Raw genomic sequence first — 72089 nt, 5'->3', positions numbered from 1 at the left:
GCTCCTTCATTTTAAAACAGGTAATTTGAAACAGGAACTGGCTGTTTACAGGATACTTGTTCTAGGGTATTTTTGCTGCATATCCTGCCCCAAGCATCAGAATGCTTAACTCAGGAAGTAGTAACTTGATGTCTCAAGTATCAAAGCAAGTACCTGTTCTGTTTGCCCTTTGTGTCATGTTAAAGCAGTCTTTTACCTTCTTCTGCCCCTATTGGTATTGGGGCATATAAGCATATGGAAAATAAATGTGCGTGGATTCAGTATTCAGTATTCACTGAGTTGCCCTCCTATGTCTCTGTATTTCTTTTGTATCTCTATCTTTTCTTCCTAACAATTCTAGTCCATACACCCCTACCCTAGAACATATGAACTCACCCTGGCTGGACCATGACAGATGCCACCCTAACCCGTGGCTTATGACACCCACCACAACTTCCTTCTTTACTAATAGACTAACACCATTCTGGTAGTGAGTTAACCTCTTTTATCTTTCTCTCTTCTGCCATGTGATCCTTTTCATCATGTTGTCTTGCAACAAAATGGCCATTGTTAGATATTAGACAATTTGGACTTCCCAGCCACACATTATAATTGTATTCATTTTTATTTACATAGTTTAATGACATTATGTGCTAGCAATATTGTTGGAACCCATGAGACTATATACAGTAAATGTAGAGCTGACAGACCAATAGGTAGATCCACAGGAAGTTTATATATACACGTCTACATGGAATAACCCATTTTGCAAAGCTTTAACACTTGCCTTTTGTAAAAGTCACTGTCATATCTGTAAAAAACATGATTTTCTTTTCAAAATGGGATTCATTCCCCCAAACACTGTAGCTGTGTAGCTTCTTCTGCACATGCAACAGGATGACCTTTCCATTTCCCCACACCATGAGACCTTAGAGCAATAACATTCACTCTTTGCTTTAATGGTCAAACTTACAAAGAATCAATCCTACAAAATTACCTGCTAACAGATCACACAGAAATGTCAAAATACAACTTGCACTGTATAGAAAGGTAGCATGCCACACCTTTGCTAACAACCAAATCTGGGTGTCCCCAAAAATGGTTATCACAAGAAAGATTGGATGAGGAGAATGGGTAAAGTCCAGGTTCAGGGATTTTTAGTAACTTTATCTAATAGTTTGGAATGTTAGATATTTCCCTTTGGATGCTGGCTCTTTCCTGGGTGGTGGCGCCTGTTCAGGAATGCACCTTTAATAGGTTCTCCCTCCCCTTTTTGTGATTTTGATATGCACATTATCATGGTCTTGGCCTATGGAATTTTCCAACTTTTACTTTTAAAAACTAAAACCCTTGTGGTGATCACTTCTTCATTCTTCCCCTTTTTCTTCTTCACTTTACTTTTTTTCCTCTCCCCCAAAAAATAAAGAGCATGTAGCAGTAATGTACTTGAGTTAATTTCTTACCATCAGATCTTTGCCAGCAATAGACATCCTATTCTGAACTCCGAGGGGGTACTGAGGCTGGTACTCAAGGTCTCCAATACAATATAAACTGGTCAACATGTTATATAAGATACTTTCACACTTTTCTTTTCTTTTCTAATTTTTCCTTTGGTTTTTCGAGACAGGGTTTCTCTGCAGTTTTGGAGCCTATCCTGAAACTAGCTCTTGTAGACCAGGCGAACAGGCTGGCCTCGAATTCACAGATATCTGCCTGCCTCTGCCTCCTGAGTGCTGGGATTGAAGGCGTGCACCACCACCGCCCAGACTTTTTTTTTTCATAATTAAAGTTTTTATTGAAGGGGAGTAAGCACACAACACACACACACACACACACACACACACACACACACACACAAAAAAGCAGGCACATATAAAAATGACACTCTACAAGCAGAAGGGAGGGACTCAAATAGCTGAAAAATACAGGTTCTTCTCAAGGCCTGGGTTTTTTAAATGTATTCGAAGAGTTTTTCTTCCCTAATTTAGAGTTGGTGAATTTAATGAAAGACTGACTGGTGAGTGTGTGTGTGTGTGTGTGTGTGTGTGTGTGTGTGCCTGTCTCTTTGTCTGTATCTGTGTATGTCCCTCTGTATGTGTCTATGTCTTTGTGTGTATATCTGTGTGTATCTGTGATCTGTGGTATGTGTGACTGTGCGTATGTCTATGTGTCTGTGAGTGTGTTTGCTTGTAAGTCTGTGTGTCTGTGTGTGCATAGAAAATATATAGGCACAGACCCTTACTAGAAACCTCCCCTGCTTCACATATGGTAATATTACATATGCACTAGAATAGTTAAGTCAAGAGAACAGATATTTATTCTTTTGATTCAGACTAAACACTTCCTACATCCTCTATGTGGATGTACTTGGATGGCAATCTTAGTTTCGATTTTAGTCCACAGATTTACAGTATGTCTTTGCTGGCTAGCAAACTATTCTAGTTCCCCATATAAGCATCCCTGTAGTGGTAATGAGATTAAAGATCAAGTCAGATAGACTCAATTCACAAGCTAATAATCCTAGTTAATAAAATGTCAAGATAAATGCTCATAATAAAATGAAACCTAAGTCAATGAGTTCGATATAATTTAATTAGTTGTGTGGTTAATACCAAAATCCCACATGTCTTCTCTTGTTTAATATCTGTGTTGATAATGTTGTACTGGGAACTACAATGGCTTTAATAAATAACTGATTAAAGAAAATGATTGAGACTTTATAATTTCCATGAGAACTAGAAGCAAATACAAGTAAGTTAAGTATATCTCAGTTTTAACTTATTTATATTTAGTTAAAATTGACTAAAAGCCTAATAGCAAAGCATTCCTTTACTGGCTCAAAGTTAAAAAAAAAAAAACTATAGGAAATACCAAAATAAATGCTCCAAGTCTCTGAAGGACCTGAGCCCTTATCAGTTTATAATGATACTTATCAATTGTATTGTAAAAACTTGATATTAATTTTGAAACTTTAGAAAGTGCATATGTTTACCGAAAATTCTGCTTATTCAAAAGTTTCTTTTGGTGATTTCCTCTGTTATTTCTTTGGGACAGAGTCTCAACTACCAAGTTGTATCATCATCCAATATACTCTCAAATGCATTACTTGTGCTACAATAAGGAAAAAATATGTCATTTTTTCCAGTATTACATTTCATATCAATACTTTCAAGATTTAGCTGCAGAATGCTTGTCTTTATTGCTTTATGGTACCTGTGAGTACTCAGTCATCTATGAATTGTGACTATCAGATGTCTGACAGTGCATTACAGGGATAAGCTCTTTTACTGACACCCCTGTAACTCCACCACTTACCCTGATATTGACTAGCTGTCTGCTACTAAATCATTCAACTTATTTGCTTTGTCCAGTAGGATGTCAGCAGACTTGACCCAAAGTCTTGAAAACACTTTCAATCATTTGTCTTTCTACTGGTTTCTTTACTGTGATCATTATTGGAATAGCTTGAAGTTAGCCTGCAAAGTTAGCTGAGTTAGGCTCCTGAAAATCAAATGATGTCAGGCAAAGTTTGGGACCTATGTAAGATCATAGTCAAGTTCCTCAAGGTTTCTTGCCAGTTACTAGATGATAGATAATTCTCAAGGAAGCAGGAGGCGTGGAATTATGTGAAAATATAAAGAGCTGTTCATCTAAGCAAATATGTTCAAATGGTTACCAATGAGAGACAACTGATCAATTTGTGTGGTTATTTTGTAAAGTAGATTTGAGTTAAATGTTGTCTGGATTGACATAATAAGTTCATAAATGAAAGGCTATCAAGGTTCCTATACTGAACTATAAGTTTGAACTGCCAAAGCACTTCCAAGTATCATGAGGGGTTGTGCATTACAAAACAGAGAGATCCAACTAAATTACTAATATTCAGATTTCCCTCTACCAGGCAAGATTGTGTGGATGGAATTAACCAGTCTGTCACTGAGTAATGATGGATTGACAAACTGATTCTTATGAAGCAATGACAGCCTCACAGCTGACATTGACCTCAAACTAAGAATAAAAAATGCATTAGAATATGCATATATTCTTTCAGTATAAGAGTTTTACACTTATTTTAATTTTAATGAAAGAAATAATAAAAATTTGACTCTTCCTGCTTGAAAGCACTTTAACCTGAGCCTGTGTACTCTACAAATACTAAACGGTATTGACATTTTTTCTTTCTGTTTTTAGCCTAAGTTGAAAATAGATATTTAATGATTCTTCCACAGATTGTATGTCCTGTGGCCAAATGCAAATATGGCATTAGATTTTCTATAAAAGGCTTTGGCTGCACCTGGAAAAACTCTATTTTATCTAAATTACATCATGATTTTAATTATAGAAAGAGGGCAAAGTGCAGAAGCCCTGTTTCAAATCCCGATGAAGTCAGCTATGGACTGCATGACCTTGAACAATTAACTTCATTTCTGTTTGACTCTATTTGCTCATCAGTGATACAAGAAATCAGAAAACAATAATCCTTCATCTCAGTGACTGCAGAGAATAGACTGGAGACTGCAGACTAGGAGAGGCAGACATGCCCCATTCAAATTTCTACTTAGCCATTTGCAATACACCTTGAGCTGTCAAATAATTGAAGTTTTTCTTTCTCACTTGTAAAGTGATGCTAATACAAATTTTAAAGAGCCATTGAATGGATTAAATGGAATTAAAACACTCTTATCCTGAATGTCAAAAGCTTGTAGTGGAAGACTTTCAATGAATGCTGTATTCACTCTCTTATCTGTAATGTCCTGAATATTTTAAGACATAAAATAAAGGTGCATTCAATGCATTCAACACATTCGTGAGGACAAAATACTCTAGATAGACAGTCAGAGGTAGCTGTGAGAAAAAGCCAAATGGATCTCTTAAGTAAACATTAAACGTAGATAAATTTTACCCACTGACAGGCAGGGTGGGGGCAGAGTGAGAGGATCGCATGTGTTCCTGACAGCCAAGGTAACACTTAGCACAATGTGCCTTGAAAGGAATCATATGCCTTCTATGAGTAAATATTTTCTCAAAAGTAATAAGGAGCAGAGTTGAAGGGAACATATAGATTACCAATCAGGTGAATCTCCTTTGGTTTCTTGGGGTATGACATGCTGAGGACAGTTATTTAGACTGAATTATTTCTAGGATTTGAACTTTATAATGAATGTGCATAAAGGACAGACAGTCAATAAATAATAAATATCCTTAGTAAATTAGTTAATTATTTTTCAAGAGTTTACATTCTAGACCTCTCAAAATATTGTGTCTCTTAGAACTTCGACTTTTGTCTTCATGTCCATCTGGTATTTGCAAAAGCACTAGTTACAATGTACTTTCAAGAAATATTTCTTCTCAAGATTTTTGTTAAACTCCCACCCTGAGTACCAAAATAACCTACCCATTATTAGTCCTTCATGTCCAATTTCAATTAGTTAATTATTCATAATGAAACTGTCCCATTGGGCATTGCTTGTTTATATGTGAAAACAACCTCGAACCCCAGCACTCTGGGGGTAGGCTGGCTGCTGAGGCAGTAGGATCACTGTGAGTTCAAGAAAAGCCTGAGCTATCTAATGATGTAGGAGGGTTATCTTTCTATGTGTTACTTTCATTGGTTAATAAAGAAACTGCCTTGGCTTTTTGATATGGCAGAATTTAGATAGGTGGAATTGACCCAACAGAATTGTGGGAAAAAGAAAACAGAGTCAGGCAGATGCCATGAAGCTCCAACCAAAGATGGACGTAAGTTAGAATCTTCCCGGAAAGCCACCACCTCGTAGTGCTACACACATTAATAGAAATGGGTTAATCAAGATGTGAGAGTTAGCAAGTAAATAACAACACAAATTATATTCATTTAAAGACTGTCTGGCCCATTAGATCTAGCCTCTTACTGGCTAACTCTCACATCTTGATTAACCCATTTCTATTAATGTGTGTAGTGTGTAGCACCGTGAGGTGGTGGCTTACTGAGAAGATTCTAACCTACTTCCATCTTGGGCCAGAGCTTCATGGCATCTGCCTGACTCTGCATTCTTTCTCCCACAATTCTGTTGGGTCTACTCTGCCTATCTAAATTCTGCCATATCAAAAAGCCAATGCAGTTTCTTTATTAACCAATGAAAGTAACACATAGAAAGATGACCCTCCTACATCAATCTAATGAGGCATATTTATAAATATCAACAAAATTATATTAAAAATAAATTGATTGCAGAGTTGTAATAATAATAAAACATGGCTACAATCAATGACCAGGACAATTAAAATTTATCAGAAATTAGTGTATGTTTTTCTCAAGCCAACTCTCTCACTATCCTTACATTTTTTTGAAACATTTAAGAAATTAAAAACATAAACTAGTTTTATGGTTAGTTGCAGTAAAAACAAAATCAATTTGTCTGAAAAAAACATCCTGAATTTCCTGCTTGTATTGAGAATAAAAAAATTTTACTTAAGTTTTGTAGAAAAAATACTGCATTGATTCCATGTCTAAAACTTAGTTTTATCTTCTAAAAAATTAAATAGCAAACACCCTTCCTTGAAAAACTTGTCTTACTATTATGATAAGACAAGGAAACGAATGTTTTAACTCTGTGCCCACAGTACAAACTCTTCACTATGCTCCCATCCACCCCTGCTGTAATCAAATTCTGTAAATACAAATTTACAGATTAACACAGTGCAGAGCTGGAAGCTGTCTAGTATGGATACAGATTGGAAATCAGTGTCCTAGGACAGGAGGGTTAAATAGGGAAGCCCAGCTGCCTCATCTCTTGGGGGCATGTATAGAGGACTACTGAGATGGACACTAGAAAACCCCATCCCGTGTCAAAACCACAAACTTAAAGGAAGGAAGGAGGAGTCACTACACACTTAATGGCCCAAAGGAACTATTTTTTAGTGTGTGCTTAATGATAAAGGAGGAACATATGCAGCCTCGTGCTTTTTGTGCACAATTAACCTACCCTTAAATTGTACAGCAGTTATGTAAGGAAGAAATGAATAGCCTAAAAGAAAGAGGATTTAAGAGACATGTTCTTGAGATCTTCCTGTGTTTGTGTTACTGTTTCATTTCTACTAGCATAATGCTGACTAGTTACCCACTCTGCTGGATTCCCTCCTTCTGAAAGTACCTGCAAATCATATTATTGCAGCGATTCTGCACTAAACTAACGTTTAGTTTTCTATTTTGTTATTTGGTTTTAGCTCAAAAATGGCAGTAAAACAAACAAAATTTTAAAAAGTTACACACAGACTACAAAATCAGCAAGTAGGTGTGACATATTTTGAGGGGTGATATACAAGTTCATATACCACATGGGAGTATAGCACAGGTTTCTTGTCTCCAAACCTAACATATTGTGTATATTAAATACTTAACACAAATTCAAAATATTAAAAAAGCTAGATAAAAAGGGAGGAGGATTGTCACGAGAATACTCTTAGCAATCTCAGGAACTCAGAGCTGAAATGCTTTGTTGCCAAAGGAAAGATGGTAGAGTCAGGTAGGTCTTTTCTTCTCCCCTTCACATTACAGTTTCAAAGATGCCTTCCAAGCAGAGGACATGCTATAATTTCATTTTAATGTCTACAATTGAATAGTGCCATTTAGTTCAGCTTTTAATGTGGCCTTAAATTGCTGTTTTATTGCCCTTGTTGGCATTCTGGAAGCATGAAATTAGTGAATCACATTGAAAAAGCAAGCAAAACAACCAAAGCCTTGACCGAGTTGAACAAACTACGCACATGGATAATATTCTAACTTTAAAACATTGAGCCTGTGTTTGTTTGACGGTTTCCTTGTTTTAATAACCAATTAATTAATTTTGTGAATAGCCATGCGACCCACTACAGTGCAAATGTGTGTACTCAGAGTGACCTTGAAGGGCGTTTTGGAAGAGGAGAGTTGCACAACACTACTGCTTCTTAATGGGAAATAAGATTCCACTTGACTCCACTCAGTGAAAACATCCTATCATTCTTTTCCATTTTCAAAACAGTTCCTTGTCAGTATTTTCACTGTTTCATCTATTGCAGCCCTTCTCTCTGTTATGAGAGTGATAGATATATTTCATATGAAAGTAATTATATAGAAACCGTATGGAAACTAGTTCGATCGAGCCATCTTTATTCAGGCTGGTAGCTCAAAGCACGGAAGAACATGTATTTTTTTAAAAAAATCAAGCTAGCTGTAGTACATAGCATAAATTAATATGTCTATTCTTATGAAATATAAAAACCCACATCAAATATTCAGTTCAGTGGATTATCATAAGACAAGTGTTTTACATCACATCTCTTTATTTGGAGCTCTGATATCCATTTTGAATTTCTAGCAGTGCCCTAATTTTACAATATGAAATTATCCATTCCTTTGTTTCGGCCTAGTTGGGTTGTAATCAGAGGTTTTCTCTCCACCAACTTAAATTGGGCTCATCTAATTATCCTGTCACTCATTGTGATCCATAAGCAAAAGAGCGAAAGGACTGAAAATTGCTAAAGTTTTACTACAAGTGACATGGGAAATCTTATTATGTAAGGGTCGCCTGACTCTGCACCCTGTAATTCACTAGACTATGTTATTTGACAGGTTGTTTAATGATGCAGGCTTAGTATCTCATTTACAAGTGGGGAAAATAATAGAATCAAATTCCTAATGATGACAATTAAATAACTAATGTATCTGATAAAAGTAGTTCGCAGATTTGTTTATTAGGCCATGTTTGCAATTGCACAGGGAGCCAACTCCGTGCTATTATTTTGTGCTACCAGTTTTTTTTTTAATTAAAAATTTCCACATCCTCCCATCCTCCTATTTCTCTTTCCCTCCCTCCCTCCCTGTCCCCCTCCCTCTCCAGTCCAAAGAGCAGTCAGGGTTCCCTGCCCTGTGGGAAGTCCAAGATCATCCCCCCTACATCCAGGTCTAGGAAGGTGAGTATCCAAACAGACTAACCTCCCACAAATCTAGTACATGCAGTAGAATCAAAATCCACTCAAGTAAAAAATGGGGCACTGAACTGAACAGAGAATTCTCAACAGAAGTTCAAATAGCCAAAAGACATTTAAGGTCATACTCAACCTCCTTAGCAATCAGGGAAATGCAAATCAAAACAACTTTGAGATACCATCTTACACCTGTCAGAATGTGCTTCCAGTCTTTATGTCTCCAGATCCCAGGTCTTCAAATGTGTCATGGTATTCTATGTCACTAACTGGTTCTCCATCTCCCAGCTGATGTTGAGAGTCACTTTTTCATTGCTTTGCTTTGTTTCCACAACCTGGAAGTGCTTTGTAATATGTATTTTAGAGATAATGTTAGTTTCCGGAAATTTTCTAATTTAAGAAAATTGATCCTGTTTATTCTCTGCAAATGAAAAATACATGGACACCAAGTATTAAAATTTGGAAAATATGCCTTTGGACAACTTCTTTGCAAAATTGTTTCATTAATTATCAAACATGGCCAGGATTATAGTGTGTTTTTTTTTTATTATACCAAGTAAATTTTGGGCCACGAGATATTTAATATAATTAGGAACTATTCTAGGAACAGTAATGTAATTAAGGTCATAATTAAAGCATTTTTTCATCTTTGAGGTAAAAAGTCCTAAAGCAAGAAACAAAAGCTTCAATGAAAGTCCACATCAGAGGAGAACAGATTAGTAAAATCAAAAGAAACTAACTCTAAAAGAAAATTGTAACATAAGTGAAACTTTTTAGAACATGAGATTATGTAAAACATTGATTCAATATAATTAGAAATATATATATATATATATATATATGTGGGATAATAAGTATAATAAGTAGTAAGAAAGAAGTCATGAATTTGATGGAGAGCAAGTAGGAGTACATGGGAGGGTTCAAGTAGGGAAAAGTAAAGAAAAATAGTTTTACAAATATAGAAAATAAGTTTCATTCATATTTTATATTGAAGATATGTATCCCCTATAGATATGCTTCATATAACTTTATTTGTCAAACAGGTTACATAGTAGATGTATTATAGACTAACTTTCTGGGAAGCAAAAATATGTAGAATTAAAAAAATTAATTTGGAAATAGATTTAGTGTCATGATGGAACTTTCAGAATACCTGGTGTAGGTGAGTATCTGGTGAAGATTGGATCAGACAATCCCAGAGATTCAGTACCACCCTCCTAATTCAAAGAGAAGGCAATATTCCTCATCCTCACTAAAACAGTTTATTGGATGATTGGCTAAATCTGTAAGGAAATATTCCTAATATGTGTCACTTAATCACACACACACACACACACACACACACACACACACACATAAACTTGACAGCTATCCAAATACTCTTATGCTGGTTTGGGTCAGGGAATACTTGAAGAGGATTCATTGTGGAGAATAATAAAGGTTTATTGCTGAAGCTGTGGAGTTAAATATAGAGGATCTGGGTGGTTCTCAACTTGCAAATCCTCTGCTCAGCAACATATGCACAGGTGAGGACATGGCAGGCTTTGTGATTTCTGCTTCAGTCTCTGTGAGCCTGGCCCATGAGCCCTGTTTGCCAGTGTCTGTGGGTCATTGTGCTCCTGGTAGACTTAACCATTTTGGCCATTTTCAACTGGATGTCATTTATAAATATACAGAATAAAGAAAGAATATTAAAAGAGGCAAAGAAAAAATACTAAATAGCATATAAAAGCAGACCAATCAGAATTATACCCAACTTTTCAATGGAAATCTGAAATCAGAAGGTTCTGGAAAGTCATTTTGAAGACACTAAGAAATCACAGCTGCCAACCCAGACTACTATACCCAGCAAATCTTTCAATCATTGTAGGTGGAGAAAACAAGATATTCCATGACAAATCCAGATTTAAATGATACCTATTTACAAACGTAGGCCTATAGAAAGTACTAGAAGGAAAACTCTAACCCAAGGAAGTTAGCTGCATCCACAAAAACACATGTAATAGATAACCTCACAGCAGCAAACCCCAAAGAAGAGAAATACATGAACACTACTACCAAAACCAACAAAACTTTAAATCACGTGAATTAATAATCACTGTTCATTAATATCTCTTAATATCAATGGATTCAGTTTGCCTCTAAAAAGACACAGGATAAAAGAATGGGTAAAAAAAAATACAGGACCCATCATCTTCTACAAACAAGAAATACAACTCAACTTCAAATAAAAACATTACCTGAGAATAAAGGGTTGGGAAAAGTTTTTCTGACCAAATGGACCTAAGAAATAAGCTGATATAGCTATTCTAATATCTAACAAAATGGACCCAAAATGTATGTGGGATTCCCCTCTGTATGTTATGAATATGCTTTGTTACCATTGGTTATTAAATAAGCTGTTTCAGCCAATGGCTTAGTAGAGTAAAGCTATGTGAGAAATCCAAACAGAGGTATAGAGAGAAAGCAAGTGGATTCAGGGAGATACCATGTAGCTGTTGAAGGAGAAAGATTCCAGATGCCAGACAGAAACTTACTGGTAGGCCATAACCTCATGGTGATACACAGATAGATTAATAAAAATGGGTAAATTTAGATATAAGTATTAGTTAATAAGAAATCTGAGATAATAGGCCAAACAATGTTGTAGCTAATATAATTTCTGTGTGATTATTCATTTCTGAATGGTCAAGAAATGAACAAGCAAGCTCCATCTACATGAAACTAAAATTAGTCAAAAAAGATGGAGAAGGACATTACATGTTCATTACAGGAAAAAAACCCAACAAGATGAAATTTCAATTTTGGACATTTATGCCCCAAATACAAGGGCAACCACATTTGTAAGGAAAAAAAAAAAAACAAGAAAACATTACTATAGTTTACATGACACATCATATCCCACACACTAATAGTGGAAGATTTCCACATCCCACCCCACTCTAACCAATGGACAGATAAAACACACAGAAATTTAACAGAAAAATAAGGAAACTAACAGATGCTATGGCTCAAATGGATTTAGTAGATATCTATAGAACATTCCACCCAAGCATAAATGAATATACTTTCTTCTCAGTACCTCATGGAACCTTCTCTATAACTGACCATATACTTGGTCATAAAGTAAACCTCAACATATACAAAAAAATTAAATAACCCCCTGTATCTTATTGGATCACCAACCCTTAAAGTCAGAATTCAACCACAACACTAATTTCAGAATGCCTACATCTCACGATAATTGAACCATGATTACCTGAATCATCACAGGATCAAAAAAGAAATAAATTAATTAATTAAATGCTTCTGATAATTCAATAAAAATGAAAGCACAACATACTCAAACTTTTGAGACTCTATGAAAACAGTGCTAAGAGGAAAGTTCATATCACTCAATGCCTATATAAAGAACAAGAAGAAAGCTCACATTAGTGACTTAAGAGCACACCTGAAAGTTTTAGAACAAAAATAAGAAAACTCACCCAGAAGGGGTAGAAGACAGGACTGAAATCATAAAAAGAGAAACAAAGAAAACAATACAAAGAATCAATGAAACAAAGAGTTGGTACTATAAGAAATTCAACAAGATAGAAAAATTTTTATCCAAACTAACCAAGATGCAGAGAGAAAATATCTATATTAATAAAATCAAAACTGAAAGTGGAATATAACAACATAAACTGAAAAATTCCTGAGACTCATTATGCCATACTTTGAAAACCTGTACTCCACAAAATTGAAAAAAATGTTAAAGAAATGCACAATTTTCTGGATAGGTACTATAATCCAAATTTAAATCAAGAACAGGTAAACAATTTAAATAAACTTATAACCCCTAATGAAATTGAAGCAGTCATCAAAATCTCCCAACCAAAAAAAGGCCAGGGCCATGTGGTTTCAGCCCAGAATTCTACCAGAACTTCAAAGAAGAATGAATACCTATACTCCTCAAATTGTTCCATACAACAGAAACAAAAGGAAATGGGCAAGGCTCTTTTCATGAGGCTACAGTTACTCTTATATCCAAACCACACAAAGACACAACTAAGAAAGAGAATCATAGAACAATTTCCCTCATGAACCTTGGTGCAAAAATATTCAAGAAAATACTAGCAAAATTAATATAAGAACACATCAAAAATATCATCCACCATTATCAAGTTGGCTTCATCTCAGAGATAAAGGGATGGTTATTTATGCAAAATTGGCTCATTATAATCAACCATATAAGTAAACTGAAAGAAAAAATACACATGATCATCTCATTAGATGCTGAAAAAGTCTTCAAAAGAATCCAACACTCCTTCATGATAAAGGTCTTGAGGAGATCAGGGATACAAGGAACATATATAAACATAATAAAGGCAACATGCAGCAAGCCAACAGTCAACATCAAACAAAAAGGAGAGAAACTCAAAGTGATACCACTAAATTCAGGAACAAGACAAGACGGTTCACTTTCTCCATATCTATTCATGACAGAAATGAAAATTCTAGCTAGAGCAATAAACAAACTAAAGGATATCTAGGGGTTACAAATTAGAAAGGTAGAAATCAAAATCAAACTTTTGCTATTTGCAGTTAGGGATCCTAAATTGAACTGAACTAAAATTTTGCCAGGGAACTCCTATAGCGTATTAATACCTTAGGCAATGTTGCAGAATACAAGAATAACTCAAAAAAAAATCAGTAGCATATCCAAATGATGAATGGGTTGAGAAAGAAAACAAAGAATCATCAGCCTTTACAATAACCACAAATAACAAAAAAAATATCTTGGGGTAACTCTAACCAAAGGAGTGAAAGACTTGTATGATAAGAACTTTAAGTCTTTTAAGAAAGAAATTGGAGACAATATCAGAAAGTGGAAAGATCTCCCATGCTCTTGGATAGGTAGCATCAACTTTGTAAAAATGCCAATCTTACCAAAAGCAATCTGCAGATGCAATGCAATTCTCATTAAAATCCCAACAGAATTCTTTGCAGACCTCAAAATCAAAAGACTTAACTTCATATAGAAAAACATAAAAAGCAAGATCGCCAAAACAATCCTTTACAATTAAAAAATTTCTGGAGCTGTCACTATTCTTGACTTCAACCTCTACCATAGAGTTTTTGTAATAAAATGGTTTGCCACCGGCATAGAAACAGACATGTAGAAGAATAGTATCAATTTGAAGACTGTGATATTAAACCACACACCTATGGGCACCTGCTTTTTGACAAAGAAGCCAAAATTATACAATGGAAAAAAGCATCTTCAACAAATAGTGTTGGCATAACTGGATGTTGACACATAAAAAAATGTAAATAGATCCATATATATCTCTATGCATAAAACTCAAGTCCAAGTTGATCAAAGACTCTAACATATATCCAGTTACACTGAACCTTATAGAAGGGAAAATAGGAAGTAACGTTGAATGCATGTGCATAGGAGACTACTTCCTAAATATAACACCAGCAGCACAGACACTGACAGCAATAATTAATAAATGGGACCTCCTGAAGCTTCTGTAAGTGATAGTACACAGTTAATAATACAAAAAGGCAGTCTACTGAATGGGAAAAGATCTTTTCCAACCATACATCTGACAGAGGGATGATCTGTAAAATATAAAATGAACTCAAACTATACAACAAAATAACAAACAATTCAATTTAAAAATGGGGTATAGATCAAAACAGAGAATTCTCAACAGAAGAATCTCAAATGGTCAAAAGACATTTAAGGAATTGCCCGACATATTTAGTCATCAGGGAAATGCAAATCCAAATGACCCCCAAATGCCATCTTATGCATGTCAGAATGGATAAGATTAAAATCACTGATGACAGCTTATGGTGAAGAGAATGTGGAGCAAGGGGAACACTCTTCCACTGCTAGTGGGAGTGTAAACATTCACAGACACCTTGGAAATCAGTATGGCGGTTTCTCAGATAACTGAGAATCTACCTCAAGGTGTAACAATACCACTCCCGGGCATATAACCAAAGGATGCACAATCATACCACGAAGACATTTGCTCAACTATCTTCATGGAAGCATTATTTTTAATATCTAGAACTAGGAAATAACCTAGATTTCCCTCAACCAAAGGATGGATAAAGAAAATATGCCACATTTATGCAATACTCTGCAGAAAAAAAAAAAAAAAAAAAAAAAAAAAAAAAAAAAAAAAAAAAAAAAAAAAAAAAAAAAAAAAAAAAAAAAAAAACCAATGGTACCTTAAATTCGTGGGTAAAAGTACGGAGCTAGGAAAAAAAAAAAAAAACATCCAGAGTGAAGTAATCCAGATCCAGAAAGACAAACATGATATGTACTCACTCCTAAATGGATACTTGATGTAAATCAAAAGATAATCAGGCTACAGTCCACAAATCCAGAAAAGTTAGGCAAAACGAAAGACCTTAAGAGGGACACACGTGGAGGGCCCGAGGAAAGAGAAATAGTTAAGATCACCTGGCAAAACTAGGAATGGGATTTGAAAAGAGGGAATAGGGGAAGGAACATGAAAGCTTTGCGATGGATGAACTGTAGGAAGAAAAAGGAGAGCAATGAAAGTTATAGTTTGATAGACTATCATTATGGGACTAGGGAGAAACCAGGTGCTAGGGAAATTCTCAGGAACCCACAAGGATGACCCCAGCTTAGACTCCTAGCAACATTGGAGAGGGCACAAGAACTGGCCTTCCCTTATAATCATATTAGTGGCTACCCTAATTGTCATCATGGAACCTATATCTAGTAACTGATGGATGCAGAGCAGTGACCCACAGCCAAGCACTGGGCTGAGCTCCTGGAGCTTAGTTGAAGAGAGGGAGGAGGGATCATATGAGCAAGGGGAAGTCAATATCCTGATTGGGAAGACCAGACACAGCTGATCTGAGCCAGTGGAAGTTCATGGACTCTGGACTGGCATCTGAGGATCCTGTATGGGATCAAATTAAGCCTTCTGAAAGTGGGTGACAGTTATATTTGCTTGATCTGTTGGTGGAAGGCTAGCAGTTGACCAAGACTTATCCTGAGTGCATAAACTGGATTTTTGCAGACCATTACCTATAGTGAGATACATCGCTCAGCCTTGATACATAAGGAAGGGCTTAGTCTTGACTTAACTTGGTATACTAGGCATTGTTTACTCCACATGGGAGGCCTTACCTCTTCTGACGAGTGGAAGGGGGATAGAATGGGGGAGGTGGGGTGGCTAGGGAAGTGGAGGAAGGGGGGACTGTGGCTAGTATGTAAAATTGAAAAACAAATAAAAATTAAGCAAGTGTTATACACCGCTTAGCTTAGTTGAAACATCTAGTATTCAATCTGAAAATTTGCTGATTTGGTCAACACAAACAAGTTATGGAGCCATTACTTTTATTACTATTGTAATTAGCTGTATTTTCCTACAAAACACAGAGTATTAAAATGACTGAGTAACCTGTCACTTTTTACATGAATAGTGTGGGTGGAGCCGGGCAGTGGTGGCGCACGCCTTTTAATCCCAGCACTTGGGAGGCAGAGGCAGGCGGATCTCTGAGTTCGAGACAAGAGCTAGCTCCAGGACAGGCTCTAAAGCTGCAGAGAAACCCTGTCTCAAAAAACCAAATATATATATATATATATATATATATATATATATATATATATATATATACACTGTGGGTGGAATCCAATATCAGAGTAAAATTCTGAATACCAGTCTGAGGCTACCTTGTATATTGTGCTTCACTGAAACATCGTATAGTAAATGTGACTCCACAAAAGGAGTTAACCCAAGTAACTCATAGAGCTTTGACCTGAGGTGAGCTTTACTCAGAGAACTTCTTGAGATTCTTGTCTGGACTATGATTTTGGGCTTCTCCACAGAAACAGAGATTTAAAAAAAATATTGTGGGGGTTGTCAGGTTTGAGTAAATACTGTCCACAAAAAGTGTACTTTCATACTCAACAACTACTCGTACTTTTATGTCCTGAACATAATAAAGTCGAGATGTTCTGATATTGGCAGTTAAGTGTTGAAATTGTCAAGTGGCAAGACGCTTCCTCGAGGATGACTGCTGTGGTAAGTGCAGACAAGCAAATAAACAAAAAGTCTGCTGTTCAAAATTATGTAAGGTGTGAGATCAAGCAAATATGATATTGTGACACAGAAGATATTAAAATTATCAAAAAGAAATAAAATAAACTGAGAAGGAGATATATAATTCCAGATGTAGGCAATCATGTTATGGGAAAAAAAGACTGCATAAAATCCAACTGTGTTAGTAGCTGGGTTAAATCTTAAGTCATTCTGAAGATGTTTTTTCAGTAATTAACTCTAATCCCTTGGAAATAAACATATGTCTGGTTCCATTTTCTAAAGCTGTTCGTGTTACTCTGTTTAGGAAGATAAAGAGAAAGTTAAACTGCCTGTTATGTAAAAGTCTCCCCTATCAATAGAACAAGCACTAATTACTTACTAATACAGTTGGTTCCAAAAATCACACTATGGAAATTCAAGAAAGGAAGTTTTGAAAATAAATGATCTCAGTCTCTGTCTATAATCTCTCATGAGTGTGACTGAGTGAATTTGAGTATGTGTGTATATGTGTATGTGTGTGTGTGGGAAAGAGACAGAGACAGAGACATTCAGGAAATATAGTCATCTTTTTTTTTATATTTCATTCATATTGACTATTAATCATATGATATTGTGTCAAATAGCCAAGATCCATCAGGAAGTGGATCTTACAGAAATGGCCTTTCCTAATGAACAGGCTTAAAAATTTATCATTAAAAAGAATGTTTTACTTTGAAGAGTATGGGAGGTAAATAAAAATGTTCATAATCAAGCAATGGCTCTCTACTCTTGAATATTTTCTTGTTCACAGGTATTTCAATATCATAGTAATTCTACAGTACAATTTATTCAAAACCTCACAGCCATTAAAATTAAAAAGATGTCAAATTCAAACAATAAAATTTTGATCAAGATATTTCACACTCTTTATGTTTGATCTCCTTGGTAAAATAGAATCAATACTACCTTGAAGGATTATTTGGAGAAGAATTATTGTGTCAAGTTCTTGGAACACTATAGGAACTCAATAAATTATAAAGTTATATATGCTATTATTTTATTGGTGTCAATGACAGCAATGAAAATACATATGTTGAGTACTAAGGTTCCTTCCCCTTTAAGAATGTAAAATGAAATTATTTAAGATGATACATAAATCTATACAGGAAAAGATGCATTACTTGCCAAAAGACTTTAGGGCATACATCAATATGCAAGGTTCCATTTGTACATTTTCAAATATGAATAAAAAAGGTCAGGAAGATTGGCATTTTCATTCAGAAGTTTAAAAACATACTAAGTAGCTCTGCTTTAAATGGATTTATAGGTTCTGTGTTAATTGGCTATAAGCATGTGGACATGAATGATAATGGGGATGTCATCCCAAAAAAATCCCACTGTGATTTTCTGAAAGCTTTCAATGAAAGAAACATTTCAATCAAGTCTTATGAATTTCTCCATACAGAATAGAACTGAAATGAAGCTATTCTCTTCCTGGAAATACTGAACAGAGTGAAAAAGTAGCTGGCAAGTTCTGAAACAACACCAATAAAATATGAGAAATTTGTTAAGATTTAGTATTTTTGAAGGAAATTTGTAAATCCCTCCAGTTGGTTTTTTACTGCTGTGCTTCAGAAATTATCCAGAAGAATTAGCATCAGGGGTCTAAAAGTTATATAGAAATAAAAAGTAACTATTTTATTTTATGCACACCCTTTCCATTGTGGAGCCTGTTTGTAGCTGGCAGAAACAAAATGACTTGGGTTGACCCTAAGAACCCCTAAGAGTGGTGTGAGGTTTTGGGGATGACACTGTATTTTGAGAGCTACGAAACCGCACTTTCTGAGAATAAATCCTAAAGCTTATTTTATAAACAAGTTCTCAGCATATTTGTAATACAGCTTACAAATATGAAGTCACTAGGGTTCATTGACTGAGCATTGGTTCAACACAGGTTTGAGGTTCATGTAATTGAAGTAGGAAGGAGGAAGGCAAGAAAACAGCCAGGGCTTAATGGTCAGTCTGGTTTTCATGGGAGTTTTTTAGTCAAGCTTGTTTCACAGTGCAGAGTGAGACCTGTTGTAGGAGGCCGCTTGTTTGTTCCCAGCTTCTTAGCCAGGATAAAGTTCTGGCATCTGTCTCCTGCAGGGCTACATGGTTTCTCTCATGACTCCAACTTTTTTCTCCCAGGGTTCAGCGCAGTTTTCCCAGCCTAGTTCTACTCTGTCCTATCAAAGGCCAAAGCAGTTTCTTTATTTTTTTAATATGGTTTATTTTTTATATTTAAAAATTTCCATCTCCTCCCCTCCTCCTCCCCCTTCCCTCCCCTCCCCTCCACCCATACCCCCCCTCCCTCCCTCTCCAGGCCAAGGAGCCATCGGGGTTCCCTACTCTATGTTAAGACCAAGGTCCTCCCAACTCCCCCCAGGTCCAGGAAGGTGATCAACCAAGCTGAGAAGGCTCCCACAGAGCCCGTCCATGCAGAAGAATCAGAGCCCAGCGCCATTGTCCTTTGCTTCTCAGTCAGCCTCCACCAAAGCAATGACATCTTGAATTTTGCATGCAAATAGATGGAAATAGAAAACACTATTCTGAGTGAGGTAACCCAGACCCAAAAAGATGAACATGGGATATACTCACTCATAATTGGTTTCTAGCCTATAATTCGGGATCCTTGAGAAGATAATAAGAAGGTGAACCCAAAGAAAAACATATAGTAATCCTCCTGGATATTGGAAGCAGACACGATCGCCCGGCAAAAATTGGGAACTTGAGGGTGGGGCGAGACAGGGCCAAGGGAAGATGGGGAGAGAAAAGCGTGAAGGGGAGAGTGAGGGGAGCTCGGAGGAATGGGATGCTTGGGATACAGGAAGGGTGGATATGGGAGCAAGGAAGCAAATATCTTAATTTAGGGAGCCATCTGACGGTTGTCAAGAGACTTGACTCTAGAGGGCAGTTTCTTTATTAACCAATGGTATTCACAGCATACAGAGGGGAATCCCACATCAGAGACCCTGTCTTATTAAACCAGAGAGGAAAAGGATAGAAAAGAGGGAAGAGAGGAGGGAGGATGAGAGAAAAAGACAGCAATAGACAGAGACAGAGATAAACACAGAGAAATAGAAAACATCAGGGGTTTGGGAAAACATATTGGGCAGATATTCCAGAGCTCAGAGTTAATATCTTCCTTAGAACTGTATGCTGCTGCCGTACTTCATCACACGCTCAGTAGCTGCATCCCCAGGCCTGATAATGACACTGAAAACCTATGAAAGGGTAGTTTTTAAGTCGTCTATCTGTCTCTAGCACAAGTCATAGTAGCCACATCCTCAGGACCTCATTCAATTGGAATTACCATACAAAGCTCCATTCAACACTCATATAATGGAATGAGAGCTACATTTTTGCATGAGTTTGCGAGGTCCCTCATGGCAAAGTAGCTCAAAGGCTTGGGAGAGCAAAAGAGTATAGTTATAAAAAGAAGAAAATTTTTTAAAAAAAAAGTCTTTAAAGAGACAGTAAACTTGTTTAAAAAAGTAATAGGGAAAGAAAATAAGCCGCATAAAGATAGAATATACACAGAGAGTCTGGATTATGTATATTATTGTGTTTTCTTTGATTTTTTTGACTGTGAAAAAGCTAAGTAGAGAGGAATTTCATTGTAGCATTAATATAAAAGTACAAGATGAGTTGGAGTAAAGATTTTTTCATTGCTGCTTATCAAAGTTATGCTCCACAACCCACAGAGATAAACAGACAGGGTCCTAACCAAGTTTCCTCCTTCTCCTCCTCCTCTTCCTATTACTCTGGCATTTCAAGAGAGGATTTCTATCCATTTTTAGTTAGAAAAGGTATTTCTAGATTGTAGATTGATATCTCAAAGGGACAGAGGAAACATCTGTAACTTTTCTAAATTATATGCCTTTAAGAAAAGGGAGCTTAAGTGCTTATATCAGGAAATCGTTCTATTTTTACACATTTCAAAGACTTTATGGTTTCAAGTGACTCATCCCATTTCCTTGATGCACATTCTTATGCTTGTCAAAAGAAAAGTATCATTTCTAAGACCACCTTGATCTATTTGTGATCAACTTGAATTCTTTCTTCTCTTATTTACTACGTTCCCCCTCAATTTCTTGCTCTTTATTTCCCTCTGTTTTTGTTGAATTAATGATTATGAAATATTACCTGACTCGGGATAGATGAATGGATAGGTGAATGGATAGGGAAAATGTAGTTAATTCAGTCAAATATTATTCAGCTGTAAAGAAAATTTTAAATAATACATGTATCTGGAAAGTATATGTTTTTAAAAATGGTGGCCAAAAAGACAATATTTTCTTAGATGCAGAACCTAGTCTATAATAAATGAATGGATATATGTAAATTAGTATAGTTAAAATCTGAAAATGAAGAAAAGAGACTAAGAAAAGGTAAAAATAGGTAATGAAAAAAGACAATGTCTAGGCAGAGTGACATATGCAATATGAAAAGGGAAAAGAATCTTGTGGAGGGGATTCAGGGTGAGACAGGGCATGGGAGGAATGGATAGAAAGACATCAAAATCACACTTTGTTTGAAAATGTCACACACACACACACATATAATACTATATTCTGATTTTAATTTTTGATTGTAATTTTAATGTATTCAGTATTGAGATAAAAAATGGAAGCATTGATCATGGTTAAATCCATATAAAACACATTGTCTTTATTTTCTGTAGGAACTGAACCTTACATATCATCAGAAAATGAGAAGGATATGCATTCTGTCTACTGGGGGAGTGTAGTTAGCATGCTAATATAGTAAAGTAGATTTGGGGTATGGTATTTCATTATTTTGCTTTTTTCTATATCGTGGGGGATCAGTTTTGTTTCTGAAGAAGCTAGCATTGGCTTCAGGCATGTCGAGTGACATTAAGTATCAACGAAAGGGATTTCTTCCATCAAAGTTCATTATACTTTACTAGCGCTGAACCTGTGGGTCTCCACTGCACATTTTGTCCTTCCTTAGATCCTCTGACAGTAATTTTCCATCTAGGCTACTCTGTGGTGCTCTGCTCTATTTCAAGTGTTTGGATGTAACAACATCTGGCCACTTAGTGTGAAGTGCTGTCAGCCTTACAAGGTGCTCTGTGCTGTTCCCAGTTTCCACAACATCCTACAGAAATCAATAGAAAGCCGCCGGTTTGTTAATAAATCTGCAATTAAAATGTAATGAATTTTGAATGAGGAATGATTTCTTTCAAGTGTCACCACGGACTAGGCAGTAATAGTGAAATGAAAGAACAGGAAAAGATTGACTGCAGGCTTCAGCTTTTAACTTTCCTGCATTGCTTCCAAAAGATTGAATTTAGCATGAGCATTTATGTTCACATCCCTGCATTTCAGGTTCATCTAGAAAACAAATTTCTGGTAGATAAAACAACATTGGTTTGGAGATTTTTTTTAATTCATTTTGAGCTATACATTTTTCTTTGTATCCCTTCTTTTCTCTCTCCTCCCCTTCTACCCTCTCCCATGGTCCCCATGCTTCTGAGTTACTCGGGAGGTCTTGTCTTTTTCTACTTCCCATGTAGATTGGATCCATGAATGTCTCTCTTAGGGTCCTCATTGTTGTCTAGGTTCTCTGGGGTTGTGAATTGCAGACTGGTTTTCTTTGCTTTATGTTTAAAAAACACTCATGAGTGAGTATATATGATAATTGTCTTTCTGGGTCTGGGTTATTTCACTCAATGATGCTTTCTAGCTCCATCCATTTGTCTGCAAATTTTGTAACATGAGGGCCTGCTTGTTGGGGTTTCTGTCCTGCCCAGTTCCCACAGCTGGTAAGCCCCCAAAGAAAATCACAGAGAGTCTACATTAGGTTATAAATGGATTGGCCCATTAGCTCAGGCTTCTTATTAACTCTTGTAACTTATATTAACCCATTGTTCTCCTCTATGTTAGCCACATGGCTCAGTACCTTTTTCAGCAGGGCAGATCATATCCTGTTTCTTCGGTGATCTGGGCAGGATTGCTGAGGGAACTTCCTGCTTCTCAGAATTCTCCTATTTTCTTTGCTCCATCTCTACTTCCTGTCTGGTTTTCCCTCCTATACTTGTTGCCTGGTTATCGGCCAATCAGTGTTTATTTAAAATATAATTGACAGAATATAGAATTGTCCCACACCAAAGTTTTAAGATGTCATTATTTTTTTCAGCTGTGGAGTACTCCATTATGTAAACATTCCACATTTTCAAGGGGCATTTAGGTTGTTTTCAGGTTCTGACTATGACAATTCTGCTACAAACATAGATGAGCACTTAAGGAAATGCTCAACATCCTTAGTCATCAGAGAAATGCAAATCACAACAACTTTGAGATTTCATCTTACACCTGTAAGAATGGCTAAGATCCTCATCAGGACCTTGAGAGCTAAGTCTGGTGCTCCTATGTGGGGCTCTGTCATTTTCTCCATCCAATGCCAGGTGAAGGTTCTATGGTGATATGCAAGATATTCATGAGTATGACAATAGGATCTGGACATTTCTGGCACCCTCTCCTCAGCTGCCCAAGGAACTAGCTGGGGGTGTCTTCCTGGACACCTGGGAACCCCTCTAGAGTCAAGTCTCTGCCAACCCTAGAATGGCCAGACTGAGCTCTCAAGGTCCTGATGAGGTGCAAAAGGAGGGAGATCATGAGCAAGGAAGCCAGGACCGCGAGGAGTGCTTTTACCCATTGAGATGGTGGGACAGATCTAACGGGAGACCACCAAGTCCAGTCGGAATGGGACTGATTGAACAGGGGACCAAACCGGACTCTCTGAATGTGGCTGACGGTGGAGGAGGACTGAGAAACCAAGGACAATGGCAATGAACATGAACTCTACAGCATGGACGGGCTCACTGTGAGCCTTGTCAGTTTGGTTGCTCACCTTCCTGGACTTAGGGGGAGCTGGGAGGACCTTGAACTTAACATAGTGAAGGGAACCCTGATGGCTCTTTGTCTTTGGAGAGGGGTGGAGTGGGGGTATGGGTGGAAGGGAGGGGAGGGAAGGGGGAGGAGGAGGGGAAGAGATGGAAATCTTGAATAAAAAAAATGAGAAAAATAAAAGAAAGGAAAAAAAAAGAATGGCTAAGATCAAAACCACTGATGTTAACTTATGCTGGAGAAGTTGTGGAGTAAATGTTATTGGGTAAACACTCCTGCATTGCTGGTGGGAGTGAAAGATGGTACAGCCCCTTAGCATATCAGTATGGTGATTTCTCAAAAAATTAAAAAATAACTTACCTGAAGACCTAACAATACTACTTTTGGGTATAGATCCAAAGGATGTTTAATTGTACCACAAGGATATGTGGGTGTTTATTTTTTCTGCCTTAATGTGTATTCAGTTATTTAAAATGTCTTGGGATCATGTATAAAACTAGGAGGTAGTATGGTTTCTTTTTACATTAGTCTGCATTAAGGTAATTTCATTCTGTCATTTGCATAGCAATTTTTTTCTGAACAAAAATTTCCAAGCCAGTCTTTAATTAAGTTACCAAATGTTACTGATCCCTTCACAACCTAGTGAGTATGGCATAACATTTCTGCATCCTTCTGTTAAAAACACCACACAAGGATCTTTCCTTTCAAGCTCAAACCATCATTTTATAGTCTAAGTACCTGAGGTCCTCCTCAGCCTCCAAGTAGTGGCCACACACTCCAATCCAGGGGTAACTGGAAGAAACAAAAGATCTTCCTCACCACACCAGTAATTTGTCTATACAGCTGACATTTCTGTCTGTCTTCAACTCTATTTGCTTCATCCTTGCTTTCATTTTGCAAAGCCAAGACCGTCACAGTCACCTCTGCATTGCACCTTTAAAAAAAACAAAAACAAAAACAAAAAAAAACATTTCTTATTCCCAACTTCCAACCCATGTCTTTATTTTCCTAATGCATGCTTTCTTTCTCTACATGCTACATTTCCAGAATTTACACTTCATTCAGTATATTCTGTTTGGCAATAACTGGCCTTGACAAACAGTTCAAAATTTGCATGCAAGTCTCCTCACATCTTTTCCAATCCCCTGCACTTTTGGAGAGTATTGCTAGGGGTTTGTCTAAATCACAGCCTTTCCTTATTTCAGTACCCTTGCAACAACCTATGGCACTTTCTCAGTACATCTTGCACTGCACAACAGGCCCAGTTGCCAGTCATCTTCCTTATTTTGTAGTCCTGTAGAATTTTAGTTGTTGCCTCCTTGATAAATACTAACATTTTGCACTGCTGCCAGGGATGTTTAACTCATTCATAGTAAATCATATACTGCTGAAAGGAAAAACCCCATAAGATTCAGTTTTCTTCTCATTAATTTGTTTTTGATTTACCAGAGTAATGAGTTTATTGTTTCTGGTATAGGGAAGGAGGCTTTAATAGATTTTTCCAATTCAGTGATGAAATCCTGTTAAAAAAAACACCCTGCAAATAATATTGATATTTTAATAATTATAAGCTTTTTCATTTGTTTATTTGAATCCTATATTAATTTGACATGATCAATTAATTATTTTATCTTTGTATCTATATGTGATATGCATGTGTGCATAGGTGTGAGCTGCTTATTTATATATTAGTTTCTGTGAGAACACAGTATAGAAACACAGGTTAGAGAACAATATAGGAGGCAGGCATTGCTTTCACCTTGTTTAAATAGGATCTTTCTTTTTGTTCTTGTTCTCAGCTACATACACCAATCTAGAAAATATTTCAACTCTAGGACTTTTCTGTTCCCACTCCACATTCTAATATGGAGCATTGGGATTACTGGGTATGGCTTTATGTAGGTTTGGAGGTTTGAACTTGGATTACATTTGCATAACAAGCACATTCCCCATGGAGACATCTCCTCAACCTTTATTTATTTCTTGATTTTTCTATTGCTATAGTTTATATCCATATTAAATCAAATAAAATGCCTTGCTAGATAAAAATTACTTTTATTCTCATCAGTCTCAAACCTAAAACTCTTTGTTGTACTAGGAATTTTCAAAGTTGAACTAACTTTGCAGTACGAGCCACTGAAACATCACATTTCAGGAATAGTAAATAATTCTAAAGCAATTAAATTGATTATCAGGCTTGCCACAATTATACATATTGCATAAGAACATAGAAGGACTCATTTCCAGAATAAATCTTTGCTCTTATAATTCAGAGCCTTCACTTCTATTATTAAAACTTCTTTTCATTGTACAAATGACAAAAGTTACATTCAAGAAAGGAAATGGAATCTCAGGATACTCGATTCCCTAGTCATTTGAAAGAAAATGCTTGTTCTTGCTGTTGTTGTTTTGCTAGAATGTGGAAATGTAAAGAAGTTGATTTATATTGTCAATTGTGCAGCCATATTGAGTCATTTCTCACATACAATAAACCGTAGTTAAGTACAAACCTGCAGTTGCTGACCTCTTCATTGTCTGATTCATTGTGCTACACACACTTCAAGGAAAACGACCTCATCAATCAGATAATAATGTTTACCAGCCCACAGCTTTCTTCTGAGCTGATGGCTTCCAGCACCAAAAATACATGAACAGCATGGTAAGCTTTGCTTGGCTAAGACTTCTACCTTGTTCTGTGTGACTCAGAGGCAAAACATTTCACTGGAAAATCCTAACCTTCTTCTAGCCAAGCAGTCCAATCACAGATGCAGATGAATTGAAAAATTCAGGTCCCCCACGTTATTTGAAATGAAAACCCCTTGTGGAGGAATTCACCCTGCTCTATCTCCGGGTCATGATGTACTGAGCTGTGTAATAAGTTCTTGGTCAAGAATGTTCCATTTGAATTAAAGCAGGTGCCTGCCTTTGATGAGAAGTAGCTCCACTTTGGTATAGCTGAAAAAGAAAGTGCTTCTTATGCATAGAAACAACCTGAAAGTATATCCAAGGGTGAGCTGCCCTCAATTCAGCAAAGGTCTGCATCAGAATACAGCTTCTTAATATAAACTTTTTGGTCTTGCCTTCTCCCTTCCTCTTCTAGTCTTTCACAATTATTACACAAAAACAGCTCCTGTATTAGTATTTAAATCCTGTGGTTTTAAAGGAATTCATTCTTTTCCTCATCCTTGAGTGAGAATCAAGAATAATTTCCTCTTTGAAAATAAGGTCAGAGTATATCATCTTTCCAGGATTCCTTAAAACCCAATTGCAATGGTTAGAGTTACCTGTCAATTAGGCAGGCCATAGAATCAGCCAGGAATCAAGACTCTAAGCACACCTGTAAGAAATTGTTCAGTATCTGGTCATAACTGAGAGGGATTATATTGATTTTAAAAAATGTGCAAAATATAATTCCATCAACTGAGCTACTGGATTGTATAAAAGGGAGTACGTGATCTAAACAGAATCATCCATCACCCTCTGCTTCTGACTACAAATGCAGTGGCACCAGATCCCTTAAATACCCACAGCGTTGCCTTTTCCCACAATGATGGGCTATAGCATAAAACTCTATGTAAATATCAAAAAATATAAATCCTCTCTTAAGTTGCTTTTATCTGGTTATTTTATCATATAAACAGAAAAGTAGCTTAGACCCCAGGATAAAACAACATTTAAATTCTGCGTTATAAGAATCTGTGTCTGTTTCCAAATGAAAATTCAAAAGCAACTTATCTGTCACTACCTTTCATCTTCTATTCATGCACTTTATATTTTTTAAGTTCTTGTTATTTAAATGCATTGTCACTGAGAACTTGCTTTTATGGTAGCAGATGAACAGAAGCAACCAATAGTCTTACCAAAATATGGTGCTTTTGCGCCACAATGGCCCGCATGGCACAGTGATGGATGGGGTGCAGTGGTGGTGTCTATACCTTGGTGATAACCAACATTAGACTTAAGGTTTGCTCAACAAGGAGGAAATCATGAGAGTATACGAAACCTAGCCAGGGACCCATGGACTTTGAGAGAGAACCTACAACTCCTGCTAGACTAAACCAGCATAGTCCTTAACAATATTCTAAATAGTTGTCCTTATACTCACAGATAATTATAGTACTCAAGCCTCATCAAGAAAATTTCTCTTTGGTATAAACTGAGACCATTACAGAAAAATAAATACAAATTAAGAGTTGTGGAGCCACGTCCCAGCTGAGCTATCTACAACACAACTCCTGCACTTAATGTTCAGAGATCATCTTGAAAGAGAGAAAGAATGTAAGATTCAGAGGAATGGGGAGCCTACTGTGAAGCTGTATCTCCTAAGATTAACAGAAACTACACGTACAAAGTCTCACTTATATGACTAAACAGATAGTGAGCTAAACAAGGACAATAGACATGATAAAGATACTGGAGAAGAGGGAAAAATCATGAGGTATCAACCCTATACAAAATATTATAAGCAACTAAGAAATAGCCTTCCCCCAAAAAGGTTACACCAATATCCAACCCCTCCATACACATGAAGAGGCTTCCCATTTGTACTGCCATCAGACTCATTTCTCCAGAAATGTTTCACTTTAATGATACTCAAAGTCACAGTGATCATAGATCAATCACTCTCTTACCTGAAAGGCAAGGTAGACTAGACATCTGAGAAATCAGACACCACCGTGTTATGGGCTCATTGAGAGGAGGAAAAAACAAAATAGTAACTCCCAGCTGGTAGAACTCTTCTGAAAGGAAATACAAATTGTTCTGTTTTAGCAAAGGGTCTAGAAATGATGGGTAAAAATTCAATGTTTTTGTATCACACAACCTATTATCGTTGCATAATTGGGACATCCAATATGTCCGAAGACATAAAGCACACTTGCTCTTTTACATCACAAAATGTTTGAAATTTTTGTATGGCTATTTGGAAAAATTTACTTCCTTTAAAAGAGGACAAATACAGTTCTATATTGCTACCCCTTTCCTCTTTTCTGACTTGAATGCAGAAGGTGCAGAGATGGGAAAACTGTCATGATATGCTCTTTAGGCTAGCCCAGAAAATCAGAAAGTGGTATTGATTTTGTGATATTACTGGCAATTTATCACAGTGGCAGTTAAAACAATGCTGTTTGTAAAACAATGGTGACCATTGTTATTACTAGTTATTGTTTTAGGAACTCTTGTAACTAAAGAGCCATGAACTGAGCAAAAGAAAATATTTATTCAATTGATGCTTCTTGGATAAACTTTGCCATATAAAGTTCTTTTTTAGTGTGTGTGTGTGTGTGTGTGTGTGTGTGTAATTTCACTACAAATGTAATAAATAATTTACATATTATCTCATGGCATATCCAAATTCTGAGACTAGAGAAGCATTAACTGTAATGTGAATACAGGTTTTAATTTGCTGGCTCAAACTTTTATCAATACTTTGACTTAAGGTTTATCCTCAAAACTCACTTGTAAAATTCAGATTCTTCCTTGCCATTCCAGTGGTAGTGAGATAAAGATAAGAGGGACCCCAGGACTTCATGGCCAGTTATCCTATTCTATCTAATGAGCTCTAGACAAATGAGAGATATTGTCTTAAAAATAAATAAACAGCAACAAAATAAATACATGGAGGACTCCTGAGGCAAAAATTCCAAGGTATACCTCTATCCCGAGAGACCTTAGCAAACTCACACCTTTGGAACCAGTCCCAAGCTCTATACATCTCAGTGAATTTCTGTAAGTCAATAAGGTGACCTTGAATATAAATAATTTCTTCCATAGGACTCAGCATGTTCAAAATATTCAATATGCAGTCAATATAAAAAATGCTAAATCAATGTACAATTTTATTGCACATCGGGTCTTTGCCATTCAATGGTTTATTTAGACATAGAGTGAGTATCTGTTTAAACTGGCAATATTTCAATGACTGCACATCACTACATTTTTGTATATAGAGCTTTTTGTTGTGGGTAGTAGAAATATTAACTCATTTTTGTCAGTTTCTGCATGCCATAAAACGGTTTACAAAAACACATGTTGTTTCATAAATGAAAGAGTTAAATACATTAGTTTCCTCTCAAATTTAGTAATGGAAAGGAATTCATTAATTTCTATGGTCAATAAAACTTTCCAGGAATCGAGCCAGCATGCCCTAAAGGATTTGACAGTCTAGTAATGAAAATAAAAGATAAAGTGTAATGCATCAGATCACAATGCCTCTTGCTCAGAACATGAAGCTCCTGGGGTGCTCATATCCCCTGCATCTCTCTGACTCCACAACTTCTTACTTACTCTTAAGGTGCTGATTTGTAAATCTATTTCTATACTTGGATGTAATAATGCCAAATGTTTCTCCACCTCAGATACCTAGCCTGTATTTTTCCCTGTCTTGAACATTATTTGTTCACAAAACACAAAGGCTTTTCGTTTCAAGTCTCTTCAATGAACATATTAAAATAAAGCACTTACCTCTACCTCTGGTCACCTTGTTTAAGTGGTTTCTCTTGTAAGCTTCTATACCTTTACTCATGTTTCTTTCTCACTGCACTTAACACAACATAGTATTCAAATTTCTGTATCTGTGGGTGATGCTAAGACTAGTAGTCTAACATTCTCTGAGTGGATAAGACTAACAGTATATCAGTGGACTCTCTGTCTCTTTCTCCCTTTATGTGTGTGTGTGTGCTTGTGTTTTCTTGTGTTACATATTTACATGCATGCATATATGCTGTGTATGTATATATGTATATGTGTGAGCAACTATATGTGCATAACAAAATGCATAACCTGTTAAAGCTAAGATAGCTCAATAAAGAATTGTTGCACTGTTTTATACACACACACACACACACACATACACACACACACACACACACACATACACACACACACACACACATATAGAAATGAGCTCTGGATATTCACTGTGTTCTTTCCTGGGAAAGATTATTTCTACTACTCTCAGAATTGTTTAGTTGCCTGCAGGTTTTGTATAGCGTTTAGAAGTAGGTGCTTTTCTTCATTTACTTTAGCAAGTCTGCTGTCATTGTCCTTGTTCAGTTCATCTGAAAGCACACATATTATCCACAATGAGTACCTTGTATTTTGTGTTCATATACTAACAACTGATAGAAAAAGAGGCCCTCAATTTGACAGAGAGCAAAAGAGGGTATATGCAAATAAAGGGTGATGGAGGACTCTCATCAGTTAATAAAGAAACTGCCTTGGCTTTTTGATAGGGCAGGATTTAGATAGGTGGAGTAAACAGAACAGAATGCTGGGAAGAAGGGAAGTTAGTCAGATGCCATGGCTCTCCTCTCTGAGACAGATACCATGGAGCCAGCCGCCAGGTCATACATGCTGAATCTGTCCCGGTAAGCCACCACCTTGTGGTGCTACACACATTACTAAATATGGGTTAAAGCAAGATGTGAGAATTAGCTAATAGGAGGCTGAAACTAATGGGCCAGGCAGTGTTTAAATGAGTACAATTTGTGTGTTGTTATTTCGGGTGTAAAACTAGCCATGCGGAAGACGGGCGGGACAAAAAGCAGGCCTGCTCATCCCATCACTAAAAAAGGGAGAGGGGAAATGATATAATTATAATTCCCCCAAAAGAAACAACTGATTAAGAGCAGAAGTAGGCATTGTTTGTGTTACTGTGTTGATGAAACAGGTACCAACAGCAATAGAAAGGACTGGCTGCATTCTCAACATAGATGCTATGAGACACAGCATCATGGCTTTCCCATGACTCAAAAAGAAGACACATATAATGATATTAACTTTTTTTTTTTTTCTCATGGTTTATTTTTTTTTTATATTTAAAAATTTCCATCTCCTTCCCTCCTCCTCCCCCCTCCCTCCCCTCCTTCTCCCCTTTCTCTCCCCTCCTTCTCCCCCTTCCCTCCCCTCCCCTCCACCCATACCTCCCCTCCCTCCCTCTCAAGGCCAAGGAGCCATCAGGGTTCCCCACTCTATGCTAAGACCAAGGTCCTCCCAACTCCCCCCAGGTCCAGGAAGGTGATCGACCAAGCTGAGAAGGCTCCCTTTTGTTTTTACGTTTTACTTTGTCTTTTATTTTCTGTGTATGAGTGCCTGTCTCCATGTAGATATGTGTACAGAATGTGTTCCTGATGCCTTTGGAAAACAGGGGAAAGTGTCAGATCCTCTAGGAATGGAGTTACAGAAAGTTGTGCGCCATAATATGAGAACTGGAGACCAAACCTGGGTCCTTTGCAAGAAGAAAGTGTGCTTAGCTGATGGGCAATTTTGTCGGCCCAATTAATTAAAATTATTATATCTAAAGTAAAATATATGCTTCTTATTGCAAGAATAGTTCCTAGGCATAAGTGTTCACCATTCGGTGATATCATTGCACTGAAATATCAAATGATCAAAGAAATTACACATATGTTCATTTTGAATATCAATTCTATAAACTGCTGGACTAAGTAAGTAAAAGAGACTTGAAATGAGCCTGATCTCAAAATTTATTTTTCTGATCTATCCACCAAGGAACAAAAGAAATGGGTTAAAGATGTGTATGTATGCATTTGCCATAGGAGAGAGAGTGTTTAAAATTAGCAAAGTCTAGAAATATATAACATATGCATGATTAACGAACCCATTGCTGTTAATACTAATTTATACTGTTTATTTTCTGTTTGAACCCTGGTAATTATGCTTCGTGCTTTCTTTAACAGCCAACAGCACCATCATCTTCTTTTCTCTAAAATATAGACTGCTATTTACAAACAGTACAAAATGAAAATTCATGCAATGCATCTGTGATCAAATGTGATCAAATCTAAAATCTCATAAGGCTTTATTGAATTATCTTGTGCTCATTTTCACATTTTATAAGAAGTTTTTAACACTTATACACTCATTCCTAAGTAATAGCATTCTCACTATATAAGAATAAAGGTGGAGTGTTTACTAAAAGAGCAGATCATTACGAAAATGGTTAAATGGTTCAAGCCTTAACATCATCTAACATAGTCATTATAGCCATACTGTTCCTCAATTTTCTCAAACTAGATGAGGAGGAAACTTTACAGCTCATATAGGCTTTTCATATTATTGAAACAAATTATCCATGGCTAGGAAGATGGTTCAGTGGGTAAAAGGGACTGACCTATAAGCTCAATGACTGTAGTTCAGATTCCCAGACTCCATCTCAAGTAAAAGGCTAGATACAGTAGCACCCATATATAACCTCAGCACCCCGAGAGCAAGATGAGAAGTAGAAATGGTGGAATCATCTAGAAGCCCCATTGGTCAGTATATACTACACTAAAAATCATTGTGAGAGACTGCCTAAAATAGAGGGAGGAGAGAACTGATTTTTCAAATTATTTTCACTCCAGATACTTGCCAGAGCAACAAGGTTTCTGTGCTCACATACATATCATGCCTATAAAAATACACCGTCTAAATACATCAGACACACACACACACACACACACACACACACAAACACAAACACACCACAAACATGACCTGACAAGCAACTGTGACTATTTGAAGAACAAACATTCTGAATATCAAAACCGTAATGAATAATAGGTGAAATAACACGAAGAAGCACTTTGCCCGAATCCCTTCTTATTGGGGTAAAATCTTAAGGAGAAAAAATTGTAAGTGTATTTAAAATCTTTAAAGAGAAAAAATTGAAAGTGTTTCAGAAATCACATGCTTAGTAAAAAAGCCAAGATTCCAGGCCGGGCGGTGGTGGCGCTCGCCTTTAATCCCAGCACTCGGGAGGCAGAGGCAGGCAGATCTCTGTAAGTTCGAGACCAGCCTGGTCTACAAGAGCTAGTTCCAGGACAGGCTCCAAAGCCACAGAGAAACCCTGTCTCGAAAAACCAAAAAAAAAAAAAAAAAAAAGCCAAGATTCCAGCAAGCCCTTGTGTATAAACCCAAGCTCCTCTCCCAAGCACTCTGTCATTGAAAGGAGGTTTGCCTGTCTATTTTACTTGCCCCAAAATATTTTTGCATGTCCAAAGCATTTCTAAACGTTGAATTGCTTTTACACAATTTACTTTTGCAATAAACCCTGAAAATCTAAATCCTCAGTGTCAGACTATTGCAAGAGAAATGAAAAACTGCTAACAGTCACTTACAAAAGTATCAAACCAAATCCAAGTCTAGGCAAAGCTATCCATTTACCTGTGCATATAAACCTATGTCTCAGAAACAGCTTTTAAGCAAACATTATTTTACATTGAGATTTCTAGGTTATTCTCAATCAGAATGATCCTTTCCAGTTAGTTCGCTAATTCAAGCACTCAGAACAAGGCATGGCCAAGTAGCGTTACAGTGTTACAGAATAATGCTGACTAGACAGACATAGAATCTGCAGCAGCACCAAAACAGGAATTAATTCTTCATTATCTCTCCAAGAGACCGTGATGAGATCTACAAGAACATTGGATAAAAAGTTAGTTATGAAATAGATGATGAATGTTACAGACATAGACACAGGAAAAACAAGGAAAGACAAGCAAAATTAGAATACATTCATTCAGCTGCTTATCAAGAATTTATCTTGAATTTAACATGGAGAAAGTCATGTTCAATATTTTACCTGTGGCATGAAAATGCATGGCCTTCTTCCATAGCTATAATGGAAGGTCAAATCAGAGCTTAGTAGTAGTTTCCGTGGAAACATTAGTTATAGATGTCAGAAGAAAAGAAGACATTGAGGCAGTCAACGTATTTGTGAATATAGCTGAACAGATTAAATTGATGCTTAGATTGTTTTTGCTAATTTTATATAACACCTTGACTGCACAAACTGATGTCTGAATAACAGATAAAACATTGTGTCTCCCGATATCTTTTTCTAGACAATGATAAGTGTTTGAGTCAGAGGCTGAGCATAAGGAAGACTGAAATAAACGATGGAGAATGAACAACTAATGACTCCACGGCTTTGTTAGTATAGCTCGTGTGACCTGAAACCAGGATACAATCTGCCTGCTAGCCATGGCTGATAGTCATGAGCCCTTCAGTGGCCTCCATGAATACCTCAGCTTTTGGTCATTTGTAGGCTTCCAAATCCTATCACTACAAGACTATTTATCCCTGAACATAGCGTTTAACTGCTTCAAATTTCCCAACTTCTTTTCCAATTAGTAAGTAAAGATATTTTTGCATGCGGTTGACATGCTGTATCCTAAGAAATATCAAGAATGTCTAATATGTCCCTCATTTGAAGTTATTATTGTTCACACTTCTTTTGCAATATTTAAACAGTTTATAATTCCATCACACTTTAGTCATAATGTTATTCGATGAATATTTATAGGCCATTAGATAATCTTAAAATCGTGCATATCAATGCTTGTAATATTTGTAACTTCATTTATAATATATAGTTTATGTGACTACTTAACTATAACTATTGTTTCATGTCTTAACTATTTCTCATTTTTTTGACTAGTCTTGTAATGAACATGTACATTATCAAATTTTCCATAATTGCCTATGATTTCACAATGTTCATAGAATGTTTTGTAGAATATAGACAACCAGGTAAATAAATATTTTCAAAATATCTTAATGTTGATATCTTTAAAATGCATTAGATTTCCACTTGTATCACATTTTTGTCATATTTGAATGGGCTCATTTATAAAAATAAACTTCTATTTTATCATTCTAAATAATACTAAAACAATAATATTAGTGGTTTTGAACACTGTAGCCCAGAAATACTGTGAAATATTGCATTTTAAATTATTCATGGCACCTTCAATATGATAGTTTGAAAGTATCATTTTATTATTACTTTAACTCTCATTTTCAAAATACCAACAACTCCATTCACCTATCTGGATTAGAGTGCTATTTTTTTAAAGTACTTAGCAATATTTGAATGTTTTCTTCATGTTTATAGTGTAAGAAATTAATATTTATGTTAGAAAATTTATAGTTATTACACAATCTTATCTGAAATATTTAAACTCAAACACTTAGAAAATGTTATGTGTTCATAGTTCTAACAAACTAAACCTTTATATTTTAAAACCTTTGGAGTGTATATAATACAGATAATATATTAATTTTCTTTCAGTTTTCAAAAGTATTAAAAAGCTAAATGAATATTTATTTATTTGTATTATCTAAGGAATATATCTTCATTTACTTTTCAAGATGTAATTTTATTTAGTAATGTATTGACAATTACTTTAGTTTTAAGTATTTGTGTACCTTTATACTAGTATCTTATACATATTAAAAGACATTATGATAACTATCAATAAATGCAAACATTGTGCTATATATGATTACAGAATGTACTTAATTTATGAAATTGGATTTGTTGCATGAATCTATTCTGTTGTTCTTGCGGATGTTTGCTTATCAGTCCCTATATGGTGATGCAATGACTTTGTTCCTGAGATCTGAAGAACTGGAAGACACACAGGGACAAGAGATATTAGGGAGAGGAGTCAATAATGACAAAGGATAGAGTATGGCTAAGCACATACAACTTGTGAAAAAGGAAATAAATCTAGATATTTTTCTAGCTTTAACTCCGTCATAGAGTCTGTGTGTGTGTGTGTGTGTGTGTGTGTGTGTGTGTGTATACGTGTGTGTGTGTATACGTGTGTGTGTGTGTGTACGTGTGTGTGTGTGTGTGTGCTTTTGTAATATTTGATAGTTGTATATATTTTTTACTTTCTAATAATAATAGCTAAGAGATAGAAAATTTTTACCCAGTATGAGTCCTCAAGGCTGGAAGCAAATTGATAAGTGTTGCATATAATAGTGATTCATTTATTTACAATACAGTGAACTGAATAAGAGATATAAACAGTAGAATTCTATTATCTGAGACAAGGTTTCTGTCTCACCTGGTCCTGTAGTCATTCAGTTCCAAGGAAACACATAAAGGTCTAAATTAAAGCCCAATAAAGTCCCCCCACAGGGTCACCTCATTCAGACTTGATAAAAGGTTTGTACCTAGTCTCATTGTAATTTGTTTTGCCATGTTCAAAGAGGGAAAGAGGGAGGGCTGTGGCCAGGATGCATTATATGAGAGAGAAATAAATAAAAATTGAAAAACTAACAAGCTATGACTGCATATCTAATTTTAAAAAGTAATTCACCAAAAAAAATCACGCTAAACACCACCAACTAAAACAAAAAGCTTTTTTTTAAAAAAAGTATTAACAAGGCTAAAGGTAAATGTAGTTCAGAATTACCTGTCATGATTTGTAAATAGATGGATCATAAAAATAATAAGCTATTCTTCAGTGTTAGTCTTTTCTCTGAACAACATTGTCTTGTATAACTTCCTGGATTGTAGATGTGGAGAATTCCTAGTAACATCTTCCCTACTACACAAAAGGACTCACCCTACTCACAACTACTTTATAAACAACCGTGATCTCCATTTTTCTTCATAAAACTCAGAGTCACAGCCGGGCGGTGGTAGCGCACGCCTTTAATCCCAGCACTCGGGAGGCAGAGGCAGGTGGATCTCTGAGTTCGAGGCCAGCCTGGTCTACAAGAACTAGTTCCAGGACAGGCTCCAAAGCTACAGAGAAACCCTGTCTTGAAAAAATGAAAAAAAAAAAAAAAAAGAAAGAAAGAAAAAGAAAAAACTCAGAGTCACTTTCCTGGTTACTTCTCTTTTTAAAACCCTGGAATCATTTTCTTTTCATTGAGATGCTCTTCATTAATAAAAATTTTCTAAACCAAATATAATCATCCTAACTATTGAACTAATATTCTACTCTGTGTTTGTGTTCAGAAGCTCTGGCTCTATCATCATTTCGTCTATCACAGCTAGTCCCTAGAGTCTCTAGAGAGGACAGTTTGCTGTGCTTGCTTTAGTTCTCACATTTACGTTATTGCCTATGTCCTTTCATAGACCTCTTCAGGCATCAGAATAAGATTTCTTCACCTTAGAAACCAATTCTCCTTTGCATCTTTGCAAAAGACCATTGCGAAATATTAGAAGTATGATAAGTATGTAATTTAATAAATACAGATGCAAGCTAATGAAATGGAACAATTTAAAATATTTTACATTAAATATTAAAAATTTGGAAATAAGAGTTGCAAACCTTTTAAGTTTCATATCATGTTAGATAATTTCAGTTGGACTTTGTTGTGTTTTCTGGCCTCCAAAAGGGATCTTTCATATGTTTGATGATTGATGACAATAATCCATGGGAGATTGGAGAAGCACAAGTTATGTATCTAATATAATCTAAGAGGCTGTTGTAGTCTGGTGTCATACTACAATAATAGAAGGCAATAGTCAGTAGTATACAGATCTTTCAACATGGAATGTTTGCCACACTAAGTCATGTGGCCGCCCTAGATCTAAGTAAGGATGGTAGAAAAGAACTACCTCTTAATGGGAGGCAAAAAAATCACATCATTTTATCACATTATGACTGCTCTCATAAAGAAAAACATTACAGACATTTGTGCTATGGATATACAATACATCATTTGTGCAAAGCACTAATGAATTTGCTTTCCAGAGATGAATAAATAAAAATTCATCAACAGAATTAGGTTAACCCAGATTTTGATGGCTGCAAGAGAGACATTAAAATGAAGAAAGAAATTAACAGTTTTGTTTTCTAATTTTATATGCAGTATAATACATATTTTATTTATTATGCCATAAGTTTCTCACTGTAGAAGCTCCCCAGAGAAAGATAACACTCCCCATGGAAAACCTTACCTTCTCTGAGGATTGAATGTGGGTTGGGGCATCGGGAGGGAAGTGGAGGGAGAGGGAAGAGTTGAGGGAGTGAAAACTGGGATTGGTATACAAAATGAGAAAAGGTAATTAAAAAAATAATTAATTAGTTTAAAAAATGAAGAGTTTCACCTTCATTTGTCAATACCGCAATGCTGACTAGGGATTAAAACACAATTCTAATGTGCATCCAAAATCCATCTTCTTTAACTGACAACTGCTGGTAACAGTTGTCTGTTTGACTATTTACCTAATTGCTCAGTGACACAACAAACCTTGCAAAACAGGCACCCTGTATCTTTCAATAAACATCAATTATCTGTGGTAGAATATTACTATTTGTTTATCAGCATAGGCATATTCAAATATATTGCTATTAGAACAAAAAAAATCTCTGATGAATTAGATACTGAATAGCAAGTAGAGAAGTCCATGTAAATAGTAGCTTTTGGGGGTTGTTTTGTTTTGTTTTTAAATTTATTTTTAGAATATTCTTAGAACCAATAGGAAACAAGCATAATAACTTTGCCATGTGATTAAAGTGTCAACGCTTATTAACTTCACTGTAATTTACCCAAATAAAAAGAGAAGTTAGAAACTGTGAGTAGAGGGAATACAGACTTTCATTTCAGTCTCATTGAGCAATTTTGTAATAAAGTAGCACAGAAAAAAATATGTTTCATCAAGTAATTCTATCCTCTGAAGGTGTATCTTTTCAGTGTGTGCCCCAGGAGGATACGGCAGCTGCAGAGAATCTCAGATCCCCCATCTTCCTCTTTTTTTTTTTTTTTTTTCTGGAGACAGAAACAAATCTTCCCAAATGAACTCTTTAAATATGAAACGATCACCAGAGGCTAATTGAAATAACAGACAATTGAAGCAAATTATGCATTCTTCCCTTAGATAAGAGACTTAAATTATAAATCCTTCAAGACTAGGAAGTGTGAAATAAATTGAAATGCAATTAAGTGTCAGAATTAATGACATTCCCAAGTTATATCTTATGTAATTGCTCAAAATGCATTGAGGCTTTGAAAACTCTGTTTATCTTAATCAACCATATCTCAAGTTTTACTTAAAAAATAAAACTAGAAAATGGACTTTAAGACCAGCTCCTCGGTGTCCACACATAGAGCCTCTTTTTCCCATTGCTTTTCTTTCATGCCCTGCAAATTCTTAACTAGCTTTTGAGCTGAAAGTAAGCAGAATAGCCTGACTTAATTCAAATTATGCTAAGTCATGTGGTAGACTAATACATTGGGCAGCATGTCTCAATTTAAACTATCAATTCCATTTTACATTCATTAATTAGTACTATGGAACTTTCTGAAGCCGATAATTTCATTGACTGTCTTGCCAGAAATCATACAGTGTTATTGATGAAGCTCTCTCCAAGAGCTTCAGTTAATGAGTTGCTTTCTTCCAACAGATTTTCATACCGGTGTGATTTGTTTGATTACCACAAATACTGTGAGCAGAGAAGACAAATTAATTCATTTAAGATCCAAGCTCTCAGGATGGAGAGATAACTTAGTTAGGAAATGACTTACACACAAGCTTGAAGACTTGAGTAGAAGCCTTGATAGCATCAATGATACTACTGACATGGAGAACTTTGTGGAAGATCCCAATGGCTTGGTAGGGAGCTGGTCCTGTCAAATTGGATTGTGATTTCCATGTTCAATGAAATATTCTATGTCAAAAATTAAGAAGAAGAACAATAAATAAAGACACAAAGCATTGACTTTTTGCACATAGACATCTCTCATATTTACACAAGCAACGAGCTTTGGTGATAGGACTGAGGAACACTGTACGTTTGTTTCTGTCTTATCCAAAGAGTTAGTCTCTATCTACATTGTGGTAGTATGGAAGAAATAAAGTAATTTTCTACCACTTAGGAGACAGGACTAATACTTATCATAAAAAGCCAAAGTCTTTTTTTTTTTTTTTTTTTTGGTTTTTCGAGACAGTTTTAACAAATTCAAATTTGATTCTTTTATAAAGTTTCAGTTTGGATGGGACAAAAGAACATTAAATATGCATATGACAAAAATTGTTCTATTGAACAAATTAAGCAATTACAAAGGGAGGAAATATTACCCATAATCAGGTTCTGAAAATTATTGCCAATATTTAAATAAAAAATTAAAATTACCAACTCATTAAACAATGAAAAATTTAAGTCATTATCTTTTAAGTTAAAGGGAATTCTATCAACTAATTTATCTTTAGAAAAGACTTTTTTCATAAGGTTTTACCACTGAATTTCTAATATAATTTTATTTACCAAAAATCAAATACCATCAAACATATACAAGGTATTATATATACTATAATACAAAATACTGTAAGGTACTTTATATATTTATATATAAATATAAATAGATTTTATTTTAAGGTTAGAGGCATAAAATACAGACTCCAAAATCTTGCCATATGGAATTCCTGCAGTGTTTCCAATGTAATGTTAGGTAAAAGTTCCTGTGGGGTGAAAGATGTCTTTGTGTGCAACAGTCTCCTGTCAATCCATGTAAATCCCTCAAATGTGTACTATAGCTAAGCTGCATCACTTCATAGACATTACCTGAATGTACATCAGCCAAAAGTCCACACTAGTCAAAAATCTACTCCTGCTGTTTGGAATAAAAGCTATTCTCTTGTATTATAATACAATATTTTATATTTCAGAAATGTCTTATGATTTTAACAAGGGAATATCTCTTCTAACTAATAAATTTCAAATTATTTCTGAATAAAATGTGAAAAATTTATTGACTTGTCCCATCATAGGTAAATTTACATACGATTAAGCAACTTAATTAAATTCAGAAAAAAATATAAATACATCCTTATGTGGACAAATTGTTCTAAGTAGTCACATCTAAATTGCTAAATATCAACATCCAGCATTGAAGTAAAGAATACATGGATTCTGTCCATGAGCCAACTATATGCCCACAAAATATTGTAATGCAAAAATATTTAGACAGTTTTTTGCTTTGAAACCTATTTTGTCCTATTTAAAATACTTCAAATACTGTTCTAATCTAACTGATGCCGTTTACTTCCAACTAATAAGATAATTCAAATTCATTGATTTTCCTTCATTTTTGACTTGTGTTTCTTCCTTTGAACTAGAATCCAAACTTCTCTCTCTTTTCTTACTATGGCTTCTACTGCGCACTGTAAACAACTCACATTATTTACATTTGCACATTTAACAGAAACCATTTTAGAAAGAGAAGCCTTGTTTTGACTCACTGTTCCAAGTGTTTGAGAAAAACATCATGGTAGAGGGAAACTTGTGGTAAAATCATCTGCTCACATCAAACAAGAAAAGTTACCAGAGGAGGTAGGAAAAGGGTGTCCATTACTCTCCAAGGATCTTCCCTGTTAGCATACTTCCATCCGCAAGAATCCAACTCTTACAGTATCTAGAATCTTCTGAAACTGCCACAAGCTGGAGACTAACTGGTCAAAATATGGACATGCTTAGGATATTTCAGATGTAAATTGTAGCACTCCTGAAGAATAGGAATTGAGATCAAGCAATTAATTAATTGGATTCTTCTAGACAAAATCCCAAGAACAAAAACTTAAGTTTGGCATAATCTTAACAATTTTCAGTTCAACAATGCAGAATTGGGGAAGTGAAGTTGGAAGCAGGATGATAGGGATGTGGCTTGTTTTCGATGCAACAGGAAGCGTGGAATACACGTCAGAGCTATACACGCAGGGTGCCACAGTGGCTGAGGCGACTCTGAGACAGGAATAAAGCTCTGCTAAGCTCAGCCTGCTGTTCAGTTGGCAGAAGGGAAAGAAGATGTCAAGAGATGTCCTGCATGCTCCTGAAAAAGGTTGATGTCTGAAAATGCATGACTGAAGAGGAGAGGGGAGGCATTTATCAGCAGCAGCATTTGCTACAATGGTATTTTTGTGTACAGCTGCTTAACACAAGGATAACATAAAAAGGCAGGAGGATTTTACTTGTATAATTAACTCAATAGCAAACCTTATATAAAAGTAGTTTAGAACTTCTTGTAATAAATAAACCACTTAGCCTGCCAGAGTGAAGACATATTACGTTCCTGTGATTAGTAGTAGATCCAATGTTTTTTATCTGTGAAATAGCTAAAGGTTATAAATTTTCTTATTAGGAACATAAACATTTTCCAAGATGGATGAGTTCACATTTTTAAGCATGAAGTTCGAATAGAACATAAATAATAGTTTTGCTAATACATCACTTTTCAACCTCAAACAGTATTGCTTTTAATCAAACTTCGTTTGCCTCTAGTTTTATATTATGATACATTTTTGAAACAAAGCCACGATTATGGATAATTTTTTCTTACATTCAGGAATTTCTTCTTATTCCTTTATATTATCAATTCTTTAAACATGACAGGCATTCAATGTCCCTCAAGTTAAACTGATCTTAGATGGGATTAACTCTATATATTTTCCTTGAAAGTACTGAATTCAGTAAAGAGTAGCTGTATCAGTCTCCAAACTAAACAATAACAGTGAAAAGCTGAATTTTTTTCACACATTTATTATCCTGTGACTGTCCATTTCTTGGTTTTATCCTACCACTTGAGTCCAAATGCCTGGAGACTTGTGTCTAAAGTGAGTTATTTGTTTCTGAACAAAAATTCCTCATAATTCAGGTATAGTAGTAAAGATTTCCAGTTGGATATGAATGTAAACAGCACCAGAAAAACCAAGTTTTGAACCATTTTTTCATGTGGATAGTACAAACTGAGCTGACAATATCTTGTCTGTATTGAGTATATACTGGGTGGCTCTGGTCAAGATTGCTTCATGTCGGCCACAGTAGGGTCAATGGGCAGGAAAGAAGGGATATGGATCTCATGGTCATATTGGTCAATGGCAATTAATTTCCCAAACTCTGAGTGTCAACTTCCTCATCTATAATGAAGACTTATGAATATCCACCTGATGGGGTTGTCCTGAGGGCAAGTGAAGGATGCCAACAGTCCCTGGGCACAAAACTAATACCTGTCACTTAAAACATGCCTGACATATATAGCCAACCATTCCCTTCTGTTCTGAAATTTGAGGTGGTGACAATGTAATAGGATGAGATACAGCCTGAACATGCTTATAGAAATCTTGGTTGTAATTAACACTTTTTATCATATAACTACAGCCTACATCTTATCACATAACAGAGGTCATCAAGAGTGTCTATCCTCATATGGCAATGATTGATACCTTATGAATAACACAGTTTAACAGAAGCTGAATAAGTTAATAGATTTACCATATATATCTGATATATATATATATATCTGAAGGTTCATCCCATCATTGTCTGACTCAGTATTTAATTCCTTAGCCATTATTTGGGTTGTGAAGCTTTCAAGTCTTGATTTAAATATGCTATGGCCTATGTGTCCCCAGTAAACTGCCCTTTGTCAATCTGAGTCCATCTGCCTCTTGCTTTGGTTACATGGTAACTTACAACTGTTTCTCTCACTTCAAATATCTACCTATTCATAATCTTTGCTTCTATCTTGTTGCATAATCTCACCTTTGATAAAGTGTTTTTTCAACATGTGACCCAGACATCTATGTAGTATATTAATGTCTTTTAAATACACCTTAAATCTGGTGTGGACCTCTAGAGGAAGCTGCTCTTCCTGATTAGTTAGTGACAGTCCTCCAAGTTCAGAAATCATGGATCTACCCTCATCTTAAAGAGGAGTCACCATGCATAAGGCATTTGGATTCAAGGTTTCTGTAGCTGAATAACAGGAACCTGTTAATTGAGGTTTCTCTTCCACCCAGTCTTGCAGCCATTCAATCACAAAGAAATACACAGAGGTCTATATTAATTATAAACTGATTGGCCTAAAGCCCAGGCTTGGTATTACCTCTTATAACTTATATTAGCCCATAATTCTTGTCTGTGTTAGCCATGTGGCTTGCTACCTTTTTCAGCAAGGCAGTCACATCTTGCTTGTTCTGTGTCTGGCTTCCTCTCTATCTGGGTGATGATTGCAGACTGAAACTTCCCTCTTCCCAGAATTCTTGTTGCCCCACCTCTACTTCTTGCCTGGCCACCCGCCAATACTTCCTGTCTGACTAGTGGCCAATCAGCATTTTTTTAAAATACAAGTGACAGGTTATTATTCCATAGCAGGAACAGCCCAGCTCAACTCCCTTATATTTTCCTTAACCCTGTGATGTCAAGTGACCTATAAATCAGCCAAAGGTCATATTTTATAATGCGTTCAAATAACCAGTATCAGATCACCTGCTCTGTAGGAAAGTGTTTTCCCAGTCACTTATAGCAATATTGCAGCCTGTCAAAAATCACAATGTCTTTCATCTTATGTCTACTACCTGATCTGTTCTTAGAAGTATAAAATAAGAATCTGTCCCAGTAAGAAACTTTCACAGTATAATTCCCTAGTGGCAACAGTTTAGGACACTCTACATTCACTACTACTCAAGTATTTGGTGTATTTGAAGGACAGCAGATGGCCATTTGACTTGTTCTTTCCTTCTTCTAAATACTTTAAATCTCTTCATTTTCCAGGGAATCTGCCTAGGAGCACACTCCTCAGATGTTCTCTGAAGGTCTCATTAGTTTTGTACCAGCCATGGCTTTAGACCTCTGCCAATCTTGGATTACCACAATCCTTTAGATGCACTGAAGAACCAAGTGTCACTTCTCCAACATGAGAGATGAATGCATGATTTATAGAGCATAAAGTCTGAATGACTGCATAAATTCTTTTTAAGAAAAAGTAATTAATAAAGTAGTACTTTTCCAAAACATGAGAATTTGTAATCTTGCCATTACAATCTTCCTTAAAGGACATAAGAAAGGTCCTTAAATCTCAGATATTCAGATCCCTGAAGCCTGAATCTCCTCAATTTCACAGTAAATATTTTTATGTTCACCTCTTTCCTATAGCTAATTAAAGATAGTGGTACATGGGCTTTATATTCATGATGGGTTGTTATTTTTCCTCCAAAGGTCTTCTATGGTATTGAAGGTTAGGAATGTGTTACCTTCTATGGGACATCAACTACAATACATACTCTGGAAATCTGGCAGCACTATGATCAGTACTATGATTAATATTATCAGCATGTTTAAATGCTCATAGGACTCTATTAATAATTCTCAATCTAAACAAAGAAAATTTCCTTTAAGGCAAAGAGAGTTAAGTTTCTTCAGGGATTAGCCCCTGGTAAATTATCCAATAACAAATGGCCAGTCCTAAACACAAATACTTATGGGTAATGTTAAATAGATTATGGATTCTGTAGATTGTGTGTGTGTTTATGTGTGTTTGTGTGTGTATGTGTGTGTTTGTATGTGTGTACGAATGACATTTACATAAGAGAGGACATTAATATGAGAAGAAGTGGGGAGGAACATGGGAAAAGCTAAAGGGGTAAAGACTACCTAAATAGGGTACATTTTGTGAATTTCTAAAAATATAAAATAAATGTAAAAAATGAGTCAAAGAAAGATTTTAAAATTTTATGAAAAAAGATAAAAATCTCTCCTGTAACTAGGACCAATTCTTTAGAAATTCTCCCATGGCATCACTGTGTTTAACTTTGGTCTCTAACGCAAAGTACAAATGTGAAATGTCACAAGCTCTTTCTTGGAGGAATATGAACATCTGAATATCTAATCTTGAATTCTTTACAGAGCACAGATGGCTCAGGAGTTCTGAACTCTTTCTCAGACAAGAAAAAATGGAGGAAAAATATCTCCTCATATACAGAGAACACAGGTTTGTTCAGACCAACTGATTAACTCTTCTAACTAGTTGCTTTAGATAATCCAATAATCAGTGTTGCTCAGACCAGATGAGACACTCAAAAGAAATGGGCACAGATATTCCAATGGTTTTTTTTCCCGAAGGACTAGAAAATTTAATAAAAGTGTCACAAGTCCCTAAAGTAGGTTAAATTTTTAGGAACCACATTTCAGAGAGACGGTGATTTAAGTCCATTTAAGTCCCACAGTCAGTCAAAGGAGAAATCCAAGTCTGGGGTTCTTCCTGGTTGCCCAAGCTTCTGTCTTTTTTTTTTTAATTTTTAATTAAAAATTTCCACCTACTCCCCTCCTCCTACTTCCCTTCCCTCCGCCATCCCCCTCTCCTTCCCTCTCCAGTCCAAAGAGCAGTCAAGGTTTCCTGCCCTGTGGGCAGTCCAAGGTCCTCCCCCTACATCCAGGTCTAGGAAGGTGAGCATCCAAACAGACTAGGCCAGTACATGCAGTAGGATCAAAACCCAGTGCCATTGTCCTTGGCTTCTCAGTCAGCCCTCCTTGTCATCCACATTCAGAGAGTCCGGTTTGATCACATGCTATATCAGTCCCAGTTTAGGTAGCCTTGGTGAGCTCCCAGTAGATCAGCCTCACGTTTCAGTGGGTGGGCGCATCCCTCACAGTCCTGACTTCCTTGCTCATGTTCTCCCTCCTTCTGCTCCTCATTTGGACCTTGGGAGCTCAGTCCAGTGGGTCTTTGTCTCTAGCTTCGTCCATTGCCAGATGAAGGTTCTATGGTGATATGCAAGATATTCATCAGTATGGCTATAGGATAGGGCCATTTCAGGCCTCCTCTCCTCAGCTGCCCAATGATCTAGCTGGGGACATCTTCAAGGACACCTGGGATGGCTAAAATCAAAAACACCAATGATAGCCTTTGCTGGAGAGGTTGTGGAGTAAGGGGAACACTCATCCATTGCTGGTGGGAATGCAAACTTGTGCAACCACTTTGGAAATCAGTGTGGTGGTTTCTCAGGAAATTTGTGATCAACCTACCCCAGGATCCAGCAATACCACTCTTGGGAATATACCCAAGAGATGCTCTATCATACTACAAAAGCATTTGTTCAACTATGTTCATAGCAGCATTATTTTTAATAGCCAGAACCTGGAAATAACCTAGATGCTCCTCAATGGAAGAATGGATAAAGAAAATGTGGAATATGTACACGTTAGAGTACTACTCAGCGTTAAAAAACAATGACATCTTGAATTTTGCAGGCAAATGGATGGAAATTGAAAACAGTATCCTGAGTAAGGTAATTCAGACCCAAAAAGATGAATATGGTATGTACTCACTCATAAGTGGATTCTAGCCATAAATAAAGGACATTGAGCCTATAATTCATGACCCTAGAGAAGCTAAATAAGAAGGTGAACCCAAAGAAAAACATGTAGTTATCCTCCTGGATATTGGAAGGAGGTAGGATTGCCAGCCAAAAATTGGAAACTGGGGAGTGGGGATGGGGTGGGGGTAAGGGGAGATGGGGAGAAAAAAGTGTGACGGGAAGGATGGGGAGAGCTTGGGGGAATGGGACAGTTGGGATGGAAAAAGGGTGGATATGGGAGCAGGGAAGTATATATCTTAATTAAGGGAGCCATTTTAGAGTTGGCAAGAGTCTTGACTCTAGAAGTGTTCCCAGGTGTCCAATGGGTTTTTCATTTGAGGGAAGACATGACAGTGAGTAACTCAAATCTTGATTAAATGACTTTGATATTTCTTTCCCTGTTGCTCAGTCCTTTCTTGGTTTACCTAGGCCTCTAATATCAAAGTAGTTGTTCCTTCCCTTTTTTCTGCTGCCTTAGAACTAAACAATAAATATTTGATAATCTGACTAACTCTGTGCATCAGAAACATTTTGCTCCTGGTTCTTCAGAATGATGGTAAGAAAATAGGTAAATTATTAAGAGAGTTTTAAATAATTCCACAAGGAAATGTGATTTTTATTCTTTTTAATTATTTTATCTTTAAATAGTAAACTGTATTCCTGAAAAAAAATGATCTGTAAAGTATCCCACCCAATTGTTATTTGTTTGTTCATCTAGACTTCTCCCATGCATGTTATTCATGGCTCTCCAGAGATGTTTCTGTACTAACACAATGTCTATATTGCTTAATAAATTATGTATAAGTGTATATGAACAGAAACTTTAGGAAACTTGATCCTATAACTAAGAGATCTGGAAAGTGTGAAATATGTAGAGAAGGCAGCAGATTAGAATTTATGTGAACAGCTGATGTCACATTCTCAACATCAAATCAAATATAATCTAGAAACCACTTCCTTCCTTTACTGGATGGACGCCTGAGTCTGCTTACCCAGGTCTTCAATTGGTTAGATGAGACTACCCTGAATCTCATTTACCAATTAAGTCTATATACTTTCTGCTTACATAAATGATGGTAATGCTTTAAAATATTGTCTTTTTTATCCTACAAGATTTGTATTTTCATGGGATTCATGAATGTGTGAAAGAGTGGGTCTTTATGTCCATATGTCTTTCTTGGCTTGGGCTCTTTTCCTTCTGTTTGTTTTGTCCTATTACAAAGTGCTTGTTTTTTGGTTAATATTATTATATTATATTTTATTTATATATTTATTTATATATTATATATATTGTTTATATTTTATTTATATTTTCATTTATACATTCATATTTATTTACTATATTTATCCCTTAGATGCCTGCTAGTTTTCTTTTCCTTTCTTTCTTTCTTTCTTTCTTTCTTTCTTTCTTTCTTTCTTTCTTTCTTTTGGTTTGTTTGTTTGTTTTTGTTTTTTTGAGACAGGGTTTGTCTGTAGCTTTGGAGCCTGTCCTGGAACTCACTTTGTATAGCAGGCTGCCCTTGATTTCACAGAGTTCTCCCTGTCTCTGCCTCCCAAGTGCTGGAATTAAAAGTGTGTGTCATCACTAACTGGCACCTGTTTGTTTTCTAAGGAGTCAGAAAGGGAGTAGATCTGGATGGAAGGAGAGTTGGGGGGAACTGGCAGGAATAAAGGTTAGAGAAACCATAACCAGTATCTATTATAGGGAAAAATCTATTTTCAATAAAAGAGAAATAAACCCCAAATTGCACATGCAATGGCAGTGTACATATAGTCCCTGACTTTGAATGCATTTTGTCTGTAACTTGCTGTTTTCATGGTTTGCCTAAATAGCTGGACCTTAAACTCTTTCAGTAGCCAACTACTCTCCAAGGCTCAGTGCCAAAATCATATACTATAGAGTTTAAATATATTCAATTCTTAATTACTACCATGAATGTCTGTTGTATATGACAAGTATCTAGTATAGATACTGAATGAATACATATTGAAACAATAAAATTCATGTACTTATTTAAAAGAAAATACCTTCCTAGCTACATCTAGACTAGCATTGAATAAACCACAGAAACCAAAGCCTATTAGGTTGACTCACAAAATAGACTCCACATTATTTGAGAATAATTTCAGCCTTATTAAAGTAAATTGTAAAAATAGTAAAATAATTTCCTTCAAAGTTTACATGTAATTTTTCTATTACAAGGTGAAATTTGTATTTTGTGTCTTGATTACCAATCAGTGGCATCACTATTATTTAATGGGGCTTAGACTTTATTCATATATTGGCCCAACAATTGGCCCCATTGTTTGAGAAGGAATTCTAGACACAAAAAGAACAAAGTTAAGCACAGCTTTTTGGTAGCATTTTCTCAGGTGGACTCTGTTTGGTAAAGGCAAGTGCATCTCATTTAAGAAATTCTTCCTGACTCAGCTTTGGCTGCAAAAACTTTGCAGCCCTTTTGAGAGGCTATTCCACAAAGCACTTAAATGGTGTTTATAAATAGCCAACAGCATGCTTCTTGGTGATGGCAGGAACTTGAAACTCCATAGAGTTTTGGCAATAAACATGGCCCCTGCCAGTACCTTAACCATGAACTTAGATTCTCAGAAAGCTACAGAATGGGGTGGATCAAGCTGTCAAAGTCACAGCTTTAATGCTAGCCATATCACAGTAAATATAGGTTCAGACAAAAGAAACTTCCAAATGGTTTACCATGTGTTCAAAAATATATGTAGACTTAGGAGAGAAAAGAAAAAGAATAAAGTCATTAAAATAAAAAAAAAGAAAGAGAATGGTTGGGTGTGGTGACACACACCTCTATTCCCAACACTTGGCAGGCAGAGGCAGCTGGATCTCTGGGAGTTCAAGGACAACCTGGTCTACAGAGTGAGTGCCAGGACAGCCAAAGATACACAGAGAAATCAATTCTCAAAAAAATAGAGTTTAAAATAAAACCTCATAAAAAAGGAAAATACAAAGAAAGTCGGGATACTGTATGTTATTGTGTTGTTTTTGAATTGTTTGAATGCTGAGGCTGGAGCAACAGCTGCTGAAAGAAATATGATTATAAATTTTGCTGGATTAATCCAACATAATATATTTTGAAAATGCCTTGACTTCAAATTTAAGTCAAAAGATATGTTACTTTGGAGAAGAAGCTTTGCTTTTGTTTCCACAGGAAATAAGGGACTGTGGATTCATTCTGCATTAAGAAAAGTCAGGTTTGATCAGAGAAAAAACCCTGAGAAATCTCCAGTAGCAGCAGATAGGACAGATGTCAGAGTTCTACATCCAGAAAAGTTCCAAGACTTCTGGCTAAGATGATCAAGCCATACAGGATTGATCATAATTCTAAATTTTCTTTAGGTCCCCATAAGATTATCAGCGCACAAAATTAGAATAAAGTAGCCAGGAAAACTACACCTGCATTCCAAAAAAAATGGATTATGGATATTTATTTTTGTGTAGATTGTTGGTTATAAGATGTTATGGATAATGGTCATTAAAAAAGCTAAACAAAGGAGATTCGATTCAGAGTTTTTTTATTTATTTTTTTTTTCTTTTGTTTTTTCCCCTCCTCCTCCCCCTTCCCTCCCCTCCCCTCCACCCACACCCCCACTCCCTCCCTCTTGAGGCCAAACAGCCATCAGGGTTCTCTACACTATGTTGAGTCCAAGGTCCTCCCAACTCCCCCCAGGTCCAGGAAGGTGAGCAACCGAACTGACAAGGCTCACACAGAGCCCGTCCATGTCATAGAGACCAAGCCCATCGCCATTGTCCTTGGCTCCTCGGTCAGCCTCCACCATCAGCCACCCTCAGAGAGTCAGAGTTTTTGTTTTGGAAAAAAAGGGGGTAGTGCTGTGGGACATTGGTCTGTACCCTGTCACTTGTATTTTAATAAAATGCTGATTGTCCAGTAGCTAGGCAGGAGGTAGAGGCAGAGCAACCATGTAGGAAGTAGAGGAAAAGGGATGAGAACAGTAGAATTCTGGGAAAAGGAAAGAGTTAGTCTGCAGTGGTCACCCAGACACAGAGGAAGCAAGATGAGAATGCCTTGCTGATGAAATGTACCAAGCCACATGGCTAACATAGTCAAGAATTATGAGCTAATATAAGTTATAAGAGTTTCAAGAAGCTTGAGCTAATAGGCCAACCAGTTTATAACTAATTTAGATCTCTGTGTGTACTTCTTTGGGGCTGAATGGCTGCGGGACCAGGCAGGACAGAAACTTCTGTCAACAGTATGCCTGTAGTTTTACCCATGCCCATTTTTTTTATGTAGAATTTCAGCAGTTTGCAACATTACACTGCTGTCGTGTGTGCTTTAAATTCCTTTTTTGTTGTGACAGTTTTTCAGATTATTATCTATTTCTTCTAGTAATTTTAGCATTAATTTTTGCACCAAAAAGCATTTCTTTGTACAATCCTGGTTTCCCTGAAACTTACTCTGTAGACCAGACTGGCCTTGAACTCACAGAGATCCATCTGCCTGCCTCTTCCTCCCAGATATTGGTATTAAAGGTATGCATCACCACTGCTCTGCCATGGTCCATTTTTATTTATAATATGTTTTTAATTGAGATAGAATTATTTCACTATTGGCTTCGTTTTCCTTCTTCTATCTTTTCCCCTGTACCCTCCTTCAAACTCCATGGTGTTCCCTTCACTCATGTTTCAGAATTTGATTTCTTGGAATTCATTTTATGGATCCATTTCCTGCTCTGATTCAAATATACTAAAAATATTTATTACAGCATTGTTTGTAAAAACCAATAATTCAAGTAAGATAAATATACTTCAATAAAGAGGCACATCAAAGATTCATTTATTGTAGTGAGGAGCTGTGGGCTGGCTTCCCGCTGCCCGGCTCCTGGTCACCCGGCTAGCTTTACCAGGAAATAATTACACTGAAACTGCATTCTTTTAAATACTGCCTGGCCCATATTAGTTTCAGCCTCTTTTTGTCTAATTCTCACATCTCTAGCTTTAACCCATATCTAATAATCTGTGTAACACCATGAATGGTGTCTTACTGGGAAATATTCAGCATCTCTGACCTGGCGGCTAGCTTCATCGCATCTCGTTGTAGAGGCAGGGCAATTGTCTGAGCCATCTACCTCACTTCCTTTTTCCTGTTCTGTCTACTCCACCTATCTATGTTCTAACCTATTAGGCCAAGCAGTTTTCTTTATTAATTAACCAATGAAATCATCAGATTGATAGAAGACCCGCCTCCATCATTTCCCCTTTTTCTGTTTAAACAAGAAGTCTTTCACTTTAACATAGTAAAATTACATATAAAAAACAGTTATAAAGCAAGAATTACAGTTACAATATTTATATCTATTTTATCTTTTATCATAACAATGGAAAACTATAACTATCTATCCATTCTTCAACTCCATCAAAGACTCCAGAAAGATATACTACTACCTAAGTAAACAAGAAATAATCAACTTCCTAACTCTAGAAATCACAGAGACATCTTGTTACCTGGACAATCACCCAAAGTTCTTTTGTACCGTTGGGGCATCCATCTTCGGCCTACAGGCCCATAAGTATCCAGCAGACATTTCTATGCACCAGGAAATTTCGAAGGCAATTCAGTCACTATCTGCTGTGTCCTTCAGAATGTCTCGCAGACTCTTTCTTGAATCAGGAACCCCGAAAGATCATCTCACATTTAGGCAAGCTCAGCAGTCCTCTCTCTGTGGGTTCTTTGTGTACAGTTTTTGCAACAGTCCAGGCAAGAGCAGTTTCTTACACAAATTGCTATCAAACTCCATAAGGATCCTCTTCGATGCCCATCATCTTCTTGAAGTAGATTGGTGCTGCCAGGAGCAGACGTGTCTCATTGTCATGAAAAGTCCTAAGCTATTAAAACATTTAAATGTGATATTCTGTAGTCTTTGAAAGATATGAAGAATGCCTATTTAACTTAAATATATCTCTATATATCTAGAAAATCTAACTTACATGACTATAACTTTACTATTATCGATGATTATCCATTAACAACCTATATTTCTTAATTATACATTACATTTTTAAAATGAACTACACAATCACAATACCTTAATCAGTATCAGAAATACATATAACACGATTGACCTTAAATTAATATTATTAACCAAGATTCACAACAATCCAACTTATTTATATCTATATCAATTTATGTTGATGTAATGATTACCTCGAAAACCATGTTGCCTTTCTGTATATGATGACTTACCATGATTTCCATTATCTGTTAATCAAAATGCATATATCCATATATTTACACATAGACATATACAATGTATGTGGTAAAACAGATATTGAATATAAACATCAACATTTGAATTTGGGGAAGAAATCTTCAACAATAAAAGAAAACGATAATCATTTATGTACTGTCTTGGGTAATTTCAATTGTCAGACATGCGAACTTTCTGGTCTTTGATTCAGAATGTCTATTTCTTCATAAGCTTTCCCACAGACAATACTATTAGATTTTTTGCCCGTTTCTAGTTCAATAGAAGAAATACAACATTTTATCTAGTTCAAATGTGTAGTTCCAGTGAATGAAGAAAAAAATCTGTCCATGTGTGTAAGGAGCATTTGATAAGTCATTCTATAATCTTCCATTCATTACTCAGTGGTCTTGCTGATATGATTCTCCATAATAAGGCAAGGGAATATTTAGTGTAAGGAATCTCTGGTTTGTCACATTCTGTTTGCTGTAAAATGTTTTTAGGTACTTTATAATTTTTTCCCATATTTGTCGATGTAATGGCGGGCTTTGTCCTGCCACCCAGCTAGCTTTACCTAAAATAATTACATGGAAACTGTATTCTTTTAAACACTGCCTGGCCCATTAGTTTTAGCCTCTTATTGGCTAATTGTCACATCTTGCATTAACCCATATTTAATAATCTGTGTAGCACCATGAGGGGTGGCTTACCAGGAAGATTCTTAACCTGCGTCCATCTTGGAGAGGAGAGCTATGGCGTCTGCCTGAGACATCTGCCTGACTCTGCTTTCTTTCTCCCATAATTCTTTTCTGTCTATTCCGCCTACCTAATTTTCTGTCCTATTAAAGGGCCAAGGCAGTTTCCTTATTAACCAATGAAAGTAACACATAGACAGATGACCATCCTCCATCACATATTCAAGTATAGGAGGAGGCCGCTTGTTCTTTCTGGCTGCACAGACCAAGGTTCCAAGCCCTCTCAGGTTTTACATGGATTTAGTCTATGACATTGATTCCATTTTCTTGTAAGGAGGAATGCTTGTTGGTTCCCAGCTGCTTAGCCTGAAAATAATCACACAGAAACTGTATTAATTAAATCATTGCTTGGCCAACTTGTTCTAGCTTCTTATTGGCTTACTCTTACATATTAATTTAACCCATCTCTATTAATCTGTGTATCACCATGTGGCTGTGGCTTACCAGCTAAAGTTGTGGCATCTATCTCCAGCAGGTCTACATGGTGTCTCTCTCACTCTGCCCTTCTTTCTCCCAGCATTCAGTTTAGTTTTTCTCTTCTAGCTAAGTTCTGCCCTGTTGTAGGCCCAAAGCAGTATATTTATTCATTAATGAAAATCACAAAATACAGAGGGAAAACCCACATCACTTTGCCTTTCTGTATAAATAAAAAATAAGGTTTTAAATTTAAAATAGTAAAATTTCAAATAACAAAACAGGTATCAAGTAAGATATACAGTTACAATATTTACATCAATTTTATATTTTATCATAGCTAAGAAAAACTATAACTAAACTCTTCAACTCTATCAAAGACTTCAGAAGGATATAATATTACCGAAATAAACAGGAAGTGAATTGTAAGAAATTTCCAAAATATAGAATTGATAGAGACTTCTGGCCACCTGGACAGTCACCCAAAATTCATCTGTACTGGTGGGGCATCCATCTTCAGCCTACAGGCACATTGTGTCCAGTAGACTTTTCTCAGCATCAGCAGAAAAAAAAAAAAAAAACGCATACACACTATTTTGAAATGCAGGCTTTCTGGGCTATGAGCAGCATACTATGGCTTGCTTGGTGGCAACATGAACCAGCTGTTTGCCTAGAGATAGGGCACTGTGCATGGCTCTCAGTCGCAGTAAGCAGATCCACCATGCTGGGTTGGGCAGAGCAAGCAGGAAGTGCTGTATTTCCCCTAGCAGTGGTGTAGCTTATGTTTTGAAGAAGCACTTAGCATTTTAAGAAGTGCTACTGGACAGTAAAAAATTAACAGATACACAATAGGACAGATTCAGATATAAAAGAACTCTGAATGGGAACACTGTTTTTAAAAAATGGATGTAGGCTTGAGAGAGAAAAGATAAAGAGTATGGAGAATCATAAAAGGAAGTAAATGGCTTAGAAAAAGTAAACAGGGTCTTTAAAAAGACAGTACAGACCATCATAGATTTAAAAAGTAAAAAATTAGCCACACAAAGATGGAATATACACAGAGAGTCTGTATTATGTACATTATTGTGTTTTCTTTGAATATTTTTATTGTGAATGAGCTAAGTACAGAGAGACATTTCATTATATGGGCTACTAAGCTAAACCAGCATGTATGTTCTAAAGGTATCATGACTTCAAAATTTGGGTATCAGGATATGTTGCTTTGGAAAAGAGATTTTTCTTTTGTTTCCACAAAGGATTAGAACCTGTGGATGGCTTCCAGACTAATATGGCTTGAGAGACCAAAAACCCTTGAAAGGTTGTCTTGAACACCCCTCAAAAATTACTTTGCCCAATAAACAGCAGGAAGTAGTTTGGATAAAACTACATACATATTCCCAAATATTGTTTATAAATGTTCCCTTATATTTAAAGGGGATATGCTGTAGAGATTTGCATATGGGTATGGATCTTGATTTATTGATACAAATTTAAGGTCAATTTTGTGATATGTATATTTCTGCTCTTGATTAAGGTATTGTTTGTGCAGCTTATTTTAAAAATGTAATGCATAATTAAGAAATATAGATTAATAGATAATCATCTATAATAGTCAAACTTGTAGTCATGTTAGTTAGATTTTCTAGATATACAGAGATGTATTTCAGATAGATAGGTATTCATTAAGCCTTTTAAAAACTAGAGAATATGGCATTTAAAATGTTTTAAGAAGTTAGGACTTTTCGTGACAGTGAGACACATAAGCTCCTAGAAGAACCAAGCTACTTCAAGAGGAAGATGGGCATCAAAGAGGTTCCTTATGGATTTGGTTAGCCATACAGGCAAGAAACTCCTGTTGCCTAGGCTGCTTGTAACTGAACATGCAGGACTCACAGAGAAATAGTTGCTAACCTTGCCTAAAGGCGTTCCTGCTTCATGTCTGCCAGACATTCTGCAGGACACAGAAGAAAACGATTGAAAACTGCCTATACAGGTGGAACTGTCTTCTAAAACGTTCTGTCAATTTTTTGGGGCATTAACCAAAGTTGATTGCTCCAACATTGCAAATGAGACTTTGGGTGATTGCCCAGGTAGCCAGTTGTCTCTGTCATTTGTTATATATTTTTGGAATTTGCTTAATTGCACTTCCTGCTTACTCAAGTAATATTATTTCCCTTCTAAGGTGTTTGATTGGGTTGAAGGCTAGATCGTTGTAGCTATTTTCCTCTCATGACTTGGCCATGTTATTTATTTATAAAACTTAAACTCATTAGAATAGGATAATTATTGAAATACTTATCATGTTTCTTGGTTGATATTGTTTATGCTGGTTGTAATTCTAATTTTTATACCAGATATATAACTTTGTATTAGGCTTAGAATTTTCTTATTTACACAAAAGAGGGAGGTTCCATAGGAATTCCTATCACCAGTAGCCTTTAATAACCCACTCACTTGGGCATGGACTCTTATACAATTTATGCTGGCATAAAGCACGCATCCAGCCTCTTTTCTGGCTGTGGGATTTGGTTGCTATTCCCCATTCCAGCAGAGGATTGTGATCTGTGTGCTTACCCCTAAACAAATAACCCTCTATTATACTCAATTCTTAGCTATTGTGGGATTCTTTTTAAGCATCCTTCTTGATTCAAGTTCATATTGTTTGATGAATTCTATATTTTATAACATGATGAGTATCATTCAATTTTTCTTGGGAGCTTTACTATGTTTTATAGTGAAAACTTTTCTGACCAGAATTCATATTGGATATTGAGTGGGTCAGGCAGAGATGGCTATATAAAGTGACTGAAACTTCTTTCCCAGACCAGCATGTACCATCAAGTTTCTTATACTTCTAATTCTAAATACTTTACATGGAGTTACTATTAAACAGCTTTAATCACTGTAACTGAATATTTTCCTATGTTTTAGGATTATTTCCCACAAAGTTTTAAAGTGAAAAAATGTACAGATAAACCAGAAAATTAAGATTTAAATGAAAAAATCCCTACACTGAAAACAATGAACTTTCATTTATATAACTTTTAAACTAGTTTTCAGTTTTTCAGTATAAATGACATAACTCAAATCTCTCCTAAGTAAATCAAGAACCACTTGTTAGAGAAAACTATACAGTCCTATATGAAATGATTCAACCACATATATAAATTCCTGGATTTATTCATTATAATATTTGGCATAGACTTTTATGGTCTATCAATTTCTATATGGACTTTTTACTCAGTCTCTTCAAACCAAATAACATAAGTCTTCCTAGAAATCCTTATGCTGTGTTGTTTCTCTCCCCTTGATATATATATGAGATATATATACGATGATTCTCATCGTATCCCTCTGGAAAATCACTGCTTACCTTAGAAGAACCATATTATTCCAGCATGTTTCATTGGCCTAAACCTAAACATTTAGAATCCTTCGGCCATGGCCATCTTTTTTATTTTGAATTGTATTTACTTGCTTTTACATTAATTTTAATTCATTTAAAGGAGCAAAATAGTGAATTATTACTAAGAAATCCAAACAATGACTTAAAATTATTTTTATTTTGCAGGGCGGTGGTGGCGCACGCCTTTAATCCCAGCACTCGGGAGGCAGAGGCAGACGGATCTCTGTGAGTTCGAGGCCAGCCTGGTCTACAAGAGCTAGTTCCAGGACAGGCTCCAAAGCCACAAAGAAACTCTGTCTCGAAAAACCAAAAAAAAATTATTTTTATTTTAAATAATGTTATTTTTACAACTTTATGAAAATATTTCTGAAATATTAAATCTTGAAAAATGTCTTGAGATAATTTTACAAGTGTTAAATATTTTTCTGAGTTTTGCAACTATTCAAATTAAAAAGAGTATTGCTATTTTTAAAACCAGCCACCTGCTGACTACTAACACTTCCCCTGACTTTAAAATGAAAATTCTAGTATACACTCTCCTCCATGGAAACTATTTATTTGAATATTTAAATACATTTCCTTGTCATGGAAATAGGTCAATTTAGAGCACTACAAAAGAAAATCAAAGCTAGACTATCACAGGTGCTGTCTTAAACTTATAAAAAAAACAGAAAATAAATTCTGTTTTGTAATGGGGGTTAGAAAAATCAAATAATCATGTAATCCATTTACTTATTGCAAGAGCACTTCTGGTGTTTTAGTTTGCAAGCTAACAGTTTTCCCTCCCATGGATACAAGAATCTTATCAAAGATAAAATGTCAAATAGCATATTTTTCAAATGTTGATTACTTAACATTCTTGAGAAGTGTATATGATGCCTTTTTTTCTCCAGATAAATTTAGGTGTGTATTATATTGCCAAAAGCAGACCTGTTTTTCTGAAATATTTCTTTCTGAGAAGTGCAAATGAGAGTACTTTAGATGAAATTTATGATTCAGACTTTCAAAGGGGAATCTGTCACGTCAAACCTTTAACCATCTCAGTGCCCTGTGGAAAATTTCTGGGGATTGAGTACTCTAAGTACATCCATAATTGAGACAATCAGTAGAATGTTTAGTTAGAATTTTATAATCACAATTGGCTCAAATGTGGCATGCTTATTGCTCCAAATAAAATAGATATTATTTTTGAGACAATTCGCAGCTGAAAAATTTTGATAGTAGAATCTACTTCTGTAACAAAATCCTTTGTCTGTCTCTATCATCTATCTATCTATCTATCTATCTATCTATCTATCTATCTATCTATCTATCTATCTATCATCTATCTATCTATCATCTATCTATCTATCTATCTATTGTTGTTTTCCTTATCTTTTCTTTCTTTTTTCTTTTTTTGTGACACAGAGTTCTCATGCCATAAATTATGATATAATTTATACTGGCTTTAAACTCAAAGCATTCATTTTGCCTCAGGCTCCTTATTTTGTTAAAATCAGAATTAGGAAACCTGAGTTTTAAAACAATCTTGTCAAATCAACTTCAAGGAATCAATAGTAATAATGATAGCACATATTTATAGTCCTACCAAAAGCATGCTGAAATATTTCAATATCCTGTTTACTGTCTCTCAATGTTATCTCAACTTGTGTCTTAAGGAAACAAAGCAGTTGTTTTCTTTGCTGGTGTCATAGAAATAGAGGTTACTGGGTTCAGCTCAAATACTTTAATTATAGAAACCACATACTTAGCAAAGAATTGCCACATATTATTCATTTCTATTGGACAATATTACAAGATAAGGATCTATAAAGAATGGGATTCTCTTCAGATTAAAATTTACACAATTTTTCCTTATTCTTATGTGTGTATCCTTGAAGTTGATGAAAAACTATTCTGTTTTTTTTTCATTTTTTTTAATTTTTGAGACAAGATTTCTCTGTAGCTACGGAACCTGTTCCAGAACTTGTTTTGTAGACCAGGCTGGCCTCTAACTCACAGAGAACCACCTGTCTCTGCCTTTCAAGTGCTGGGATCAAAGGTGTTCATAACCACTGCCCTGTGAATATTCAAATATTTAAGAAAAATTTTCTTAAATATGTAATTATCTTATTTTATACATTTTTATTGAAATTATTAGTTATAGACAAAAAGAAGAAATATTAAATATGATGAGTAAATAAGGGGTGGAGACTTCCTGTTCAATACAGCTATCAGAATGCTCTCTCTAATTTTGTTATGGGATATATTTAGCATATAAGATTTCAGCTTGTGAATTTATTAGGAATTATGTGGATGAAACTTCTTTGCCCCATCTAATATTAGCCAAAGAGTCTTTTTCCACTGGATATGATAAAGGAAAAGGTTAAAGACATCATTAATGAAGACTCTAAATGGAGAAATGAAAAGGCACACATGCCCCGAATCAGTAAAATTCCCCAAACCTTTCCAGAAGTATGCTAGACTTTATTTTAATAAGCGAGAAATTAGCCTTATAGCAATAATTGCTCACACATAAAGATGTACAAAATAATTTGAAATAATAAAAATTTAAATACTCTTAGGATAAACCTGAGGTACTTTCTGCTGCTTTGACATCCTGCTAGGAGGAGGTGGAGGGATAACTGTAATGTTAAGAGACACTGTCTGCCACAGAAGAACCTATGTGTTTCAGAGATCATGTGATTCTCACAAAATGCCCCACACTGCATGCATCACAGTAAGAGACACTTATAAAAGAACCGTTTTACTATTTTTTAAAATGGAGTTAAAATTATTCTTCAATACAGCTTCATAAACTATGAAGTAAGTAAATTTATCTTCTAGCTTCAGGTGTAAGTTTAGGATTTTAGAGCAAGCATGCAATATGCATGATTCTGTGCATTTCTGTAACATCAGCGTGCTGTGGTCCAAGTTAGGCAACACTGAAAATGTGGTTAGTTATAGCTCACATTGGCTTTATACCTTTTCCACTTTAGAAAACATGTAAAATGAACCCTTTATTCAATAGCTATCATCTTGTACTCTGTGTTTTAGCTCAATAAAAATAAAAGGCTTATCTATCATTACGACTTTGGTATTGAGTAGATGAAAGACTAACTGGATCTGGTTTTACCACATGTATCATTAAAATATTTGCTAGTTACAGAGAATTTTCCAGCAGTTCCCTAACAATGATTCACATGTTCTTGCTATATGCTGAAGTTGTTCACAGCTGGGACAGCAAGAGCAATGCACACACCAGACAGGGCACACCAGAAATTGCATCATCCACAGCTGAAGGGCAGCTGCTTCCTTGATGAGACCCAGACAGACCCGACTTCACAGAGAAAGTAATGTAGTAGGTAATGGAATGATTATTTTTATTAAGATTTACTTATTTTGACTTTACACGCCTCTGGATTTTTTCTTGTATATATGTATATCATATATAACCTCATACCCGGGGAACCAGAACAGGGTAAGAGAACTTTGGAACTAGATGGTTATATAAATAGATGGCTATGAGCCTTCATTTCAGTGATGATACCAAACCCTAATACTCTGCAAAATCAGCAAGTGCCCTTTACTGCTGAGTTATTTCTGAAGACATGCACACTACACACACACACACACACACACACACACACACACACACACACACCTAGGAAACATAAAAGAAAGCATTTAATTGGTGGCTTCCTTAAAGTTTCAGAAAGTTAGTCCATTACCATCATGTCAGGGAGAATGGTGGCAGGCAGTCCAGCATGGTAGAAGAGACTAGCTGATAGCTTTACCTGCTGATTAGCAGACAATAATCAGAGACAGAGAGACATTTTTCCTCGTATAAGCTTTTGAAACCTCAAAGCACACCCCTACTAATACATATACTCCAACAAGGCCATACCACTTAATTTTTTCCAAACATTTCCTCTGACTGGGGACCAACCTTTCAATCATAAAGGAGGATAGTTAGAAACCACTTCATGCACATTTGAAAAAAAATTCCCGATATCTTTTAAAAGCAAAGCCATACGTTTCTTGATACCATGCTAAAGGAAATATTTGAACTTCTCTGATAACCCATGAGGAAGTTCAAAATGAGTTCAGATAAGAGACAGAACATTTTTCATTTACTAGTCATAAGTAAATCTTTAGAGTTGTTCCAAGTTTCTTGTAGAACAACAAAAAAAAAGTGTAAAAAGTTTCAGTACACAGGGCAACACTGATAAATGTGTGTGCTGTCATTAAAAGGTCAACACAGACCACCTGATCTCTTTAGTTTCGCCTCATGTAGGTTTCATTATTTTGTGTGGATTACATTTAAGATTAACCTTAAGAATTAGTATGACATACTCTCCTGAAATCTCAACACTTGAGAAACTGAGGCAGGAGATGTATTACTGTGAATTAGTGGTCACTCTGGCTAGTTGGTAATGAGTTCACGATCAGCAGAGGCTACAGTGCGAGGTCCAGTTCAAAATAGAAAATGATCAAAATAAAAATATTAACATCTCATCAATTTTAATATTTAAAATATATTATTAAATAAAGCCATTCTGCTGTATAATAGACATATAGAAAGTACTCATCCTGATAAGACTCTGGCCTTTGACCAGTATCTCTCAATTTGCTTCCAATGATCCTTATTACCCTTTAGATATCTGTTTGTTTTCTAATTAGAGACAGAAAGGGGGTCCATCTGGATGGGAAGGAGGAGAGGACAGTTGGTTTTAGCTAAAAGTCAATTGTTCCTAAACCTTCTTACAAACCAAAAGAAGGCTTTTCTGTTTTTCTGAACCTATCCCAGGGAAGAGTGTGCCATTTTCATTGTCTAGAGGCATGTCTGTGTTTTTTCAATAACACACATTCATAGAGGACTTCATCTACTCCTCACAATATGACCAAGATATTTGTAGCAGTCCTGACAATTATTTTTTTGGAAAATATTTTTTTCATGTATAGCCTGATTAAATTTTCCTCTCCCTCTATTCCTGCCAGGTCGTCTCCTCCTTCCTTCCCATCCTGATGGACCCCTTCCTGTTTCTAATTAGAAAACTAACAGGCATCTAAAGGGTAATAATAATAAAATAAAGCAAAATGCATCCCAATAAGACAAAATAAAAAAAAACAGAAAGAGCCCACCTATAAAGGGCACAGGAAACATACAGACACAGAGACCCACCTGTTTACCCAAAATCAGAAGTTATAATAGAGACATAGAGGACTTGAAAGGTTTAGAAGAAGGGGAGGAGGAAAAGAAGGGATAAAATAGAAATAAAAAGAAAAAATTTTAAAATAGTCGGGCAGATGCCCAGAAGTATATGGGCAGCAATAAAGAAACACAATTCCATCTTTGGATGTTCCTTGTCTCATAAATGTCTTGTCAGAGCTTTTTCCCCATTCTTGTTTCTCTTTCTTTTTACAATACTGAAATTTTTAAACAACATTTTACAGTGTACCCTAAGAGGTCTCAAAATTTCTGGTCTTCCAAAATCTTGCGATTAAAGCTATATAAAAATATATATGATGGCTAGCATATATATTTTTTCATTGATAATGGGTATTTTCCTACTGAACACATACATGCCTTTCTATTATTCTTTGTCTTCTTTTGACATTTGCCTTTTTTCCTTGTATTGAACAAAATTCTCCCATTATTGCTAAGATTCTTTATTACCATATAGTCCTTAGAGAACAATGAATTTCTTCACGTATTTCTGATTCATAGATTTTCAAATTTATTTAAAGTATGAATCTATTTTTACTCTTGAGTGAAAATAAAATCATCTCAGTTACTATATAAGGCAGTACTAAGGTTGAAGTTGATCCAAATAAGTGATACTTAGATTGAGGAAATTGTCAATCACTGTTTTCATCTTGTCATTTTTTCCTTTATGAGTCTATGCCTCAGAAACCCAGTAATTAATTTTGAAAAGATGTTGAAATTTCACATAATTGTGGTCTCTTTGTCCATAACTCTTTCCTTTCTTTCCAGGGACCATTGCACATTCCACTTTCATCATCCTCCCCAAGTGACCCAGGGCTAAATGACTGATTATATTTTAGCAAGTTACTCCCACACTTCTGTAGCCACTAAATGCCCCCATTTACATGGAATACTCCTGCCATGGGTTTTACATTCATTTTGTTGATATGCGAGCTGTCTAAGCCTATCTTGTGCATAGCTTAGCATCCTCAGGAGTGAACCACATTTCTGTAAAGCTTCATATGTCATCTGCCCCTTTTGTCAAACACATGGCTCCAATTTGCGTCCTTTATTTCTAGTTGGTCCAACAATTTAGTTATTTTTCCCTGATTGTATCAATTTATTTTAAGTCTCCTATTTCTGTGTTTGGATTTCTACTCCTGTCATTCCCACACCATTCAGGTTTGTAATTTTGCTTTTGTATCAAAGTATTTGATCCAGTTTTTCCCCATTCTTTTATCCTCATCTGGGTTTCATCTTAATATTTCTTTTTTTAGCCCAACAAAGAATTTTCAGCGGCCCATAAACATCAAGTAGTTCCTTTTGAACTGGCTGTTTAGAAGCAGCTTTTCAGGTTTCTACATCATAGTAACTCCCTATAAACCTCCATAATCCTTGTAATGCTTCCTTGGACTGAGGTGGGGCCCTAGCAATTGAAGTCAGAGCTGGCTTCCAGCAAGCATCCCTCACTCACCTCTGCCAATCTGTCAGTCTAGCTAGCAGTCACACCTCCCAGCATGCACTTGCAAGGAAGCACATCAGACAAGCAGGAGAATATTGTAACACCAGGGATAGTCTAGTTCTCTTTTGCAGTCTTCAGACTCAGTCTTTCAGAATCTAATCCAGGAATGTCTTTGAGCCAGAGATGCTTAGGAGAGAAAGAGAATGGCATTACCCATTCTGGCTAGAACTTAATTTTAAGTGTAACACAAAATAGCGATGTTCTACTGGATTGAACACAAACTAAAATCACAATATCTCATGATATGGTGATGCTATCATGGTTTATTAATTCTCATGTTAATTTGAGGGCAGAAAATTTTAGATTATGAATAAAAGAAGTTCAAATTATTATCATTTGTAGATTTTGATGTCCAATTCCATTTCTAACTGGTCCACTAGAGCCCTTTTGCACATAGACTATTTTAAAATAATACTTGAAAGCAGAATAATTTTCTTATTTTTCTGTCATATATATGCAGCAAATGTCTTCATTGTTAAGTATGTCAGAATTTTTAAATATAAAAATTTGCGACATTTTGGAAGACTAATATGTTTTGTGAAATTGTGTTTAGCAAATAAACATATAGTTTCTCTTTGTTCGCTCATTTTTCACACTTTTATTCAAGTGATTCTTTTTTTCTGATTGAATCCTTCAACTCTCTGTCACTTTCTCTCTCTTACACACACACACACACACACAGAGAGAGAGAGAGAGAGAGAGAGAGAGAGAGAGAGAGAGAGAGAGAGAGAGAGAGAGAGAGAGAGAGAGAGAGAGAGAGAGAGAGAGAGAGGGAGAGGAGAGAGAGACTGGGCTTAGCTTGGCCTTTTGAAACCTTAAAGACCACCCTCAGGGACTCACTTCTTCCAACAAGACCACATCGTTTAATCCTTCTAAGTAGTGCCACTCTTTGGTGACTAAGTATTCAAATATATGAGCCTATGTGGGCCATTTTTATTCAGACCACTACATAAAATGAATATTTTCTAGTTGACTATTTCAATACACCTCTGTGACTTTCAGAAGAAATCCCAGCTTCTACCTTAATGCTCCCACTTTATAAATTCAACAGCATTAACTTGACATTGGGCAATATAATTCTGAGTCTCCATATAAAAATTGTTGAAACATGCCGGGCGGTGGTGGCGCACGCCTTTAATCCCAGCACTCGGGAGGCAGAGGCAGGCGGATCTCTGTGAGTTCGAGACCATCCTGGTCTACAAGAGCTAGTTCCAGGACAGGCTCCAAAGCTACAGAGAAACCCTGTCTCGAAAAAAAAAAAAAAAAAAACAAAAAATTGTTGAAACATGATTTGTGTTACCTTTCCTCTCAGTGTCTTCTAAAATGAGGAACAAACAAATACATCCATGTCAGCACACAATGGTGAACCTGTGGATTCAGGAAGATGGTCTAAGCAGTACTAGATGGTTTAGAAATTCTGAATTGAGAATTACTAGATCCTACAAATATTCAGTGCGTGATGCACTACGTAAACATTTAGACAGCATTGTAAAACTTCTTGCTTATGGAGAATAAAAAGCAAATTATTTAAAAGTTTATCTGACTCACTGATATGTGCTAGAGCAGAGAGATTCATTCTCAGAGCAACATTGTCATGGAATCTTATGCCAACGAATTGTTGTAAAGCAATTTTCTTTGAGGCTTCTCAATCCCAAAATATTGTGTTTGCTTTCAGTCACATTATGGAACTGATGGTCTACCTTCAATACTCACGCTCATGCCACACATATATGTCTTCCATACTTAATTTTCTCTACTTGTGATGTTTTTCCTACTGAATTAAACAAATTCATCTTTATAAAATAGGAGATTGAATTTTATTATACATTTCTGGGAACTGACAACCATTAAACCTTATCTTTAATTATTTTTTAATGTTATTGTTTGGAGTTTCATGACTTAATGAAATTTAAAACAACAAGAGAGTAAGTTTTGCACCACAAGAATAGCAAAATAAAATAAAGAGGTAGGGAGAGAGATTGAAAAATCAATAAGTCTATTGCAACCATCTTACCATAAACCAATATTGAATTAAAACAATGATGTTATCAATGGAAAGAAGTGAAGAGTCTAGAAGTGGGTATGGAGAGGAAAGTCAATATTGCTTTCCCATGAAGAAGATCTGCAATTAAAAAGATAATATATGTCTGGAGCATGCCTTTAATCCCAGTTCTTGGGAGCAGAGGAAGATGAATCTCTGTGAGTTCAAGGCCAACCTGGTCTACAAGAACTAATTCCAGGACAAGCTCCAAAGCTACAGAAAAACCCTGTCTTGAAAATCTTGTCTAGTTTTTACACTTGGTGAATTTGTAAATTCATTAACTAGTAGAGAGTAAAAATGTAAGTCATGGTTTAGGACTGGCTGGTTGAATCATCTTGCTGCTTATTAGTTAACTTTGAGGTGTTTATAGTCATGAACATCATCCAGACACAACCCAACCCCTGTGTCCGTAGTAATTGAACATTTAGAAAACTGTGCAGGTATTCTGTTTTATTACTTGGAGTGTAATTAGATTTCTATCTAGTGCATCAATGTTAGAAATGCTAACTTTACATTTACAACGCATAGTACAAAAACTACTAGGGATTATCCTCGTATGTAAAGATAAACCCCACAAAGTTAACTATAAATAATATAAAAATGTTGTCATAGACAAGAACACTGTCAGGAGTAGTGAGGAAATGAATGAATTCTGTGTATTCTTTCTGTGGTCAGTGACTTTTTTGCTGACACAGGTGATCCTGTGCTCTACTTACTACCTACTGATTTCCAGACAAGCTTCCAAAATCAAAGATCAAAGCCTTTTTTTCCAAAAAACTGGGTCATACTCATCCAGTTTTCTGTGAAATTTTCACATTGATTTCATAGTCATATAGTATATGGATGGGGAGTGGAAGGGCAGGGTAATAGAAGGTTTTTAGGGAAAATAACAAGGAAGGCACTTTTAAAAAGCCATATTGAACCCAACTAGTGTAGGAACTTACTAAATAGATACACATATAAAATAAGTCTAAATGAATTTTCCCTATAAGAGGAATAGAATAATCCAACTAGATTCTACAACCTAGCTAATTAAAAAAATAAAAAACAAAAACAGGAGTGTCCTATAACAGGTATAGTCGAACTAGACTCTGCAACACCTAGCCAATAAAACCTTAATACCTGGAGTGAATTTCCTTTTCTAAATTCTTGGCAAATGGGTTCCCCACAAACCCCTAAACATTAACAAGCTACTGAAACTGATCTTGATTAGTTCATAGAACTTGACAGTAAAATACTATTGCTAGAGATACTATACATTTGACTCAACAAATGAAGAAATCAAGGGGCAACTAAGCTGGCAATCTTTCCTCAGGCTGGAAAGTGCTCCATTGGCTACTGGAAGAGAAAATCAAGAATAAATCTTTGCCGGATATGAAAACTGTGAGCTACTACAATAAATGGTTTAGTAAGATATAAATATTAAAGGAGAAAACAACCACTGCCTGATTGTACTTAAAACAATTTGCATAAGAAGGAACCCATAACTAGAATCATTGACAGGTTAAGACCTTGTGGCTATGTAAGTCATAGATCCTAGGGAAGAACATACTACTATGATTCTACTAAATAGACAATATCATAATTATCTCTAACTACTTATTCTATATCCATAGATCAGCATGTCTCTCAGTTAGCATCAGAGAAGCATTTTCTTGGAGTGGATAAGATTCACAAAGAGACCCACATTTGGTAAACGAATACAAAACAAGAGACTATATAGTACTCAGCCCTAAGTGGGTCTTCTATATCACACCTGTATCCCTGAGGCTCATGAACCATCTTGGAAGATAAAGAAGAGAAAGATTTGAAAAGCTAGATACAATGTGTGGCTTAAAAAGTGTTTTCTAGATACCATGGGGGTAGTTCTACATAAGAATTCACCACTATTGTGACAGTCTGCACAATGCAGAAATTCAAGACAGATAAAAATCTCAGCATGGAGGAAAAACTGGCCCAAAATCCCACCCCTTGCTGAGGAGTTATTGCTATATTATAAAAATAGGAGAGGGAAAATCAATCTTTTTTAAAGGTGTGACCCCAATACCTTGAGCACACTCCAACACAGGTCACACTAACAAGAGTACTTGAGCAGATGAAATTGAACTAGAGGAATTTTTAAAAAAAGGAGGAAAAAAAGAAAGAAGACTAGTAAGTTGAATAACTAGGGGTATGAGGTAAAGACGCAAGAAGGTGGGTAAGAATATGAACATAAATACTTTTTTTTAGAGACAGGTTTCTCAGTGTAGCTTTGAATCCTGGCCTGGAACTAGCCCTTCTAGACAAGACCGGCCTTGAACTCACAGAGATCTGCCTGCCTCTGCCTCCCAAAGGCTGGAATTAAAGGTGCCACCATTGCCCAGCTGAATAAATATACTTTTTAAAGTTATCTCATAATAGTTTTGTGAAAAATAGGCCGCTATCCATTTATAAGAGATATTTTCCAAAAATATTACACATAGAGGAAGGACGTATGTGCATGTCTACAAAGTAGCAATCTTCATCCATTCCATTGCAAAACCAATCACTTCAAAAAAAAAAGGCTAAAATAAATGAAGAAAACTTTGACATAATTTACAATGAAAAGTTTATCCTGGGTCTGTCTTAAAATACTGTAAGTTCCAGGTTAGACTTTAACATACTTCTACCCAAGAAGAGCCCAATTTTATTTTACCTGGCCATTTCATCGGTGCCTGCTTTAATTTCTAATTTTGCAGACTCTGTCAACACTGTTAGGTGCTCCAGTGGTAACTTCCTGTGGAGTCTGTGTTCTGAGCCAGGGACCACACAGAAACTTTATTTAAGGCTGTTTCAAAGCCCTGGCACTTGCAAATTTTTGTCTTAAAGATTCCTTTCTAAGCTTCGTATTATATCTCCCTGAGCAGTAATCCCTTTCTCTGCCAACATTATACTCCTCTTCCTGAGAATCCACTAAATGTAATGAGAAGATTATGTTTAGACTTTTAAATATGTCTCTCCTTTATTTTAAGAGATGCCAAAAGCTTACAGCTGATTATACTAGTTTGTGATCAAAGCTCCAGAGATAAGTAAGTTTAAATGTAATGGAAAGTAAAAGCATTCAACAAGACTAGTATTGAAACCAAATTACCCAAAATTCCCCCAATGACAGGAAACTTTCACAAAGATGATAACAGTCTTAGTTACTCTAAATGTGCAGGGTTTTCATACCCATTACATACAAAAAACTACTGTCCCATGCGTTCAATAAACATTCATGTGTTCTGATATGCATTCTAAATGTTAACTTTTACTTCTTTTTTTATCATTGCTAACTAGCTCATCACACTATAATAGTACTGTATATTTTACATCCTCTTTTGAGGCAGTATCAAAAGACATTGAGAAAAAAAAACTCCATGACTTAGCTCCAAGTATCAATAAATAAGTTCCTCACATAGATTTTTCTTGGAAAGCAAAGGTTTGAGGTCTGTTTTGTTATTGTTGTTGTTTCTTAGGATTAAAGTTCAAAACTAACACTAACTAAAGACATGGAATTCAACTATTGACCAAATCCCTGAAGAACATGTGGTAACTGTCAATTTTCTCTATTTTATAGAATATAGCTACACCTTCCAGTTCAAAGTTCTTTTTAGGCAGACAATTGCCATAAGGAAGAGATTCTTTAATATACATCTTACAACAAATAAAGGAAAAAGGAAGTCTGATATTATAGAGGGAAATAAACATATGCATTGAGATACAATGACAGAATTTGGTCTTTCCTGGGAGCACATGAGCACAAAATGGACATTTACACTGATTATTTCATATAAATCAAATAATTCAGAATGCAATTTCTTAATTAGCAGTAATTCTGAAAGGCAATGACAATGTCCAAAATGGTCTTTATAGCTGAAAAGCATGTGGTGGTCTTGCTCACTTACTCCCAGTTCATTCTCAAACCTTCCTCTAGCAGGCCATAATATATTTCAGCACACTTCCAACAATTCAGAGGGCATCCAATATCTGATCAAAGAATGGTAATGTGTTACAGGACAGCAATTCACTCTGGGCATCATTCATCTCTCTTGTTGCAACTGAGAGAGGCATTTGTAGGTTAAGAGTTCTCTCCAGACTGTCCCTTATGCTATGTGAGCACAAGATTGTATCCAGTGTGTTTGAGCTATCACTGTTCAATTAATTTTAAGAAGAGAGAACTCAAATAATCTTTATGAAAATCTATAATTCACTTAAATGACAAATTTTCAAACTTGACACTATTGTCATGTTAGGTAGGACTATTCTTGGTTTCCAAAGAATAAGGAGAGACCTTAATTATAGATTATTCTATAATCTGAAACCATTAATGAGAATATCTATAAATATTGTATGATATAAACCAATTATTTTCATAAGACTAAAACATGTAAAACTATGATTTAGAAAATTTAGAAAGGAAAATGATAAGTTGACTAGAACTTATTTTTATTTTTATTGAAAATAGATATATTTCTCCTACAATATATTCTGATATCTCCCCAACTCCCCTCTGATCTTGATCCATCCTTTCTGTCGTTCATAAAACAATTAGGCTTCTAAGGGATGATAATAAAATAAAATAAAACAAAAATTTACACATTGGCATAAGGAAAAACAAACAAACATAAAGAAAAGAGCCCATGAAAACACACAAGATACATATGCGGTGACCCACTCATTTTTACATTCAGAAATCTCATAGATATACTAAAGTAGAAGCCATAATATAATTGTAAAGATTACATAGGGTAA

Source organism: Arvicola amphibius, chromosome 7 (assembly GCF_903992535.2).
Source record: "Arvicola amphibius chromosome 7, mArvAmp1.2, whole genome shotgun sequence".
NCBI lineage: Eukaryota > Metazoa > Chordata > Mammalia > Rodentia > Cricetidae > Arvicola > Arvicola amphibius.
The sequence above is the reverse complement of the archived record's forward strand: the minus strand, read 5'-3'. Positions refer to the sequence as shown.